Source organism: Pelophylax lessonae, assembly GCF_965119305.1.
Source record: "Pelophylax lessonae genome assembly, chromosome: 4".
Classification (NCBI taxonomy): Eukaryota; Metazoa; Chordata; class Amphibia; order Anura; family Ranidae; genus Pelophylax; species Pelophylax lessonae.
This window is the reverse complement of record NC_138771.1, coordinates 665,876,767-665,937,714: the sequence shown is the minus strand read 5'-3', so window position 1 is coordinate 665,937,714 and position 60,948 is coordinate 665,876,767. Positions and strand designations below refer to the sequence as shown.

Here is a 60,948-nt window from a genome sequence, read left to right as displayed (position 1 = left end):
TTTAAGCATTTATTCTTACATAGTTTAAAGACAATCCAAGTTAAGAAAGAAAATATTTTTATTTTATTTTTTCCCTAAAGCGGTTTTAAAGACAGAACATTTTTTTACCTTGATGCATTGCCTGGATCAAGGTAAAAAGTGCTTCAGTGCAAGATACCCCCCCCCCCCCTCTTATACTGAGTCCTATGCTCATCTACAGAGGTGCTGGTCTTTGTCTCTCCTAACAGGACAGAGAGACAGCAATGGGCACCATTGTCTCCTGCTGTTACCAATCAAGTCGGTACGGAGCAATGCTTTTTTTTGTCTATAGATGCACACAGCCCAACTTGGGAGCTATCCCACAGATGCACAAGTCGGTACGGAGCAATGCTTTTTTTTGTCTATAGATGCACACAGCCCAACTTGGGATCTATCCCACAGATGCACCCCCATTGGAAGCACCTTCCTGTGGTGGCACAATTAGAATAGGAGGAGCCTGAAGCACCGGCAAGGGAACCCAGAAGAGGAGGTTCAGGACCACTCTGTGCAATACCGTTGCACAGAGCAGATAAGTAGAGCATGTTTATTGTTTTTAAAAAAGTAGCTTTTACAAACACTTTAATTGTAAACCATCACAGGGCTTGTAATTATCTGCCATCAAAAGGATTTTAAAAACATCAACTGAGAGATGAGCTCAGCCTCGCCCTCTGCAAACCAGCTGTAACTGGTAAAGTGCGTTTCTAGTTATAGTGACTTTCAGTTTCACTTCTCTCTCCTGCTGTCAGCGATGGCGTCTGCTGATTCAAGAGCTGAACTGCAATGTTCCATCTGTATGAACATTTATACAGATCCTGTAACCCTGAGATGTGGACATAACTTCTGCCGGGTCTGTATTGATGGTGTGCTGGATACACAGGAGGGGTCTGGAGGATATTCCTGTCCTGAATGCAGAGAGAAGTTTCCGGATCGTCCTGCACTGCAGAGCAACATGAAACTACGTAACATAGCAGAGACTTTCCTGTCTACTCAGCCAGGTCAGGAGGAGTCCGGGATCTTCTGTACTCAATGTGTGGACTCTCCTGTACCTGCTGTTAGATCCTGTCTACACTGTGAGGTTTCTCTGTGTGATAAACACCTGAAAGTCCACAAAAACTCACCACCTCACATCTTAACTGATCTCACCTTGTCCATGGAGAGAAGGAAATGCTCCGTCCATAAGAGGATCCTGGAATATTACTGCACTGAGGATGATATCTGTGTCTGTAAGTTTTGTGCTATGATTGGAGAACATAAAGGACATGAGATGGAGTCGCTGGATGAGGCTTCTGAGAAGAAGAAGAAGACACTGAGGAATGTTCTGCAGAAACTTCTGACAAAGAGAGAGGAGACGGAGGAAAGAGTCCAGAGTCTGCAGGAACACAGGAGGAAAGTAGAAGAAGAAGCAACTGGAGACACCGAGAGAGTCACTGCCCTGTTTAGAGATCTCAGGAGACGTCTGGAAGACCTGGAGAAGAGAGTCCTGAGGGAGATCTCCGGGCGGGCAGAGCGGATCTCCATCTACATCTGGGATCTGGAAATAAAGAAGGAGGAGCTGTCCAGGAAGATGGTGGACATTGAGAAGCTGTGTAACATGACGGATCCACTGACTGTCTTACAGGAATCAGACACAGGTGACTTGTGTGATACTGAGGATGGAGATAATGAGGACAGAGAGAGACATGAGGAACTCCTCCATGATGGAGGGGGTCTGGATGTAGCGGGGGTCTTACACACAGGTTTATCTGATATAATAACAAAGGTAAATGTATATTTCTATATACAGGGAGCTGCAGACATATTACTGGATGGAAACACAGCCCATAATACTCTACATATATCAGATGACAGGAAAACTGTATCCAGGTCAGATATAGTCCAGAATCACTCAGAAACACCAGAGAGGTTTCAGCATTATCCTCAGGTGATGAGCAGTCAGAGTTTCTCCTCAGGGAGACATTACTGGGATGTGGATGTCGGGGGGTCAAACAGATGGAAAGTCGGGATGTGTTACCCCAGAATAGAGAGGAAAGGATTGCAGTCAGTGTTTGGATATAATAACAAGTCCTGGGGATTGGACAGGGAAGGTAATCAGTATTCGGTGATACATGAAAGAAATAAGATCCCCTTACCCCCCAATATCTCCAGTAACAGAGTCAGGATATATCTGGATTATGAGGCCGGGCGGATCTCCTTTTATGATCTGTGTGTCCCGATCCGACACCTCCACACCTTCACCACCACCTTCACTGAGCCCCTCAATGCTGGGTTATGTTTATGGGAAGGTTATTTAAAGATATGCGGGTGTTAATAGTAGAGATGTTCTGAAATGATCTGGGTTCGGTTCCAGCAGGGTTTAGTGAACTTCAAAGGAGTTTGGATGCCAAATCTGAACCCCACTTATATAAAAAAGAATTCAATGTGTAAAATTTAAAAAAATCAATTTTCTCAGCAAATAGGCAAAGGGTATCAAGAAATACATGGGGTATGCACTGCCCAGGGTAACAAGTATCAATAAAAAAAAAAAAAAAAATTCCATTTGGTCAGGAACAGTGATTTTTTTTTTAAATGCTTAAAAGAAAGGGGGATTGAACATGTACCCCCTATTCCTGAGCTATACTAATCTTCATGGGGGAGGGGTGGGATTCTTTTCCTTTGCAAAGTACCTCCTTGACAAACACCTTGTCCCCATATTAATGAGGACAAGGGCCTCTTCCCAACAACCCTGGCCAATGTTTGTGGGGGTCTGCTGGTGCAGGCTTAATGATATCTGGAAGCCCTTTTAGTTATAAAGCAGGCCCCAGATACAACTTACCCATTCCATTCCTACATTAATTACTTAGAAATATCTCTTCTCATTCAAGAAAAAAAAATGAGGTAACCCAGAAAAAAATACACCCAAACATTTCACAAGTCCTTTTTTAAAAAGGAAAATCCCCAAAAAGTCCCTCGTTGTAAATCCATCCTCAATCAGAATGCCTATTCCCTGCTGTCACACACAACTTATCCTGATGGTACAACTAGCTGAGCTTTCATCTGCTATAAAAGAGAAGGGAAGGGGGTAATGGTACATCATTGTCCAAATTTGTCATATTTGAGCAATGCCATTGCTCAAATATGGCCATGTGGCCATATTTAGGCAATTATGTAACTCATCTGATCCCTATGTAAGTAAGTGGGTTGGATGATGTCAGTGGTTGGTAGGGATGCGACGGGGTGTAAGCACCTGCTGCTTCCTTAGAAACCATCGACAACCAGAAGCTGTTTCATTTGGACACCCTAAACATTTGGGCAGAATTTAGGTTTGGACTGAACTTATATTTGGACTGAACCTATGTTTGGACCAAACACTGAGCTCATCCCTAATTAACCAGTGATGTAAAAACTTCAGGTCTGAGTTTGGTGACACTACAGGGACAAGCAATGGATTGGTGTACTGTCCAACCAATGCTTTGAGGAAATTGTGGTTGTGTCATGGGAGAAGTATGAGGGCTGCCATTGCAGACCTCCTTCTGGAAATAACAGGTACCTGGCTGTGTCACCAACCTGAAACAAGAATGCTGTAATTAAAAATCTGATTCAGGTTATAGACTGAGAAAGTATTGAGGTCAAAGCATTGGCTTGACAGCGAGGGCCCTAGCATTCTCAAATGGAGAGTTTAACAATGGTGGCCCTCATTATTTTCTCATGACATACCGGTATGCCCTTTCAAATATAATATGTGTTATTTATTAACTGACACAATTATATAATGAAGCAGATATCCTACAGAATGACCTGGACAAAATAACGGAGTGGGCAACGACATGACAAATGAGGTTTAATGTGGAAAAGTGTAAGGTTTTACACTTGGGGACTAAAAACATAAAAGCACAATACACTTTAGGAGGGGAACCCTTGGGGGAATCAAAAATGGAGAAAGATCTGGGAGTCTTGGTTGATGATAGATTAGGCAACAGCATGCAATGGCAAGCGGCAGCTGCCAAAGCCAGCAGAATATTAGCATGCATAAAGAAAGGGATGTATTCCAGAGATAAGACTATAATCCTTCCACTTTATAAAACTCTGGTCCGACCTCATCTGGAGTATTCTGTCCAGTTCTGGTCGCCAGTCCTCAGGAGGGATGTGTTGGAGCTGGAGAGAGTCCAGAGAAGGGCAACGAAACTAATTAGGGGATTGGAGGACCTTAATTATGAAGAGCGTCTGCAATCGCTTGATTTATTCTCCCTGGAGAAGAGACGCCTGAGGGGGGACATGATAGCAATTTATAAATATCTCAATGGTGATCTCAGCATAGAAAAAAAGCTATTCAGTCGAAGAGATTGCATGAGGACTCGAGGGCATACAATGCGATTAGAGGAGAAGCGTTTTAACCTCAGGCAACGTGTGGGGTTCTTTACTGTTAGGGCTACAAGATTGTGGAATTCTCTACCACAAGAGGTGGTTTCTGCGGGAAGTATGGTGGCTTTCAAAAGACTCTTAGACTTACATCTCAAGGATCAGAATGTTGAGGGGTATGTGAGATGATTACAGCCACACACACCCACACAGGTTGAACTGGATGGACTATTGTCTTTATTCAACCTCACCTACTATGTAACTATGTGTAACTATGTAACTATAACTGTCAGTTGTGTCTGGATTCCATGCTGAGAGATTTAGAGTTTTTTTTTTCCTCGGTTTGGAAATGTTTGCTGATTTTATTACTAATATGTACAGATTTATTTTATTAGTTGTGGCATTAGTAATATTAAATGGTGGTGGCTATGTTTTTTCTGATGTTCCTGTTTCTATCAATGCTGGAATTTTGTATCTTTTCAGAAGGAAACGTTTAAATAATAAAATGTTATTTTAGCATTTAGTGATACAGACTAATTATTATTGAGTATTGAAGCTAGCCAATTTCAAGTTGCAAGGAGTTTTCATTAGAAATGTGTTGCAAATCCCATCCTACAGTGGGGGGGGGGGGGGGGTATGAACCATGCCATCCAATTTGGGCCATTTTTTGGGGCTAATAAACAAGCTCTTGTCACAGAAAGGCATGGAATGCCAAGCCAGTACCATGGGAGACATATGCCAATGTGCCAATATATAAATTAAAAAAATGTACAGGGGAGAGAAGGTCTGTTTCTAAGTGGCCTGGAAGGTAAAATAGACAAAAACACAAATCCTTTAACACCTTGCCATCAGCATCCCTTTAAGCGCCGGGGTGTCCAAACTACGGCCCTCCAGCTGTTGCGGAACTACACATCCCATGAGGCATTGTAAATCTCTGACATTCACAGACATAACTAGGCATGATGGGAATTGTAGTTCCTGAACAGCTGGAGGGCCATAGTTTGGACACCCCTGCGAGGGTGCTTGGTGCATTGGAGTAAAGCCTCGTACACACGTACCTATCGTCGGCCGAACGATCGGCCTTTTTTTGTCCAGGGCTGTCGTGTCTGTTGAAAACTGCAAAAGACTGCACACGAATTTTGTCGGCCAACAACAGCCGACTGCAGAAGTGATGTCATGTGATGGTTAACTTTCCTTGTCTTTTTTCTTTTCTGAGCATGCCCAGTCTTGCTAATCTGCTGTCTGTCGGCCGAAATCTGTACTGACTGGCGAACAATCGGCCGTTCTGGTGACGGCCAACAAAAATTTTAAAGTCTGCACGACAGGTTCTTTTCGGCCGAAAATGCGCTGTCGGCTGTCGTAAGCATCATACTAACAAGCCTACAATCGGCCGATCGGTCGTCGGCCGAATATTTACGGCTGACAATCGGTACGTGTGTACGGGGCTTTAGGCTTGCTAGTCATGTGATCATTGTCAGTTCCGCCCTGTGAAACGCACATCCGGCTGGTGAGGCGCACGGCGTCCCGGAAGCACCGCAAACGAGGGGTTTGCGGTCCCTACACACCTACGGATCCTGTTACTTGTTTTTAATGTGAGTAATTCTAATATTTGTTAATAAAATGCATTACTTTTAAACGGTGCATCACTATATTAGCACTTTTTATCTGCATATCGTTGGACAACGTTTATACTATATGGAGAGCTGCCCTTGACATCCCTTACTGTGATCGCTTGTACGTATATATACTGGAAAGAGTGAGTAGGATTAACCCCAGGAGGAGCGGTGGAAACAACCGAAAGCTGCCGAGAGATTCCCCCAAAAAATTAACAACGCTGGTTACCCCTGTAGGGGTGCCGCTCTCTGGTGACTGAGAGGGGAGCACGGAATTTCCTCACCCGGCACCCACATCCTGAAACCAGGGCCGGATTAAGAGCATCATGGGCTTGGTGCTGAGGATTTTGAAGGGCCTTAAGGGCCGTGCCTTGGCATGCACCCAGAGGAGGAAGGGTACAGCCATGCATGCCTAATTCCACATGGGATGCTGTCTCTGAAGCCCATAAACACATCCATGCATCGGCAACTGTCCCTCCTTGTCCGGCCTTCGTGTTGTGTGGGGAGGTTCTGAGGGAGCTGCCTGGGGAAGCGAGCATAGAAGCCAGACTTCTGTGTTTACAAGTGACAGAAGAGCGGTAACAGTGAATATGGTCTATATAAAGGTAGGGGCCTGGAGCTGCAGCTCCAATAGCCCCTACGTTAATCTGGCCCTGCCTGAAACCTACCACTGGGACTTACTCTCCTCACCTAGAGAAATTTTCCTGCACACTTTTTTTGCACTATTGCACCTTTATATATTTATTCTAAATATTGGACGTTTAGGACTTTATACTATATCAGTTATCACCTGAAGAATGTTTGGTCATTTGATTATATCTTTATTTTTTTTATTTTTTAATCACCAGTTACCACATATTTATTGCAATCGTTTGCATATTAACATTTGGGATCTGTTTTGGCCATTTTTTATATACTATTTCACATAAGTGCTAACACACTACACTACACATTATTACTATATTTTTTATTACGATTTGTCACTTGGAGTATTTTTTTATATATATATAAGCACCATCACTGCCACCTAAAGTCTTTTAATACTGGGCACCACCACTGCCACCTAGTGTTCATTAATATTAATAGCACCAGTCACTTTAATTTATATAATATCACATTAACGGTTTAAACACAGCCCTCACTTGGCACTTTATTCACTTATTGATTTTAACACAAAATATACAATATACCTCAAGGTTATTTCTTAACATATGTCAGTGGAATTAATAATTTTTATGAATTTAATATTAACTGCTTTTAAATATTAGTTATTTGCATAGAATATCATTTGTGATAGAAGTGTGGTGCACCACTTGCATTTGCCTAGTGTATATAAGGCATACTGTTCTCCCGCATATTTAATATAAGAATTGGCAGCGCCAACATACCCTACCAATCTCTACTATGTGATCATTGTGATTTGCTATGACAGTGGCCATGTGATCAGGAGCCCATCCATAAGCATTGCATTGCAGGCTTCCTCATGTAATAAAATTGTAGGTGGTTGTACGGAACACTGGCATTCTGATTTCGTTTTACCACTTCAATACCAGGCACTTTCAGACCCTTCCTGTCAAGGCCAATTTAAAGCTTTCAGCACTGTTGAACTTTGAATGACAATTGAACGGTCATGCATAACTGTACTCAAACTAAACTTTTATCATTTTGTGAGACATATAGAGCTTTCTTTTGGTGGTATTTAAAGCGGAGTTCCGGCCTCAAATACCTTTTTTAACTAAAAATACCCCTATAATACTAATCCATCGCCCTTTACAGAACCGCTATTCTCATTCTTACAAGGTGTACAGTATTGGATTTTAGTCAAAATCTTACTTTTCAAAAAAAGCTGTCTGGGCGCAGCCATCTTGGATGTGGGCATCTGAAGCCGCAGTGTAATCTGCTGTGTCCTTCTTCCTGATTCCAGGGAGTGTTCTGGGAGTTCTTCCTGATTCTAGCCTCCTGGGAGTGATGACAAATAGCTCCCAGGATGCAATGCAAAGGGGGAAGTGATGTCGGTGGCCGTGGCCACAGAGGGGGGAGAAGGAAGAAGTACAATCAAAAATGTCCTAAAAATAAGGTAAGGGACCCCGAAAAAAATGTAAAAATGTCCAATTGTTGATCAGCATAGCGAGCACTCCAGGAATCACTAAAGTTGCAAAAAAGGTCGGAACTCCACTTTAATCACCACTAGGTATTTTAATGTTTTTCTTTCACTGATGTGCACTGATGAGGCTGCACTGATGTGCACTGATGAGGCTGCACTGGTGAGGCTGCACTGATGGGCACTGATAGGCTGCACTGATGAGGCAGCATTGATAGCAGTGATTGACCAATATTGCTTTTACATTGCCGATACCGATATTTTGGTCATCGCGTATCTGTATCGGCCGATATTTTCGTACATTTAAAAAAAATTATTATTTTTTTATTTTTTTTACTTGACAGGTACTCTTGTGGAGGGATCTGGGGGTCTAAAAGACCCCAAACCCTTCCTCTGCACTTAAAAGCATTCAAAACGCCAAGTTTGGCTGTTTTGAATGCGGTCATTTTTTTTAATCTGGCGACAGTACACGGAAGTGATATCATCACATCACTTCCGGGTTTTTGCATGGAGACCCAATCAGAGCTGAATGCGGCTTTGATTGGGTCTTCGGCGGCCGTGCAGGCTGGTTGCCCAGGTCTCCCGGTGGGACGGGAGACCCGGGCGAGCCGCTGAAGGTGGCGGGAGGGGGGGATGTCCCCTCCCGCTCCTTGTAATGACAGCCGAGCGGCTTCTCAGCCGCATTGGTTGTCATTAGAAGACAGCCGGCCGTCGACTATGGACGCCAGTACGGGGGTGATGCCTCTAGCTGCAGGGATCACTCCGGTACAGCACTTTCCCGAAATACCAGCAATATCGGTAACCTCCGGGCCGATTCCGATATATTGGGGAAAGTGCATATCGGCCCTCGATATATCGGCCTTGCCGATAATCGGTCGAGCCTTAATTGACAGGCACTGATGAGGAGGCACTGATGAGGCTGCAATGATGGGCACTGATTGGCATTGTTGGGGCTGCACTGATCACTTATCATTGTAAATGTCCCCTTACACACTTGTCGGTTACCGGCTCTCCTTGCGCTGTGACAGCGCTTGAAGAAAAAAATGCTGATAACCGGCAAGTGTGTATACATGTGATCAGCTGTGATTGGACACAGCTTATCACATGGTAAAGGGCCACTGTGATTGGCCCTGCACTTCAATCTGTGATCAGCTGTGTGGGAAGCGTGGTTCTGGGAGGACGTCCATAGACTGGACGACTGTGCTGTAGCCATCTGTCGGCTATTGCTTGGTCAAGAAGTAGATAAAAAAAAGGCTTATTTTCATTATTGAATTAATTAAGTCACTGTGATTGGCCCTTTACCTCAATCTGTGATCAGCTGTGTCCAAAAGGAGTGTGGTTCTAAGAGGACGTTCTTGGAGGCCTACCAGAACTGGACGACTGTGCTATAGCCATCTGTCAGTTATAACATGGTCAAGAAGTGGTTAGAAAAAAACGTATTTTTATGAATTAAGTCATCTTAGCATGGACTCACACACTTTTTTCATTAATGGTTCTATGCCTGCTTTGACCAATGGATGTAGAAACTGCAAGAGCCAAACATAGGTGCCTACTTAACCAATTTACGACCGCCCACCGCAGATTTACTGCAGCAGGCAGCCACTCCTGGGCAAACCAACGTAGCTCTATGTCGGTCGCGTGCAGGCAGCTAGGGGGCGAGCGTGCGCCGCCGCCGGCGTGCTCCCATCCCCGCTCGTCAGCGGGGAAGCCAGCGCGTGGGTCAGGCGCCTCTGATTGCCACCTGACACTGGTGATCATCCCCCGCTGACAGAGAAGGACGGTCGGCTGATGTAAACACAGCCGTCCGTCCTTCTCCCTGTGATAACCACAGAGATCATGCGATCCTGCTATATAGGATCACATGTCTCTGTGATCATTTCACAAGCCCAACCCCCCCACAGTTAGAATCACTCCCCTAGGCTTACATTTAACCCCTTGATCACCAACAGGGTTAACCCCTTCCCTGCCAGTGTCATTATCATAGTAACAGTGCATATTTTTAGCACTGATTACTGTACTAATGTCACTGGTCCCCCCAAAAGTGTCAGAAATGTCAGTTAGGGGTCCGATCTGTCCGCAGCAATGTCGCAGTCCCACAAAAAAAAAAAATCGCAGATCGCCGCCATTACAAGTAAAAAAAAAAAAGACATAAATCTTTCCCGTAGTTAGTGGACAGAATATCTTTTGCGCAAACCAATCAAAATACGCTTATTGCAATTTTTTTTTTTACCAAAAATATGTAGCAGAAAACAAATTGGCCTAAAATGTTAAAAAAAATTAGATTTTTACATTTTTTGGGGGGGATTTCATATAAAAAAATGTGAAAAATATTGTTTTTTTTGCAAAATTGTCGCTATTTTTTTGTTTATAGCGCATGATCAAAAAATCGCACAGGTGATCAAATACCACCAAAAGAAAGCTCTATTTGTGGGGAAAAAAGGACGTGAATTTCATTTGGGTACAGCGTCGCACAACCGCGCAATTGTCCATTAAAGGAACGCAGTGCCGAATCGCAAAATAGGGCCTGGTCAGGAAGGGGGTAAAATCTTCCATCTTAAAGTGGTTAAAATGTATAAATAAAGCCCCCAGTAAAGCTTGGTAAAATTTGAACAGCGGTACAACATTTTGATGGTAGAGTTTGTAAGCTCCTTTGTAATATCACACCGTGTCATCCTTCCCATCCTCCCCAATTAGAGCAAATATTCAAACTCTAGCCCTCGGGTATGATACGGTAATAGATGTTCAGCAGCAAGACAAATATGTATCAACAAGAAGGGATCGGAATGTAGAGAAACAAGCAGAGGCACAGGCGGATTTGCTGCCAATTAGTATTGGGATTGAGTCATTTCAGACACATGTGTAGCTCTTCCCCCGTAGTAATAAGAGGTTCTTCCCCGAAATGTTCACCACTAGAGATGGGCTCGGACGTGTTCGGGATCCCACCTGCCCGATCCCGCCAGGAAGCCGACACCGCACACCGCTAATCGCAGGCACTGAGACATTTCCCGATCTGTGCAGCTGTGGACCAGGAAATGTTTCACTGCCTGTGATTAGCGGTGTGCAATGTCGGCTTGCTGGCTGGATCTAGCAGATGGGATCCCAAACACGCCTGAGCCCATTTCTGCTCACCACCGCAAACAATGGTCCATATGCAAAAACAGAGGGAAGGGCCCACGGGACTTTTAAAGAGACACATACCAAATATTAAAAATATACAAGTTTATTGCGCATCATAACGTACATTTACTTTAATAATATTAGAGATGGCCTTGCGGTTCGCCCAGCGGTCGGTTTGCGGGGAACTTTGCTCGTTCGCTGTTTGCCGAACATGCAAACATATGGCGATGTTCCCGACCGCCATATTCTTTTACATTGTGAAGAACTTTGACCCATGACACATCCATCAGGTGGCACAGGACAGCCAATTGAGACATTTCAGCACATGGACATACCCCCTACCTTATAAATAGACCTGACCTGGCTGCCATTTTACATTCTGTCTTTTGTCAGTGTAGGGAGAGGTTGGCTGTGTGGAGCAGGGACAGATTGTTAGTGACACAAATTGCTAGATAATAGGTCCACAAAAGTCCTTTTATAGGTGTACTATTGTTTGGTGTGCAGTATATAGGGGTGTAATACACTTATAATATACTTTCTAATATAGAAAGCATATTATAGTGGATTTGTATTGTGCAGCATTGGGACTGGTGAGCGGTTCTGTTTTGCTGCGTTCCCTCTGCTACACACAGTGACAAACGTTACTGGAAAAAAAGTATTATAACTGGTGTGATATACCAGTGGCCCCCCAAAACGACAGATTGAAGCGGGGTGTTATATAACAATATACTTTTATAATAGTGTATTTGGGTACTGCAGAATTTTTTTTTCTGCGTTCCCTCTGTCGAAATGCTGGATGAATTCCCAGGGGGGGCATACTCCATCCGAGACAACAACAGGAGTCTGAAGAGGAGTCAGAGGAGGATGGTGCCGGGTGGTTTAGGAGGAGCAAAAAGAGCATGCTTTAAACCTTTCTGGGATCCCTGGTGTTGTCCGTGGATGCGGGTAGGAGAACGAGGATGACATTATCCTGGATGATGAGCAGGAGCCAGGCCACTACACCGCTTCCAGTTTAGTGAGAATGGGAGCCTTCATGCTCCAGTGCTTTAAGAGGGACCCCGTATAAAAAGCATAAAGGCCAAGGACCAGTATTGGGTGGTAACATACTTAGACCCCCGTTACAAACAAAAAATGGCAGAAATGTTACCACCATCACAGAGGGCGGTCAGAATGCAGCATTTACAGGCCTTGCTCACAGAGAAATAGTTGCGGGTACCAATCCAACAGCGCCTGCAAGAAGAGGGCGGTTTGAAGATGTGTTGCTCACTTCTGATATGCAATCATTCTTTCAGCTGACCCATCGACAGCTGTCCTCCAGATCCAGCATCAGGGAACGCCTAGACCGACAGGTGTCCGACTACATCGGGTTAACGGCCGATGTGGATGCTTTGAGAAGTGATGAAACCCTGGACTACTGGGTGGGCAGGCTTGACCTCTGGCCAGAGCTTGCAGAATTTGCAATGGATCTGTTGGCTTGCCCCTCGTCCTATGTCCTGTCCGAAAGGACGTTCAGTGCAGCAGGGGGGATCGTGCCCGATAAGCTCGCTCGCCTAGCTCATGACAGTGTTGACTACCTCACATTTATAAAAATGAATGAGGCATGGATCTCGGAGGAATTCAACACATGTGACCAGTAGACCATGTTTGATTCAAATTCCTCATGACAGGCCACAAATATCCGCCACTACCCACCTCTGGTTCGCGAACATTTGAGCGAGTTTGCGTGAACCGTTCGCAAACCGTCCCGTCAGATGTTCGTCCATCACTAAATAACAGCATGGTAAATTCATCAATAGAAACAACACAAAAAAGTAATGAAACACAAATTCATAACATACACAGCTTCATCTATGATTAACAGTTTGTACTGTATAGGTCTTGTTATACACAATATCATATAAAGGCAACAATCTGTGCTGCATGGATCTCAATGGGTTTCGCAAAATGTTTAATTCGCTTCATCAGAAAAAGCCCAGATATGTATAAATAATACAGAAATTCGGATCGTTGCAAATAACCAAACGAGGGTCTGTCGCATCCAAACGGTCATCCCATCAAAAAGTATTGTCAGCAAGGGTGACAGGGGTGTCCCCCGAAAAAATTGAGGTGCATAGATCTTCCCCCCAGGAGTTGGGAAGAGGAGGAAAGTCTGATCACAAGTAAGGAGTCCCGGGGAGATGTCACAGTCTGACAAAGTCAAGCGGGGATAATAGACCTTCTGGTCACCTTACATAGTTAGTGAGGTTGAAAAAAGACACCAGTTCATCCAGTTCAATATATGATGTTTGTGTGTGTGTGTGCGTTTGCTAAGCGTACATTGTATACCACTTTATGTTGTGGTCTTTAAGGTGCCCATCTAATAGTTTTTTGAAACTATCGATGTTCCCTGCTTATACTACTGCTTGTGGAAAAGAATTCTCTTTTTGTGTACAAATTTGGGACAGAGACACCTACATATTCCTTATACAGTATATCAGCACTTTCTCCCAATGGCCCATACACATTGATTCCAACAACTCTGTCTAGGGATGTATTTTTGATATTTATTGCTTGAAGAAACTTTAAAAAGGAGAGGGGTTAGGGTATGAGATACTCTGAAATGCTGTACAGTAACAGAGGATATGCGTCTCCTTAGGTTTTTGTGAATATTGGACAGTCTAAGGCCTCACAGTTGTAGACCATGAGGCATGTTTCTTTTGCATCTGGTTCACCTGCACCATTGCATAGCTATAGGTTACCAGTGCAATCTTCAGAAATCTATGCAGTAACAGAGGAACTCTCTGCTCTAGGCTCTCACTCCATGATTCCGCTGAGGACAGGGGTATGGCCAGTACTCTTAGACCCTTTGAGAGATGTCTCAGTCCAAGCTACCTCTGGTACTTATATCCCAAAAGCACACAGTCACCAGGAATCAATTCAAGGTCATTACTCACAATCCCCAGGTCAGCTGTCACCTTCCATCTTCCTCCGGACACAGCCCAGTGAGGGAGACAATCCTTCTCCAGACCAGATCCCTTTAGAGAAGTCCTGCAACCAGTTCTAGCTTGTCTCCAGGTCCCCAACTCTGCCACCACTGAAACTTTACAGAACAGGCTTCCCCAGAGAACTTCTATTGAAGTCAGAGTACATCATTTCACAACAAGCCTGACGGGGAGGCAACCCGACCAGCAACACTCACAGATTGAAGAGCAGTGTGTAGCAGAACAGGTCTCTGTTAAAGTGACAGTGCAGCCTGGCCAGTCCATGCCCAGGCAGGGAGGTTTCCAGAAAAATTGGTGGGTCCCTTTAACTTAACTACTCGTCTGGAACGTTTCCCTGCCACTAATAATGTTCCTGACAGATGGGAGACCTGTTCCTACACTACCCACACACTAAATGTGTGCCAAACCAAGAAGCCAGGGTCTTAAAGAGGCTCTGCCTGACCCATAATGACCACCATAGCCACATGGGCTTCCAGCATCCAAACAGATTGCTGCCTCAGCGACCCAGGAGACCATAGAGCAGGGGTGGGGAACCTATGCCCCGGGGGCCGTATGCGGCCCTCAAAGTCATTTGGTCCGGCCCCCCATGCAGCTGAGACTGTGTCTCTCAGCTCATCTGTCAGAAAGGAGCCGATGCTTCCTGTATAGTTCCAGCTCCATTCTGACAGTCTGAGTGAGTCACAGGTGGAGTGATATCAAATGCACTCCGCCTGAGACCAATACAGGAAAAATTGCCTCTTTCTCCAGCGCGGTGCTGCTGCTAACCAGCATTTCGCGCCAGTAGCACACACAGCATTACCAGCTAGAACCAGCAGTACTAACCAGAGCCAGCAGTACCAGCCAGTACCAGCCAGAGCCAGCAGTACCAGCCAGAGCCAGCAGTACCAGCCAGAACCAGCAGTACCAGCAAGAGCCAGCAGTACCCACAGCACAGTACCAGCCAGCAGTACCTACAGCACAGTACCAGCCTGAGTCAGCAGTACCCACAGCAGCACCAGCCTGAGCCAGCAGTACCAGCCAGCAGTACCTACAGCACAGCACCAGCCTGAGTCAGCAGTACCCACAACAGTACCAGCCTGAGCCAGTAGTACCCACAGCAGTACCAGCCAGCAGTACCCACAGCAGTACTAGCCAGCTGTACCCACAGCAGTACCAGCCAACTGTACCCACCAGCAGTACCAGCCAGCTATACCCTCCAGCAGTACCAGCCAGCTGTACCCACCAGCAGTACCAGCCAGCTATACCCACCAGCAGTACCCGCCAGCAGTTCTTTTCAAAACTTACCATCACAAAGAGTCGACTGCGCTCCAGACTGACCAAAGCAAACCTGGAAAACCAGTTGCGAGTAGCATCATCACCAATACCAGCTAACATCACACACCTCACCAAAGAGAAGAAGTTGCAGCCATCACATTAGGGGTGAGTTAATTAAATGTTTAAAACAAATATAACAGGCTAATTTTTAAGTTGATAATTTTGTACGGCCCCCGAATGATTTTATAAATACCCAAATGGCCCTCGGCAGAAAAAAGGTTCCCACCCCTGCCATAGAGGAACCATGTTACCCTTGACTTCCTTTCCCCCTGCACTTTCCTCTGCAGTTGAGCGCCACCTGCAGAGGAGAAACTAGACTTCACTTGCCTACACACTGAGGACTGAAACATTTATTAAAGACATTGCTCAGGCGGATTCCTTCTCCACCCCTCCTCCTTTCACCGACAGGAGGTTCAGTGATGCCTTGCAACTTTAAACAGTGGTGGTTGGATGCCCTGTAAACTGTGGTGCCTCGATGCATTGTAAATTTCAGTGCAGTGGTGGACTAAACAACACCTCAATAATCTAAAGTGCTCCACTGCAAACAAATGTCAATTATTGGGGGTGACTCTCTAAAAATCCATACCAGACCCTAAATCTGAGCATGCAACCTGACTGGTCTGGAAAGAGTGTGAATAAACGTGAAGCACCCCTCCTAAACCAAACACGGCTACATGTCCTCAACATAAGAGGAGACCTTGATGGGGGAATCCCCCTGGCAAAGCACCTTGTCCCCATGTTGATGAGGGAAATGGCCTTTTCCCCACAACCCTGGCCTGGTGGTTGTGGGGTCTGTGTGTAGAGGGCCTTTTGGAATCTGGAAGCCTTTTTGAAAAATAAGTGGGCCCTGAGATACTGCCATCTTTTTAGGTGAATGTGTAAGGGGTACCTTTTATTTAAAAAAAAAAAAAGAATCCTCAAAAAATCCCTCATCATAAATCAATCACGAATCATAATGCCTACTGGCTCACCAAAAAGAAAATTCCTGAGCCGTCACTAGCCAAATAAGGAAAGAGGCAGGGATAGTAGTAACATCATTAACCAAATATGACCATTGACCATATCTGGGCAGTGATTTCACTGACATTCCAGCCTGTTTTATTACATGGGGAATTCCCAGCCATGTAAGCCAATGCATCATTGACAGCAGTGGTTGCCAGGGCAGCAGCCGGTGCCAGCACTCCCTGCCTCGTTAGGAACCTTTGACAGTAGGAAGCTGTCACGTATAGAAATGGTAGAAAAACCGCTTCTGTATATGATGTTTGGCTCCTGCTGAACAGGGGGATGAACAGTCTTCTCATCCCTAATTTTGAAGGATTTTGATTGTATGTGTTTGCAACTTTATGTATATCTACATATGGTCTCCATCCTCCTGATATTTTAGTGACCAGAAATATCGGGGAGTATACCTCTCAATACTTTTGGCTTTCTGCAGGGGCGTAACTACAGGGGTTGCAATTGTAACCGGGCCCCATGCTCCAGGGGGCCTGTTGTGCGGCTCCCCTGTACACCTGGATAGGAGGAGTGGCGGGGGGGCAGCATGTAGAGAAATCACTGTCCTTTTTCCTCCTGTATCTGCAGGAGGAAAATGGAGGAGATTGGTTCCTCTGTATGCTGCACCCGCCACTCTTCCTATTCAGTTCACTTGTGTTCTGCTGTCTCTGGGCCCTGTGTGCTCCCCTGCCCCCCCCCCCCCCCCCCACACACACACACACACACACACTGTGCTCCCTTCCCTTTCCTGCTGGCTGCTGCAGGGGATGTCTCACAATAGAGAACCAGGTAGGGATCGGTAAATATGTAATTTACCAGCTCCTTCCTTTTCAGAATGGACATAGTCAGTGACATTGTAAAAAATAAAATAAAATGATAAAAAATAATACAATTAAAATACCAAAAAATAAAAACTACTTACACCAGTGGGTGAACTTCCAGGATGGCAAAGGTCAACACTTGAGACCGGGCCCTGGCATTCCACCACCATGGGGAGGCCCCAAGATGGCAGGAAGGGAGCCCACTGCAGAACTTGAAAGGGTCCGGCCGTGGGACTGTAATAAAAGGCCCCGCAATGAGAGTAAAGGGCCCCAGGATCAGTGGGAAGAGCCCCAGGCTTGAAGGGAAGGGCCCCGACCAGGGGTACGGGGGCCCTTCATGGTTTCTTACACCGGGGCCCTGAAGGTTCTAGTTACACCTCTGTCTTTCTGGGATGAGTGCAATCACATTCTGAGAGAGCTGTGAGGAAACATGTCACTCGTTGACAAGAACTGTCGCTGTTTAGGAAGGGGAATATTTTGGAAATATTACAGAGGGTACGGCAGCAATATTTGGACAGTGACTGGATGGAGGCCTGAAAGGAGAAGTCAGAGGCCAGGATTACATCTAGCACCCTGGCATGAGACTGAGAGTCGTGAAATTGATCTTGATGAAAAAGTCTGGAGAGAGGGCACAAAAAGGTGGAATATGAGGTCACTTTCAGAAAAATGAAGTTTTAGGAAGTGGCGTGACATCCATACCAATATGTCTGTTAGTAAATAAGTGATCCACAAGGAAGACTGAAGGGGTGAGCTGAGGAGTAGAGAGTTATATTTATATGATAAGCATAGAGATGGTATTGGAATCCATGGAAGGTTACAACCCAACTACGGGAGGAGGGGCAGATAGAGAATAGAAAGGTTTCAAGGAGGAGAGCCTTGAAGGACCTTGAAAGAAGGGGTTAGATTTGTAGGTGACACTGAAGGAACACTTGGATAAGTAGAAGGGGATCCAGGAAAAAGCAGAATCTTGAAGGCTAAAGGAGTGCAGTTTTTTGAGGAGAACAGAAAGGTTACCTGTGCAGCAAAAATACTAAAAGTTTCATACAGCGAGGGGAAAAAAATTATTTGATCCCCTGCTGATTTTGTATGTTTGCCCACTGACAAAGAAATGATCAGTCTATAATTTTAACTACTTTAGCTCCGGAAGGTTTTACCCTCTTAATGAGCAGGCAATTCTTTGCGATTCGGCACTGCGTTGCTTTAAAGGACAATTGCACAGTCGTGCGACGCTGTACCCAAATAAAATTGATGTCTTTTCCCACAAATAGAGTTTTCTTTTGGTGGTATTTGATTACCTCTGCGGTTTTTTATTTTTTGCGCTATAAACAAAAAAAGAACCACAATTTTGAAAAGAAATATATTCATTTTTTACTTTTATGCTATAAAACATTCTCAATAAAAAAAAATGTTGACACTTTTTGGGGACCAGTGACACCAATACAGCGATCAGAGATAAAAAAAAAAATGCACGTACATGTACGTGATTTTGTGCAGCTGGGCCGCCCTGCCACAGTATATATGCGGCAGATGGTCCTGAAGTGGTTAATGGTAGGTTTATTTTAACAGTGAGAGACAGAATAATAATAAAAAATACTGAAAAACGCATTTAAAAAAGTTCTAAATTGATTTGCATTTAAATGAGTGAAATAGGTATTGGATCCCCTATCAGTCCACAAGATTTCTGGCTTTCAGGTGTCTTCTATACAGGAAACCAGCTGAGATTAGGAGCACTCTCCTAAAGGGAGTGCTCCTAATCTCAGCTTGTTACCTGTGTAGCACCCTCCTAGATAGGTGCTAGGTAGACCGAGTAGTTTTGGCTCTGTCTGCTTAACAGCAGAGCAGCAGGCTAATGTATATGCTCCCTGCTTCTCAGGGAGCAGGATTTGTTAGTCAGGCCTGCTCCATGTGTCCAGTGTGTGATTAATTTGGGCTGAGTGAGTGTCAACACTGTGTCCAATGGGGAGGCACATTGGACAGTGAAGGAAACCCAGCCAGTGACACACAGGCTTTGTTACTGCCCCAGGGATTGGCACAGACTGCTGTCTTAGTGCATTATGGGGCAGGGTATATAAAGCCAGGGTTTTTGGGCGGGAAGCCAGGTCCCAGAAGGAGGGTGACGGCTGTCTCCTCTTCTGCAGCAGTGGATGGTGGTCATAGGCGGTCATCCTGGGGAACCAGAGCATGTGGCTGAATCCGGAAGGTCCAAGAGAAGCTGACTTGGGGGCAGTGGCGGCCCGTCCATTAGGGGCGCAGGGGCGCCGCCTCCCCATCTATGCATCCGGCCCCCTAATCTACATGTAGGGCCCCGGATTCATGGATTCCAATAGGTGATTTTTTTTTTTTTAAGCACGTGATTAGAGCCAGAGGCTCTGATAGGCTTCAAAAAAAGGGTGAGCTCGGGGCGCAGAGCTCTGCCTCCTGAGCCCACCCAGTTGTATGGCAATAGTGAATAAATAATCGCTATTGTCACACTGATTCTCCTCCCAGCCAATCAGGAAGAGGGTTGTGAGACCCCTTTCCCGATTGGCCAAAAGGAGAAGCGATCTTACTGGCCAGTGGTCAGGAAGAGGGAGGAGACACACGGCTGGAGGAGAAGCACAGCGGCTCAGCCATCCAGCACTCCCCGGTTCGGACAGGAGGAAGGAGGAGGTAAGGAGGCAGGCCGTTTGGGGGAGCGGGGGGAATAAGGTGTGTTGTTTTGCCTGCCTGCCGGCCGTTCTTCCGTCTGTCAGGGGAAGGGGGGGTACATTGGTTTGCTGCCGCCCCCCCCCCCCCCAAATTACCGAGCACCAGCCGCCACTGGTTGGGGACATCGGTGACCCTGAAGAGGAAGTCGCCCGGGTCTGCTCAGGAAGGGGACCACTCCAAAGTGTAGGAGTCAGTGGATGGGTGACAGCTGCACAGAGAGAGAAAGGGGGTGCCAAGTTAGAACCCTGAAGATAATTACAACCAGGAACACTTATATTACCTTCATTCCAGTGACAGAGTGAAGCAGCGGCCTTGCCGCATCCTCAAGTCAGATGTCCGCAATACTGTGAATAGTTACTAGTTGGAGTATCCCACTCATCCCTTCTCCTATCCCAGTTCTAAATAAAACTACAAAACAACATCCCCTGGACTGATCATTGACTGAGCCAAGACCTTAAAGTACTATTTTTCTACAACCAGTTGCTAAGGGTAACCCAGGGGAATCCTTAGGGTGTCATACTCAGCAGTCCTCTAGGGGGCAGTGCTACACCTGTATAAAAGACACCTGTCCACAGAAGCAATCAATCAATCAGATTCCAATCTCTCCACCATGGCCAAGACCAAAGAGCTGTCCAAGGATGTCAGGGACAAGATTGTAGACCTACACAAGGCTGGAATGGGTTACAAGACCTTCGCCAAGCAACTTGGTGAGAGGGTGACAAAAGTTGGTGCGATTTTTTGCAAATGGAAGAAACATAAAATAACTGTCAATCTCCCTTGGTCTGGGGCTCCATGCAACATCTCACCCCGTGCAGTTTCAATGATTATGACAATGGTGAGGAATCATCCCAGAACTACACAGGAGAATCTTGTCAATGATCTCAAGGCAGCTGGGACCATAGTCACCTAGAAAACAATTGATAACACACTACGCCATGTAGGACTGAAATCCTGAAGCGCCCGCAAGGTCCCCCTGCTCAAGAAAGCACATGTACAGGTCTGTCTGAAGTTTGCTAATGAACATCTGAATGATTCAGAGGAGAACTGAGTGAAAGTGTAGTGAGCAGGTCAGACCAATATTGAGCTCTTTGGCATCAACTCAACTTGCCGTGTTCAGAGGAGGAGGAATGCTGCCTATGACCCCAAGAACATGGAGGTGGAAACATTATGCTTTAGGGGTGTTTTTCTGCTAGGGGGACAAGACAACTTCAATGCATCAAAGGGATGATAGATGGGGCCATGTACCATCAAATCTTGGGTTAGAACCTCCTTCCCTCAGCCAGGGCATTGAAAATGAGTCGTAGATGGGTATTCCAGCATGACAATGACCCAAACACACAGCCAAGGCAACAAAGGAGTGGCTCAAGAAGAAGCACATTAAGGTCCTGGCGTGGCCATAATAACTTGGAGAGGATCTGCAAAGAGGAGTGGGACAAAATCCCTTCTAAGATGAGTAAAAACCTGGTGGCCAACTACAAGAACCGTCTGAAGTCTGTGATTGGCAACAAGGGTTTTGCCACCAGGTACTAAGTCATGTTTTGCGAAGGGGTTAAATACTTATTTCACTCATTAAAATGCAAAATAATGTATAACTTTTTTTAAATACGTCTTTCTGGATATTTTTGTTGTTATTCTGTCTCTCACTGGTAAAATAACCGACCATTAAAATTATAGACTGATTATTTCTTTGTCAGTGGGCAAACGTACAAAATCAGCAGGGGATCAAATACGCTTTTCCCTCACTGTAGCTAATCTGGTTGAAAAAAAGACACAAGTCAATTCCAGTTCAACCAACACCAAATAATTGACTAGCGACCACTGGATTTAGCAGTTAGTTGTTGGATGTTTTAGATCAAGGGTGCTCAACCTTTCGAAGAGACAGGGCTACTTGAGTGATTTGGTAAATGGTCGCAGGCCACAGTGACCTATGGGCTTTTAATGCCCCCCAAACTACAAATATACAGTAAATGAGCCCTGGTAAGAAGGGTGTGATTCCCAGACCTAAAGTATTTGTTTGGTCGTCATCCCTGGTAATTGTTTTTGGTGGGTTTTGGTGCCTCAGACCAAGAATTTGGGATCTTAGGGGCCAAGTAATTCAATAATTTATTATTATTGAATTATTGAATTACTTGGATTACTTGGCCCCTAAAGTCCCAAATTCTTGGTCTGAGGCACCAAAACCCACCAAAAACAGTAAATGAGCCCTTACTGTCCTGTAAATATAAATTAGTCCTTCGGGAGTTTTGGTGCACTTTCAGAAAGCGTATCAAACTCACAGAATATAATAGAAGTCTATGGCTCAGTGCAGCTAACCCACAGGAAAGTCGCAGGTGCACTGCACCCGTGGATCAGTGTGAAAGCAACCTAATAAACTTTTCTTATAGGTGCCAATATGCCCATTCCAAAAGTGCAGTGTATGTGATGTTTATTACATTGGCCTATTCCTCTTCCAGCTTCTACGGAAATTTCTCTCAAGGCTGCTAAAAAGGTCCCGTTGAAGTGCACTTGGTATCACTCCGCCTGGGCCAGGAGGCAATGCACCAGAGAAAGCATCTGCCTATATGGCTCCTGCTCCCTCCACAGCTGCCTGCTTCTTCCACTGCCAGCGCCAGCTCCAGTGGCGGCTTGTCAATAGGGGGCTCAGGGGCGCTGCCCCCCCAAGGCTAGTCATCAATAGTCATCACTAAATTCATTATTAAAAAATAAAAAATAGTGTTCCCTTAAGTGTGGGTGGGGCGCCGGACACATTGCTGTCTATGGAAAGGGAAGGGGTTTTGTCAGCACGTGATTGTGTCTGGGGAGACGTATTGGCCACCTTTAGAGTTGTCCTCGGGGCTCAGAGAGATGCACCCCGAACACTCCCACTGTACCATTGGCTTCCTGTGATTGGTCCAGGACATCCAGGGTGGTGCTTTGGGCGTCACTGTCTTCTTCCCGTGGTGGAAGCCAAAAGTAGAGCCTGCCTGAGCCTCACCGCATGTGGACATCGCTCTACTGGCTCTCTGCAGTGCACTGTGAATATTGTGAACTGGAAAGGGCTACAGACAGCGCTACGCCTACAAGAGGACAGCTTTGATAGAGGAAACCTGACCAATAGCACACCAGGGCTTATATCTGTCTCAGTGAAAGACAGTGAGTGAAATGGGGCGCCGGTGCGGGCCCTGAAGTGTTCAGCAGTGCAGCAGTGTATAAATGTAGCTACCTCAGCAGGAGTGCTTAAGGGAGCCTAAAGAGGACTTCTTTAGTCAAAGAAGCAGTCACAAGATAGTTCAGCGTTAACCGGCATCCCTCCAGCGTTAACCAGCGTTAAGTCAACGTTGACAGGCATTCAGCCAGCATCAAGTTGGCGCCAAAGAGCATTTTCAAGTGTCTCCACCAATTTGTGCATAGTTCAGATCAAGGAGTATGCCACTCATCCCTTCTCCTATCCAAGTTACAAAATAAATACAAAGCCCAAAGATACTGGACTGGTCATTGTCTCAGTGCTCACACTTGGAGAAACATGCTTAAATGTGCTGTTGTTGCTAGCGGTCACCCAGGGGGACCCATATCCAGCAAAACGGCTGGGAATTGTGCTACACATACCTACAAGCGAAGTAGAGAAGATAGAAGTCCTCAGATATTGTGAATAGTTAAATTGGAGTATCCCACTATTTTCTTCTCCTATCCCAATTACAAAATAAACAGCAAAACAACCAAATACCCCCTGGACTGATTATTGAAGTGTGAGCCAAGAGGAATGTAAACAATTGCATTTGCTTATAGCCGTGTGTTGATAACCAGGGGGACCCGAAGAATGGATATCCAGCAGTCCTTACGGGGGCAGTGCTACACTTGTTTTTGAAATTATTGGAAATATCCTAGTCAATGCATTAGCTGGTGGGAAGTGGCAGTGGGAGACAAAGATGAGAGGTAAAGATAGAAGAGAGTTGACAATGGCAAGGAAAAGAAAAAGAAATTTTATGAGAGTGAATAAATAGGTCTGTTTGGTCTCATGGAGGGAGGAATTATATTTTGAGAGGGAAGCTTTATAAAGGGCAAAATCTTGCTGAGACCTAATTTTACACCCCACTCACTCAAGAGCTGTTTGCCAGGGTTGTAGCGGTTGGGCCTAACTGTGTGTTTACTGAGGAGAGCGAGCGTGACTAGGGAAGGATAACTTCTACTATTTAATTGTTTGTTTTATTCATGTTTCTGGGCCATTCAAGTTAAAGCGGAGTTCCGGTCACAAAATCGTCACAATAGATTTTGTGGCATCCACTTCTTTATTGTCACCTGTAACAGTATTGGATATTCCTGTATTTTTTTTTACTTACCTTGTTTCTGTAAAAAAATATACTTACCTTTCCTCCTACTTCCTCCCTCCTCGGCCGCGGTCCGCGCCGTCACTTCCTGTCCCGCAATGCATCCTGGGAGCTCTTAGTCATCACTCCCAAGATGCAATGGGCAGTGACGAAGGCGGCCGGCCGCTCCTCTCATCGCGTTATTTGCAAACAGGAAATAACGTGATGATAGGCGTCCCTATACTATGCCGATCGCATAGTACTGAGCATGCGCGAGATTTCGCGCTGCATTCACCGGCCTTCTCCCTCTACAACAAGGAAGCAGGGCAGACATTTCCATACTGCGGCTTCGGGAAACCCAGACAAAGATGGCGGCGCTCTGTAAACATTATATAAAGTAAGAATTTATGATTGCAAATCTATTATTACACTGTATATCACCGGATTAGCTGATGTATGAAGGGAGGTGGATCACTGTTTGGGAAGTATTTAGAAAAAAAAAATAAACGATTCTGTGCCCGGAACTCCGCTTTAAGAAAGATTTTTCTCATTTTATTCATGAGCATATATTTTCAAAAAATCCTTCAGCCTATCTGAGCTAGCTTTAGAAGGTTTTCAAGGAAATGAATCAGGTTAACCTCATCCTGTGGTATAACTAGTTCAACTGCAGTTTAACATTGTTTGATATCTTCTGCTGTCACGATGGCGTCTGCTGATCTAAGAGCTGAGCTGCAATGTTCCTTCTGCTCAAGCATTTATGCAGATCCTGTAACCCTGAAATGCGAACACAACTTCTGCCGGGACTGTATGGATCGTGTGCTGGATACACAGGAGGGGTGTGGAGGATATTCCTGTCCTGAATGCAAAGAGTGGTTTCATAAGCGACCTGCACTCCAGGGGAACATGAAACTACGTATCAAAGTAAATGATTTTCTGTCTGAGTCCGGGGTCTCCTGTACTCACTGTGTGGACACTCCTGTACCTGCTGTTAGATCCTGTCTACACTGTGAGGTTTCTTTGTGTGAGAAACACCTGAGAGTCCACAAAAAGTCCCCAGAACACATCTTATGTGACCCCACCTTGTCCATGGAGAGCAGGAAATGCTTCGTCCATAAGAAGATCCTGGAATATTACTGCACTGAGGATGAGACCTGTATCTGTATATCTTGTTCTATGATTGGAGGACATAAAGGACATGAGATGGAGTCATTGGATGAGGCTTCTGAGGAGAAGAAGACACAGAGGAATGTTCTGCAGAAACTTCTGACAAAGAGAGAGGAGACGGAGGAAAGAGTCCAGAGTCTGCAGGAACACAGGAGGAAAGTAGAAAATAAAGAAGAGAGAGTCACTGCCCTGATTAGAGATCTCAGGAGACGTCTGGAAGACCTGGAGAAGAGAGCCCTGAGGGAGATCTCCGGGCGGGCAGAGCGGATCTCCATCTCCATCCGGGATCTGGAAATAAAGAAGGAGGAGCTGTCCAGGAAGATGGCGGACATTGAGGAGCTGTGTAACATGACGGATCCACTGACTGTCTTACAGGAATCAGACACAGGTGACTTGTGTGATACTGAGGATGGAGATAATGAGGACAGAGAGAGACATGAGGAACTCCTCCATGATGGAGGGGGTCTGGGTGTGGCGGGGGTCTTACACACAGGTTTATCTGATATAATAACAGAGGTAAATGTATACTCCTATATACAGGGAGCTGCAGACATATTACTGGATGGAAACACAGCTCATAATAATCTACAGATATCAGATGACAGGAAAACTGTATCCAGGTCAGATAGGAAGCAGAATCGCCCAGAAACACCAGAGAGATTCCAGTGGCATCCTCAGGTGATGAGCAGTCAGAGTTTCTCCTCAGGGAGACATTACTGGGAAGTGGATGTCGGGGGATCAGATTTATGGCGAGTCGGGATGTGTTACCCCAATATAGACAGGAGAGGATTGCAGTCACTGATTGGATATAATAGGAAGTCATGGGGTTTGTATAGGGATGGTAATCAGTTTTGGGTGATACATGACAGAAATAAGACCCCTTTACCCACCAATCTCTCCAGTAACAGAGTCAGGATATATCTGGATTATGAGGCCGGGCGGATCTCCTTTTATGATCTGTGTGACCCGATCCGACACCTCCACACCTTCACCACCACCTTCACTGAGCCCCTCCATGCTGGGATATATGTATGGGAAGGTTGTATAAAGATACTATGTGGGGGGAGGGGGGAGATGTGAGAACATTGCATACCTCCTTATCAAAATCATAGTTACCTGGCTGTATGTAACTTGAGAACCTTCAAGTCTCCAACCCAGAACAAGCATCAGAAACGAGACTCAGAAATGTTCCAGAATTTTTATCTCTATACTTGTTTTGGGTTGAAGACAGAATTGAGGCCAAAAAATTGGCATGACAGCCAGGGAACTAGCATTGTCAAAAGGAGAGTTTAGCAATGATTCTTTCATGACAGATGCCCTTTAAATATAATAAATGTAATTCATTAACTGACATGGTGATAACTGCCAGGTGTGTCTGGATTCCCGGGATATGCCCAGGATTTAGAGGTTTGTTTCTGTAAATGTTTCATATATTAATATTCATTCATACAGATTTCTCTATTATGATTTGTATTACAGAGTCAGTTCACCTTTATGGTAATAATAATCGGTGACGGGTATTTTATTCCTGATTTTCCTGTTTCTATCAATGTCAGCAGTTTTCAGTCCTGGAAATACACGTCTCCTTCATACAGGAGAGAATTCTGGGAAATCTCTGGAAGTAAATACGAGGAATAATAAGCTTGCTTCTCTTCCTCTTACAGTAAAGATATCCCTGACATGCCTTCAGCTGGGTCTCTTCTGTTTTTCTAATGATTTTTTTTTTTTTTTTTAATTCCTTCTTTATTTTTTATTAGTGATAGGAACTAATAACGCTTAGTGAATAGTGTTGTAGAAATTTCTGGTTGAGACTCTAAATAAAAGTTAACAGATTCACAGGACGCAACCTCTGTGTTTAAAATGTCCGTTCATGGCTAAATGTATTATTACATGTTATTTTATACATAGATAAGAAAGGGGGTGGTGTGAGATGTTATTATAAACTAACAAATAGAAATATGTTTGTAGCAAGATTTCTAGGCCTATGGCCTGATGTGGGTCTGCCATTAGTACCGGTACTTTCCCCAGCCCATGTGAGCTGCGACCCTGGGTGTGACAACTGAAGCAGCGACAACTCCGGCATCTTTGTGGGGATGGGAGAATGGAATGAGTGGGCTCCCTCCAGTCACCTGTCCTCCATCTATCTCATCAGAATGCATGTGCTCAAATTGTGGAGACTCTTTAAAGGTAGAGTTAGGGACTGCAGATCACAGGGTGCCTTGTCGCGGGCTGCAGCTTACGAATGTATTTGCAAATGTGTGCAACTAAACCCCTGTTTTTAATGCATACTGTTAGACAGGTTAATTTGGCTGGTTGCTAGCTGGTTGGTAAGTAGTGACTGGAAATCCCTTTGCTTTTTTGTACTCCTTGAGGCTTAACTAATTACAATTGGGACTTTGTATGCAAAAATGCCCGTTGGCGTTTCCTTGACACCAGCTGACGCCAGCCAAAGCTCACTGACTCTGAGAACACTCTGTTTAACAGAAGAAGTGTTGAATCCCTGACATATCGTCCAGTAGATCCAAGACTGAGAACTGTAGAACTCCTGATATTATAGCACTGTAAAAGTCACTGAATACTTTCCCCCGCCTAGCACAGCTTGACGTAGTATATTGCAGAACTCTGTATAGTTGTCACTGTAAATGGCATACTTGTACACTTCAGGGCCCAGACTATAGGTGCCCCCTTTGACCTTGAACTCTTCAGGGTCACTGACACTGTACTGTACCCCCTTTAACCTTCAGGGTCCTCAACCTAGGTACCCCCTTTACTGCTAGCTGGCACCGGATCCTAGAACCTCTACTGGAGTGGGCCCCTCTAGCTTCAGGCAGCCAGGGGTAATCCTCAGTACTCACGACCTGTGTAGGCTTTCCTGGGACTGGAACCCTCCGACTCCCCACAGGCTCTCAGCACACTGGATCCCCTCAGCTCCGCACTCTCTAGATCATCAGGCGATCCCCTGAGATCCTCTTCCTCAGACAGGAGGAGAGACAGCCGTTCTCCCACTCCTGGGACTCTGCTCCCACCAAAGACATCGTGTCAGGTGCCTCCCCCAAACTTATACCCAATCCCAGAATCCCTTGCAGCATAATCTGCCTTCTGGGCTAGTTACAAGCACACATTCGCTTTGAAACGCGTTGGGTATTCTTTTGCTGTTGCTTTGATAACCTTGCATCTGTGCTGTGTTTTTTATGTGTAAAATGTTTGCTTACTTATCTTATGTTATTTTTGTTTATGTAACTTTTGTACCAATAAAATGTATTACCTTTTTTTACCCTTTTGGAATTGTTTGCGTGCCTGGAAAGTCCCAACCCCTTAGGGCAGGGGTGTCCAAACTATGGCCCTCCAGCTGTTCAGGAACTACAATTCCGATCATGCCTAGTTATGTCTGTGAATGTCAGAGATTTACAATGCCTCATGGGACGTGTAGTTCCGCAACAGCTGGAGGGCCATAGTTTGTACACCCCTGCCTTAGGGGAACCTTTCTCTTGCTGGTTACAGGATATAGGGACAGGATATAGTGAAGTCATGGAGTGTAGTAAGCCATTGCTTAAATTATTACCAGAATATGGTGGAAAGTTAGAATGTGATGACTTGCAGTTCTAATAAAAAACTACTTACAGTATGTAGGCTTATATATATTCTTGTAGGCATAAATGATTATAAAACATATAAATGATTATGAAACATTCATAATTACTTTACTATTTCCCCCCCCTATTTATACTCATTTATGAGCAGCTCATCAGCATCCTGGCTTCCCAGATTTTGCCAAGATTCATCATATAGTTCATACATGAGAGTGAGGGGCAGAGTCCTTGAATTCGTCTTCATATGGCTCTGGACCAAATTCAGAGTATAGTTTGTTTGAGTCCCCTTGAAAGTACATAGTCTTTGTCAAAGAGGTGTCAATGAAAGGTTTGAGGAGTCCTCGAATACAGGGAATGCAACAGCAACCACACACGGTTAGCAATGTGGCAGCCATTATTATTGAAATCAGCATATTGGGGAGTGGCTTGGAGAGGACGAGATGTGAGGACATGTGAGTAGGAGCTCCCGCTAACCCCTCTCCCGGACCTACCCGACACGGCACAGTAGTAGCGGCATGCAAACAAATAACCCGGCCAGGAACCGCCCAGTGACCCGCTCGGCAAGCGAACGATCAGCGGTAGACAGACGCCAGCCACTGCGGAAATCGGACGGCGGTATTCAGCAATACTTCCAGCACCACCCGCCTGGGGTACCTGAAACAAAGATGGCGGCGGCACGTGCGGGTACACAGCCCAAACAGAGCGTGCAACAGCGCATAGAGAAAGGGGATAAGCTGCCGGAAGAGAGCTTAGCAAACTCGGTGGCGATGGGGAGAGAAGCAGAAGCGGACCCAGGTAGCCAGGAGGAGAGCAGCAGCCCAGAAATTAAAGACCTACTGAAAGCATTGCCGACAAAAACAGAGATTGAAGCCCTGATCATGAGGATTGAGGAAACTCACCGGCGAGACATACAGGAGCTCCGTAAGGACATGACTCAATTGACCGATAAAGTTACCTCAAACGAAGCTGAAACCACACGGGTAAAAGACCAAGTAGCCGATGTAAAGAAAACCACAGAGACACTACTAGAGCTTACTATTAATATGCAGCTACGCATTGAGGACTCAGAGGACCGGAGCCGCAGAGGGAATTTAAAGCTGAGAGGTGTACCAGAGGTGGAAGGGGAAAACCTGCAGGAGAAGGTGAGAGACATTTTTTTAAAAGTACTCGCCCCCACCTCACACCCTGCGGCCCCTTTGGAAATAGACAGGGTCCACAGAGTAACAGGGTACAGATATACAGACCCTAGTAGACCCCGTGACATAGTATGTAAGATGCATTACTATACACAGAAAGAGGAGATCCTCCGCAAAGCCTGGGATATAGGCATAGTCGAAATTGCAGGGGCTAAAATAAAAATACTCCCGGACATGTCTAAAAATACACTATATCGCAGATCATTATTACGGCCATTGTTGGACAGAGCAAAGCAGCAAGGTTTTAGGTACAGATGGGGATACCCGCTGGCAGTAACTTTTTTCAAAGAGAGAGACATGTTTGTTTTGCGTACCCCGACAGACCTACCCAGCTTATTTGAATTTCTTGGCATTGAACCTGTTCGGGTGGAGGACTGGCGTGCAATTGACCCTAGGAAAATGGGGTATTCAAGCTGGAACCCCCGTGAAGGGGGGTTGAATGGAAATGGAAACAGAAAAGCGTAGAACTAAGAAGTCTGAGAGATTGGAGGATCAGATTGAAGGAAAGGAGTGGAGGTGAAGAAATGATGAAGGACTACCAATACAGGGATTTTTTTTTTCCCCCCCTCAGTTCTTCTCTACCTGCCCCATCCTTTTTTTTTTTTTTTTTTCCCTAGCCACTTTCCCTTGGGGGTTTCTCTTTTTTTTTTTTTTTCAAGGAACAAACCCCTACGTGGGGAGCGAGAGACATTGCCCCCTCCACACCTTCGTATAAGAATTTTTTTTCTTTTTTCCAGTGAACTTGAACTATCCTACTTATAAGGAGCCAAATTGAAAAGGAGGGTTTTTTTTTTTTTTTTTGGGGTGGTGGGTTTTCCTTTTTTTTTTTTTTTTTTCACATATATTAATAGAGCACAAGAGTCACGAACCACGAGTGTAGAGTGATGTTTAGGGTCCTTTATGGGATATGAAGGGCCTGTGTTTTCGTCCGTTTTCTATTTTTTATTTTTTTTGGGGTGTTTTCCTTTCTTTGATGTTTTTTTTTTTTGGGAATACACATGTTAAAAGGACCATTTAAGGGGTCCCTAAAGAGGGTGAAAGAGCACGGAGAGAGAGGGAGGGTCTACTCTTTTTTTTTTTTTTCCTCTCCTCTTTGAGAGTAGAACACCATAAATATTCTCCAGAAGGTGTGAAGGGTAGTGAAAGGATCAATTAACTATCTGTTGGCCTGGAGAGCCTATATGAGGGCGTAGGGGGCGACGGCGGAAGTACTGTGAGAATGGAACTGGGGCAGGGGAATAAGGGAGAGGGAAGGGATAGAGGAAGGAGAGGGGGCTTACCCTTTCTCCTTCCCCCTTTTTTTTCTTTTTGGATCTGAGACTAGCATGTTAATTAATTAATAGAGGGCGTGGTAGATATCGGATACAGTAAATGGAGTAAAGGGGCCATTATATTAGGAAAGAGGGGAAGGGAGCAGATTGGGGGTAATATATAGAACCCTCTCAGTTATGCATCAAATTTAATGGCTCCCTTCTTTCTCTCTCTTTTCTTTCAGTTTTTTTTTTTTTTTTCTCTTTTTTTTTTTTTCCTCTTTTCTCTCGGAGTCAGAGACCGATTGGCTATTAATCCGGCCAGGACGAGGTCTTATATTGATTGTCTGACTGATTCTTAGGAGGGACAGAAAGGAGGGACAGAAATGGGACCCCTTTCTCTTTTTTCCTTCGGGGGTCTTTTTTTTTTTTTTTTTCTCTCTTTTCGCTGTAGCATAAGCGGAACGCAAGGCTCGTTGTTTCTAAATTTCTCTCCTCTGTTTTTTGACGCGATATAAAGGGAAGATGGGAGAAAGGGAGGTCGGGAGAGGTAGACAGAGAGAGGGAATGGATCTATATGTATAAATGCTGAAAGATTATGGAGATGATCAGTGTCGGTGTTTGGGGGAAGGAAGGGAGAGTTTTATTCTCTAACCTAATCCAACCATAACCCCACTTAGGAAATTGCTCAAAGAACCAACATAGTTTGGATGATCTATCCAGCGTAAAGCTATTTAGCGACCTCTCTAAAGTTGAGAGGCCAAGAGGGGATCCCCCCTTCTCCCCCCCTACCCCCCTTAGATTGCTTTTTTTTTTTTTTCTTTCTTTTTCTTTTTTTTTTTTTTTCTCTCTCTCCTCTCTTCTTCTTTTCCCCTCTTTAGCAATGGAAAACATAAGAATTTTATCTATTAATGCAAAGGCCCTTAACACCCCAGAGAAAAGGAGAATCCTGTTGGACGATCTGAATAGATCTAGGATAGATATTGCAATGGTACAGGAGACACATTTCAGAGAGGATAAATGCCCGAAGCTGGGCAACAACTCCTTCCCCATAGTATACCATTCTACCAACTGGGAGGCAAAGTCGAGGGGTGTATCCATCCTCCTATCAAGGAACATACCCTGGAAGTGTATCCAAATTTTGAATGATCCAAATGGTCGATATTTATATGTAAAAGGGACTATACGAGAGACCATAGTTACGCTAGCTAACATGTATGTCCCAAATGTAAAACAGGACTGTTTTTTGAGGAGGAGCATGGATGCACTTAATGACTTTAGAGAGGGTCATTTAATATTAGGGGGGATATGAATATCCCCTTGATCCCTTCAGAGGATACATCTAGGGGCCTATCATCAATCCCGCCTAGAGTGAGAAAGCATTTCGCCAAGATATTACAGGAGGGACAATTAATAGACGCGTGGCGCATAATGCACCCAAGAGATAGAGATTACTCATTCTATTCCTCTTTATACCAACAATACTCCCGCATAGATTACTTTTTAATTCCACATAATCAACTGCATGCCATAAAGGACATAATGATAGGCTCAGCGACTTGGTCAGACCACGCCCCAATTACAATAACCTACGAATTACCAGACAAAAGAGAAAGGAGAGAAACAACGTGGAGACTGAATGAAAACCTCTTACAAGACCAGGTGACTATGACAGAGGTGGAATCAGAAATGGAATTTTTCTTTTTAACTAATACTATTGCAGACTCAGACCCAGGGACAATATGGGAAACGCATAAAGCAGTTATAAGAGGTATTTTCATTAAGCATGGGGCAAGGATCAAAAAACAACGAACTAAACAATTAGAACAGCTACTCCACCTGCTAAATAAAACAGAGGCAAAACATAAACATGCACCATCAGATGAAGGAAAGACAGAACTTTTGAAAATAAGAAAAGACATTAACGAACTTCTAGCCTTTAGAGTTAAAGCAGCTATTCAGAAAACTAAAAGGATTACATATGAATCAGGGGATAAATGTGGGAAGTTGTTAGCAAAATCACTTAGAGACCAAAACTTGATAACTTATATTCCACATTTAGTAACTGACGTAGGACAGAAACTCACATACCCCAAACAGATAACTCAGGAATTCAAAAAATATTACGAAACATTATATAATTTAAATACCCCCACAATCCCACAATCTCAAATGGAGGAGTATGTACAAATTTCACAAATGCCCCAGCTGTCTGAAGAAGAGAGTAAGATACTTGAATCACCAATTACATCAGCAGAGATAATGGAAACTATAAAAAATATTAAAGTTGGTAAGGCACCGGGACCGGACGGGTTTACGATCCATTATTATAAGAAACTAATCCCATACTTGAAAGAATTTATGAGAGACATGTTTAATGCTTGGGGGGCAGGGAAAACAATCCCTAAAGAAACTATACACGCACACATTTCGGTAATCCCCAAGGAGGGGAAAGACCCCACTTCGTGTAAAAGCTACAGACCAATTTCCCTGCTGAACACGGACTTTAAAATTTTTACAAAGATCCTAGCAGTTAGATTACAGAAATATCTGACAAAGTTGATCCATCTGGACCAGGTGGGATTTGTCCCAACCCGTGAGGCAAGGGACAATACGACCAAGTTGCTGAGTCTATTACATATAATACATCAAAATAAGACACCAACCGTTCTGCTTAATACTGACGCAGAGAAAGCGTTCGATAGGGTGCGGTGGGAGTATATGTTTGTTGTCCTTCGTCATATAGGAATAGGAGAAAAAATGTTAAAATGGATAAAACAGAGTTATTCAACCCCCTCTGCAAAAGTAAAAGTAAACGGAATTCTATCCACAGAGTTTTTAATTACAAACGGAACGAGACAGGGATGCCCCTTGTCCCCGCTCCTGTTTGTATTATCATTGGAACCCTTCTTGTGTAGAATCCGAATGAACTCAGACATTTCAGGCATCAAAGTGGGGAGGGACCAATATAAATTATCAGCGTACGCCGACGACGTGCTATTCTCGATCACGAATCCAGTTATATCACTCCCCAATCTACTAGCCGAACTAGGGAGATATGGAACCCAATCTAACATGAAGATAAATTTCATTAAATCCGAAACAATGGGAATAGAACTTGCAGGGGCACTTCAACAACAATTAAGGGCAAATTTTAAGCTGAACTGGACAAAGACGGCCTTAAAATATCTAGGGACGTTAATCACTCCAAAAATATCACAGCTGTTTAATTTGAATTTCATTCCCTTATCAAAATCCATAAATGCATTACTACAAAAGTGGAAAGGAGGAATGCATTCATGGATGGGAAGGTGCAACATAATTAAGATGAGTGTTTTACCAAAATTCCTGTATATTTTCCAGGCACTTCCCATCCATTTTCCACCTCGATACTTGTCACAGATTGAAACCATGATAATGGATTTTATTTGGAAATCAAAACACCCCAGGGTAGGGAAGAAATATTTATTTAAATTCAAAACAGATGGGGGGCTGGCGATCCCGAATATGAAGAGATACTATCATGCCGTTCAATTAGGCAGAATGATTGATTGGTGTCGCCATAGAGAATATAAGTTATGGCCGAACATAGAGCAGGCACAATGTGAGGTATCACTGAAAAGAGCCCCTTGGTGTCATAAGAACCTGCCAACAGCTATTAAGAATCACCCTATTATAGGAAACACGATCAAAATATGCGCAAAAATATTTAAACAAGATAATCTTATACGGGAGAACTCCTTACTATACCCGGTCTTGGGGAACCCCCTCTTTGAGCCAGGATGTCAAGACAGGAAGTTTAAGGCTTTAGCAGAAAGGGGAATCTTTCAGATTCTTGATTTCCGCTCAGAGACAGGATGGGTGACCACAGATGAGTTAACAGATGGGTCAGGCCATTTTGGCCTAGACTCATGGAGGGCTTTTCAGTTACGCCATTTTTTGGGAACATTGAAAGCCCCCCCTCAGGGAGATAAAGATGTAACACCTTATGAAAAAATATGTACCCAAAATGGAATACTGGAACATACTATATCCAAAATGTACTCCCTGTTAATAACATCAGCAGATCAGCATAAATTTCCTTTCTTGAGGGAGTGGGAAAGGGAAATGGGTATTACTTTCTCACCAGAACAAGAAAATCAAATAATTAAGTCAGTATTTGCTACTTCAATGTGTGCTAGAATTCAAGAAATGAATTATAAATTTTTTTCCAGGTGGTATTACACTCCGGTTAAAATGAATAAAATTTCTATAGCAAATACAGATCGATGCTGGAGATGTGGGACAGAGAGAGGCACAATGTTCCATATATTCTGGGCATGTCCTAAATTAGAAATGTATTGGGAACAGATTTTGAAGATAATACAGAAAATTACGAAAAGCTACATTCCCAAAGAACCGGCTCTATTTCTGCTCCACGTCCCTAGCATACCGATACAAAATTATAATAAATCTATTATACCACATTTAATAAATGCAGCTAGGACATGTATTCCTCTCAGGTGGAAAGAGACTGAGCCACCTAACATAATTATGTGGTTCAGGAAGGTGGAGGAAATAAATAATTTGGAAAGCCTGGTCTTTTCCGCCCGCCAACAAACTGAAAAATATGAGAAGAAATGGAAACAATGGATAGATTACGTAAACTCAGGAGAAGGACAACTTTAAAATACAGAGCAAGAATTAGATATAACGGATAAATAAGTATAAGGAAAAATGCGGGAGATGGGGAGAGAGGGGAGAGGAAATTTAATTTTTTTTTTTTTTCTTTTTTTGGGGGAGGCGGGGAGGAGGGGAGAGAGGGAAAAGGATTGAAATGGGAGATTTGGGTTCGGTTATAGAATGCCTAAGGAGGACTATGGTCATTTTTGGGTTGACCTGAATATTTTGAAATTTGTAATCGTGAAAGTTGAAATGTTCGGTTATAGAATGTTTAAGGTAGGCTATGGTCCTTTTGAGTTGAACTGAATATTGTATAATTTGTAACTGTGAAAGTTGGAATGTATTGAATACAGTGTATATGTAACTGAACTTAAAGAAATAAAGAAATAATTTGAAAAAAAAAGAAATCAGCATATTTTTCACCAGTTCACCCCACCTACCGAACCAAGTCTCAAAGAGTCCAGTTAAGGGGTTTTCCACTCCAGAATTCTATGCTAGTTCCTCAGATAGCATCTGCAATCCTTGCAGAGCCTTCATTATGCTACCATCAGGAGCTGTATTGTTAGGAATGAAGGTGCAACAAAAGGCTCTGAACATCTTGCACACACCTCCTTTTTTCCGCCAACAGCATATCGGGAGCAATACAATTCTGCCAGGCTACCAATGAGGTTGCATTCAGTTGGCTGGCTAGTTATGGTTAAAGTAGATGTAATTTATCCAGCCAACGTTCTTGTTGGGCTGTACCCATAGGAAGATGGAGGTGAGTCCGGCTAATACTTGGTTCTGTGCTTTGAACTCATCAGGGACTCCTCATGGCACTCCGATAGAATCAACATAGACTCGATTGTCAAACGATCCTCGAGGTGTTTCTCTTTTCATGCGAAAGTGGTGCTTCTCCAACCGAGGTATTTTTACTTCATCACCTACAGGTATCTTATAAAAGGTAAGAAGCAAGTGTGTTAAAGCACAGCTCCCTTTCCACCTGGGAGGGAATTTAGGCCTAAGCTTCATATCCCCGCATAACCACCATACATCAGCTAATTGCCTCTCCTGATCCTCAAACCAGGTCTGTTGGTAAGGTGAATTTGTGATAGGTATGTTCTGGAAGCAGTAGGGCAAGGGTAGCTCCCCCACTTGTTGTCCCGTCTCATCAGTACTGATGAAACAAGTAAAATTTCTGGGAACTGCTCTAGTTGATGGGGGCACACTCCACATTTTAGTTGCCGGGTATAACTCCCGCTCATTTTTGCAATGGACGTCTGTTACATTCTCTTTAACCACTTCCATACAGGGCACTTTCACCCCCTTCCTGCCCTTCCTGCCCAGGCCAATTTTCAGCTTTTAGCGCTGTTGCATTTTTTGGTGGTATTTGATTACCGCAATGTTTTTTCTTTTTTGCTAAACAAATAAAAAAAAGACCGAAAAGTTTGAAAAAAAAAAAAAGTTTTTTTTGTTTATGTTATACAATTTTGTAAATAGATATGTTTTTTCCTGCACTGATGAGGCTGCACTGACAGGCACTGATGAGATGGCACTGATGGGGTGGCACTGATAGGCGGCACTGATAGGCAGCACTGATAGGCGGCACTGATGGGCACTGATATGTGGCACTGATAGGTAGCACTGATATGCAGCACTGGTGGGCACTGATAGGCGGCACTGCTGGGCACTGGGCACTGATAGGCAGCATTGATGGGCACTGATAGGTGGCACTGATGGGCACTGATAGGCGGCACTGATGGGCACTAATGGGCACTGATAGGGGGCACTGGTGGGCACTGATGGACACTGATAGGCGGCACTGATCGGCACTGATGGGCGGCACTGATGGGCACTAATGGGCACTGATAGGTGGTACCGGTGGGCAATAATGGGCACTAGTGGGCAGCCCTGATAGATGGCAATGATGGGCACTGGTGGGCAGTACTGATGGGGAGGGCACTGGTGGGCAGCAGTGAGGGGGAGGGCACTGGCGGGCTCCCTGAGCTCTGATTGCCATCCCTAGTGGCCATAGTGGGCATCCCTGGGGTCATGGGTGGGCATCCCTTGGGTCATGGGCGGGCATCCCTGGTGGTTCTAGTGCACCCCCCCACCCGAGGGTCTGCACTGGTAAACAATGATCTGATTACCAGTGCAGACCCCCCCCCCCCCCTGTCAGGAGAGCCGGAGATCGGCTCTCCTTTACTCGTGCCTGTCAGGCACGTACTGAGGAAAGCCGATCAACGGCTCTTCCTGTGTACTATGTGACCGGCTGTGATTGGACACAGCTGGTCACATGGTAAAGAGCCTACGTCAGTAGGCTCTTTACCAAGACCGGAGATGCGGTGTATCAGTGTGACCCCGGGGGCGCGCAGAGCACATTATCCTCCCACCGTCATATGACGTCCGGTCAGGATAATGCAACCACTTTCACGCCGTCAATCGCCTATAGGGCGGGCGGGAAGTGGTTAAATATCATTATTATGCACGTCAAATCTGCTTCGTCAGTCAGGAACCCATTCTATCCATTCATTCTTATCTCCATATCCTGTTTCAATACTTAGTTGTTCTTTTTAGGTAAAATCTGTTTTAAATAGGTATTCAGATTTAGTATCAGGAAGATTTAAGTCGGGGTTTACTGGAAGTGGTGTTGGAGGGGTATTAGGTGTAACCTGGATTCTTATTCTCATCAAAAGGTCCGATCCGTAGTTCCATGGGACAGCTATTCCTCAACCATAATCTCCAGAGTCAGTGCTTTTAGGATTTTTTAAGGTTACAGTCAAAAAGTTATAGTTAGAGCCCGCATAAGTAAATTGGCTTATTGACAGTCTGGATACCAAATCCTTTTTACTCTCAGGGACTACAGCACCTCTATTGTAATATCCTAACTTATCTGTTGTCCACCATACATTACTCCAGGATGAACAGGGGGGGTCTCCGCACAGATATCTATCATATTTTTTACTATTATACTTTGAATTCCAATTACTGGGGCAGTAGTTAATGCTACAGATGTCAAATTGCATCATTGTGGTAACCCCCTCATTGACCGTCATAGTATATACTCCATCTTTGTCCCCTCTTCTTATATCCCTTTTTGTCGTTCCTGACTTTACCCTGTTGACCCACTGAGGAGATTTGATGTCCAAGAGTATCAATATCAGTGCTATGATCCCTCCGACTACCATTCCACCTAATAAGATTCATATTTTAGAAAAATACCAAGGTTCTAGTAGCTGTCTTTCCCTAAGCTGTTTTAGCCTATCTTGTTCCATTTTCTTCACCGGGGTTGAGACGAGTGGTCCCTATTGGAGTCACCCCCCTTTGTAGCCGGACTTACAATCAAGGCTCTGTGGGCGCTCCCTCTTCTGGCCCTAGATACTTTGCTTTCTTGCAATGTGATAGATGTATCCAAGGTACTCTTTCTGCTATTTTTACAGCTGTGGGTGTAGACAATAGTACCTGATAAGGCCCTTCCCACCTTGGAACTGACCACTGTTTTCTCTTGATTATTTTGATCCACACCCAATCCCCTGGTTGAACAAGGGTGCCCTGCTCTGCCGGAGTTTCTTGACCTGTAAGAGAGTTTGGAGACAATATTTCCTTAGATGTTAACAGTTTTCTCATATAGTTTGCTAATTCACAATCCATTTCCTCATCTTCTCTAACAAATGGCCTAAGTTGTGGAATATAGTATAGTCTCCTATACAGTGGCGTACCAATGGGGGGGGCGGGGGAGCGGGCCGCCCCGGGTGCCACGCTCTGGGGGGTGTCAGCCGGTGTCCTGCCCGGTGTGTTCAGACAGATCCCGCAGTGTGAAGGCAGCTGCAGTGGCAGCTCCTTCAGTCCGTGCTGCTAGCGGGGGGCGGGGGGGCTGCGGAGCCGCGGCGGGAATACGGGGGCGGAGCCTCGGCGGGAATACGGGGGCGGAGCCGCGGCGGGAATAAGGAGGCGGGGCCTTGGTGGGAAGAATGGGGCGGAGCCTCGGCGGGAAGAAGGTGAGTGCCCATTGCCCAGGTGTGTGTGCTGGATAGGAGGGGGATGGGGCTGCTGCATATAGAGGAGTTCATCTTTCTCTATTCTTCCTGCAGCTGCCTGCTGAATAACTGATTCTCCTCCTCTCCCTCCTGCAGGGAGAATAGGGAAAGATCAATTCATCTATATGCAGCTGCCCCATCCCCCTCCTATACAACTTCTTTTGCTGGCCCCCCTCCAGTGCTCCTAATCTCCCCCCCTCGGTGCTCTTAGCCCCCCCCAGTGCACTAGACCCCCCCCTGTTCTTTAGCCCCCCCCCCATGCTCTTCAGCTCCCCACAGTGCTTTCTCCCGCCCCCCCAAGTGCTCCCTGTCCCCCCCAGTGCTCTCCACCCCCCTGGTTTTCCCTGTCCACCCCCCAAGTGCTCCCTGTCCCCCCCAGTGCTCTCCACCCCCCTGATTTTACCCTGCTTGCCCCCCAAGTACTCCCTGTACCCCCAGTGCTCTCCACCCTCCTGATTTTCCCTGCCCACCCCCCCAAGTGCTCCCTGCCCCCCCCCCAGTGCTCTCCACCCCCCTGGTTTTCCCTGCTCGCCCCCCCTACTGCCCCCCCTAGTGCTCTTCTATCTTCTATCATGTCCTCAGTCTCTGAGCATCTACTGTATCATGTCTGCAGTCTCTGACCATCTACTGTATCATGTCCTCAGTCTCTGACCATCTACTGTATCATGTCCTCAGTCTCTGACTATCTACTGTATCATGTCCTCAGTCTCTGACCATCTACTGTATCATGTCCTCAGTCTCTGACCATCTACTGTATCATGTCCTCAGTCTCTGACCATCTACTGTATCATGTCTGCAGTGTCTGACCATCTCCTGTATCATGTCCTCAGTCTCTGACCATCTACTGTATCCTGTCTGCAGTCTCTGACCATCTACTGTATCCTGTCCGCAGTCTCTGACCATCTCTTGTATCATGTGCTCAGTCTCTGACCATCTACTGTATCATGTCCTCAGTCTCTGACTATCTCCTGTATCATGTCTGCAGTCTCTGACCATCTCCTGTATCATGTCTGCAGTCTCTGACCATCTCCTGTATCATGTCTGTAGTCTCTGACTATCTACTGTATCATGTCTTCAGTCTCTGATCATCTACTGTATCATGTCCTCAGTCTCTGACCATCTCCTGTATCATGTCTGCAGTCTCTGGCCATCTTCTGTATTATGTCTGCAGTCTCTGACCATCTCCTGTATTACGGCTGCAGTCTCTGACCATCTACTGTATCATGTCCTCAGTCTCTGACCATCTACTGTATCATGTCTGCAGTCTCTGACCATCTATTGTATCATGTCCTCAGTCTCTGACCATCTACTGTATCATGTCCTTAGTCTCTGACCATCTACTGTATCATGTCTGCAGTCTCTGAGCATCTCCTGTATCATGTCTGCAGTCTCTGACCATCTGTTGTATTATGTCTGCAGTCTCTGAGCATCTCCTGTATCATGTCTGCAGTCTCTGAGCATCTCCTGTATCATGTCTGCAGTCTCTCACCATCTACTGTATCATGTCTGCAGTCTCTGACCATCTCTTGTATCATGTCCGCAGTCTCTGACCATCTACTGTATCATGTCCTGAGTCTCTGACCATCTACTGTATCATGTCTGCAGTCTCTGACCATCTCTTGTATCACGTCTGCAGTCTCTGACCATCTACTGTATCATGTCCTCAGTCTCTGACCATCTACTGTATCATGTCCTCAGTCTCTGACCATCTCCTGTATCATGTCCTCAGTCTCTGACCATCTCTTGTATCATGTCTTCAGTCTCTGACCATCTCCTGTATCATGTCCTCAGTCTCTGACCATCTCTTGTATCATGTCTGCAGGCTCTGACCATCTCCTGTATCATGTCCTTAGTCTCTGACCATCTCCTGTATCATGTCTGCAGTCTCTGAATATCTCCTTTAGCAAGTCTCCAATCTCTTACTCAAACTTAAAGCGGAGTTCCACCCTGGATTTGTATTTTTTTTTTTTAATACCCCCGGGACAGTCAGGGCTAGTGCATTCCACAATGGCTAGCCTCTGATCTGTCCCGGGTTGCACTTACCTGCAAGACGAAATACTTACCTTGCAAACGTCTTGTCCAGCGCTGCCATCTCAGATGTGGGCAGCTTGAAGCCAGCGCGTCCTCTTCGGCGTCTTCTTCCGCCTTCTGTGGTCCCACGATGCTCTGCGCCGGCCCCGACGTCACTTCCGGGTCGCGCGCGTCACCCCTCCACAGCTTCTGGGCATGCCCAGAAGCTGTTTAGAAGGGGATGACGCGCGCGACCCGGAACTGACGTCGGGGCCGGTGCAGGCGCAATGATTCCTGGGAGCTATGACGTCCAGCTCCCAGGAATAATTGCAGAGCCAGGAAGTGACGACGGGCCGCGGCCGAGGAAGGAGGAAGAAGGAAGTAAGGTAAGTATATTTTCTTCGCTACGAGGTAAGTAAAAAAAAAAAAAATATGCGATTATCCATTTCTTTTTCAGGTGACCCGGAGCGAGAAGATGGAGGTAAGTATAAAAATAGGGTGGAACTCCACTTTAAACACATTGCTAATAATATTAGCTATCTATTTATGCTGAAGGTAGGACTGTGCAGGGGAGGCAGAGAGTGCAAAAGGGGGAACTGTGATTAGAGAGATGGAGGGCAGACTGCAAGGGGCACTGTGATGGGGGGGCTGTGAAATTTGTGCAAAAAATATTCTTGAACACATTACAATTTTTTGTGGGTGTTTTTACATTTTAAAGTTGGGGGAGGGGGTGCCAGATATAGGATCCGCCCCGGGTGCCAAATGCTCTAGGTACGCCACTGCTCCCATACAGTATCTCAAAAGGTATCAACCCCCTTGCTGTGGGAGTTATGCCTCGTACACACGTACTGATTGTCGGCCGTAAATATTCGGCCAACGTCCGATCAACCGATTGTCGGCTTGTTAGTATGATGCTTCCGACAACCGACTGCAACTTTTCGGCCAAACAAAATCTGGTCTGCATGCTATAAAATTTTTGTTGGCCAACACCAGAACGGCCGATTGTTCGTCAGTCAGTAGAGATTTCGGCCGACAAAAGCCTGGGCATGCTCAGAGAAGAAAAAACACACGGAAATTTAACCATCACATGACATCACTTCTGAAGTTGGTTATTGTTGGCCGACAAAATTCGTGTGCAGTCTTGAGCACTTTTCAACCAACACGACAGCACTGGACAAAAGACGGACGATCGTTCGGCCGACAATCGGTACGTGTGTACGAGGCATTACTCTCATGCTTAGCAAGGCTATTGGCAGACACTGTATCCAGTTTTTACCAGTCTCTTCCATTAGTTTTCTCAACTTACCCTTTAAAATACCATAATGTCTTTCCACTGTACCTGCAGACTATGGGTGATAGACACAATGGTTCTTTAAGTCAATACTGTACCATTTGCCGATTCACAAAATGAGAACCAATATCACTGTAAATGATGGAAGGGATCCCAAACCTGGGAACTATTTCCTTTTTCTTTATGATTACCTTGGCCATTGACTGCCCATCAGGGTGTGTCAGGGGAAAGCATTCCACTCATTTTGTGTGCAAATCAACAATTACTAGGCAAAATTTCTTATTTTCGCATTTGTTCAGTTCAATAAAATCCATACATATCGTGTGAAAGGGATAAGGAGGTGTTACGGCACCCCAGACACAAAAGGTTTAAAACCATTTAGGAGATCTTCCCCTTCCAGAGCTACAGGCACAGCTACTTGCAGGACACCAAACTCCCGAACTGGAAACCAAGGAATGATGCAAACAGTGTAGCTGGAACCTTATGAATGCTGCATACAGCTGAATAGGAAAAACCATATGAAGGGTTTACACTCCTAGCAGTCAAACTGGAACAGCATACAATAAATCCCCCCAATAACGAGACAAAGCTCCGAGTTGAGGGTAAAACAGAAACAACATTTATTGGAAGAACACAGCACACTTTTATACAGAATTTGGAACATCCTTCCCCCAACAACCGCTTTCCTATTGGTCAATTGCACATTACTCTGAGTGTCACTACATCTCTTAGCAGACAGCAGGCAAGTTCATTAGCACACCCGACAATAGGTGAATGGAGAGCCACCTCAGACAGTCCGTCTCCTCATTGGACTTCCTGGAATGACCATATTAGGAGTGCACTTCCTGTGCCTTACAGTTTACAGGAATAAGGTTTAGCTTCCAGGATAGAGGCAAGACTCCATTAGCCACATGGTTAAAGAAACACAAAAAGACACAAAAATGCATAACTCCCAGTCTACTGAACATAACCCCCACATTCAACCCATCCCCAGATAGCCTGGATCTGAGCACTCAACATATCCAAACAGCGCTCAGATGCCACAAACACAGTCAAATCGCCATGAGGTTTACGTTTAGCATGGGCTGATGAGAGGGTCCATAGTCACATTGCAGGAGGCGAGCAACCAGGCTTCTCCAATGCCCAGTGGCGAGATTGGTCTCATCACAGGAGGGTTAGGAAACTGGCCTCGTAGAGGTCTAAGTGCCCCTTGCACATGATATCTATTGCAGGTTGGACATGTCAAACAAAAATTTTGTGAGTAATTAGTGAAACCATACGTTGTGAACACTTTGTTAACCATCTGTACCATCCCCCCGTTTGAGACATGGCTTAACCCATGGCTCAATAAGGCTGCATATCTAAACAAGGAGGAAGGCAAAATAGGTTTGCCTTCAGTACTTGTGTAGATACCTTTTGACTGTGTCGCTCCTTTTGATAACCATTTTTCTTTTTCGCTTTCAGGTGCTGTTCTCTGCATTTCTGTCAGCCAGGTCTCAGCTATTGTTTTCTGTATTTCTACTGGTTTAGCAAGATAGGAGTGTGTTTCCTGTTTACCTCCAGCTGCCTCTTTCGCTGTCCTGTCTGCTACTGCATTTCCTAATGTAATTGGGTCTGTACCTTTCTTATGTGCTGTGCACTTGCATATAGCTACTTGAAATGGCTTTTTGTAACAGGGCTAGAATAAGATCACTGTGTAAAATGGATTTGCCTGTTGATGTGACCATACCTCAATTCTTCCATTGTTGTGCAAACACATGTATGGTGGAAAAAGCATTTTAGCTGTCTGTGCATATATATTAACCTTTTTCCCTTTACCCAATTCACATGCCCTGGTTAACACTATAATCTCTGCTTGTTTTGGGCTGAATATGAATTGGGTAATTTACCTGTTTCAACAATCTGGTTATGTGTTACCACAGCATAGCCCATTTGGTTTGTACCTGTATCATTCTTTTTGCTGGATCCATCAACAAAACAAATAATAACAACATTTTTAAATAACACATCCATGAGATCTTATATAGAAAATATGCTTTCATCAATTTAAGCTATTCGGTCATGTGGATCCCCTTCAATGGGTGTAGGCATAAGTGCGAAAAGGGTTCAGGGTAGTACATCTTTCAATAGCGATGTGAGGTTGCCCTAAGAGAGTGGTCATACATGACAGATATGTTGCTGGGGGTAGATAAAAATATTATCCTGGAGTAAGATTACTGAAATGGGACATGAAACCCTCAGAACAAGAGGGTAAAAAAAAACAACTATCATTTGATAAAAAAACTTTTTCGTAATTAGAAAATTCCAGGACCTCTGCACATTATACACAAAGATTATACATCACTAGGGTTGAGCGAACACAGACTGTATTGTTCGGGATCGTACCGGACTTTTGGACAGCGATCTACATTGATTGTATTGTGTGGGGGTGCAGTGCACGATCTTTTTGCCCTGACCTGAGCCCAGTGAGGAGGAGGGAGGAAAAAAAAACTTTTATCAGTCTGTTAGGTGGGCGGCATGCGGCGTGTAGCTGCCATGTAATGCAAATTCAGTGCATATGTGTCTGCTTAATCTGGATTTTAAAAAAAAAAACTTTTTTGCCTTCATATTTTACTGTGACTTACAGCCTTTAGACACCACTGTTCTAATCTGCTATTCAAAAAGCACCAATTTAAGGGGAAAATTATTTTTCAGTTTTTCATTCATACTTTATTTACTGTGACACTGACATACAGCATTTAGACACTACTGTTCTAATCTGCTCTTCAAAAATCAATTAAAGGGAAAAATAAAACATTTTCATTCAAACGTTACTGTGAGATACACCCATAGGATACTGTTGTTCCATTCTGCTTTTCAATAAAAACCCATTTAGGGGAAAAAAATTAAATTGCGCCTAGTCTGCATATGTTATTGTGAGATACACCCGTTGAATACTGTTGTTCTATTCCGCTTTTCAATAAAAACCCATTTAGGGAAAAAAAATTAAATTGCGGCCTCAGCTGCATATGTTACTGTGAGATACACCCGTTGGATACTGTTGTTCTATTCCGCTATTCAATAAACGCCCATTTAGGGGAAGATCCTAAATTAGAGAAATATGAGGAGAAGGTCAAATAAGGGCCTGGGTCGTGGTGCTGCTGGTGGAGCTCCTGTTACAAGGAGAGGACGTGGTCGATCTGTGCCAGCTACACGCACAGGTGAAACACCTTCCTCAGTTGCGAGTAGGCGACAGAACCTGCAGCAGTATTTGGCAGGGCCTATTGCGCCTCTACAAATGTTGAGGCCAGAACAAGTAAAGGCAATAGTAGATTGGGTTGCTGACAGTGCCTCCAGTTCCTTCACATTGTCTCCCACCCAGTCTACTGCTGAAAGGTCAGAGTTGGCACCTGCAGCCGATGTCCATCAATCTTTCACCTCACCCCCTTGCAAATCAGCGAAGCAGTCTGAGCCCCAAGTCATGCAGCAGTCTCTTCTTCTTTTTAATGACTCTGTTAGCATGGTTTCCCAGGGCCATCCACCTAGCCCTGCCCCAGAAGTGGAAGAGATTGAGTGCACCGGGGGCGTGTCCGGAAGGGAACCAAGACGGACGTGTGGAACAGGAGCTCCGCCGGTTCCACACTCTAATCAACAGCAATCCTCCGTCTTGGCTGCATCTGGGGGGCTGTCATCCCCCACAGAGCTTCCCCAACCCTGTTGGACACTATCTGGCCGAAAATTTATGCATTTAAACCAGCGGGGGCGGATCGGCGGTTGCGGCCTAGTCGCGACCTGAAGCCGGGGCCTCGATTAGTGCGGCATCCGGCCGCGGACGTCCGAGAAGCGGCTGGCCCGGTAGCTTTCCTCAAGAAATCGCCAGCCACCAAGCACCCCTAGGCCCTAAGGGTCCTGCCTGGCCTAAAATCCTCCCAAACGGACTCCCAGGAGCGGATCGGCGGTTGCGGCCTGGTCGGGCCCAGAAGCCGGGGTCTCGATTAGAGCGGCATCCGGCCGCGGACCTCCACAGAACAGCAGCCAGCCGAGGTAGGGGAATTGGTGAGGCCTCCTATTTCATATACCCTAGGCTACCCCAAGACACCACCAAAGGCCAGCCAGCCGATGCAACCTCCGCCCCACCCATGACACTGAACATTACCCAGGGGATGGAGCTCTCCAAGATGGCCGACTAGGCCCGGAGCTGCGTGGCACCCCGACATTGTCTCCCGCCCCAAGCCGGTGACCGACCACTCCCAGCGCCGAGAAACGCAGGATCGGCAGCCCCTAGACTTAAGGTCCCAGTACGTGTCCCATAACCGGGCCAAGAGGGACCTCAGACCACAGTACCAGGCAGCGATAACGGAGACCGCTCCTCTCAAGATGGCGGATCCGGCGCCTCAGATGACAGACATGGAGGAGGGAGATCCGACTCCGGCCGTCCCGATCACAGAAGGCTTTCAGCACCTCACTCCACGGGGCACAGTGAGTACACACTTGCTCCTCACCCCATCCCCAGCATCTACAGAATCCCTGTTGGGACGGATGGCGGAAGAATACTCACTGTCCCCGGCCTGTGCCTCACCCACTGCGCGCCAGGACCGCCCCGGCCTGTGTGACGCTGCCGGGCCTGCATCCCCACAGCCAGATGATATCCTCTCCAGGATGGCGGCCCTTCTGGATTCAGGATTAGCTCAGGTAGCTTTCAAAATCACTTCTGACCTTAGGGTAGACCTCCAGAACCTGGGGTCGCGCATGGAGCTGATTGAAAACAAATTAGACATGACTGTAGCTAAGACCAACCAGCATACCGGTCTGATCCAAACACTCCAAGAACAATTGGACTCTGCCTTATTCAAAGTTGAGGACTTGGAAAACAGATCGCGTAGGGAAAATTTTAGACTGAGGGGTCTTCCCGACACGGTCACTGACATTCCCGCAGCTATTCACAGCCTGATCAAGGACCTTATTCCGGGGATCCCGGACCACAAGCTAGAACTGGACAGAGCCCACAGGGCCCTAGGCCCCCCCAGAAAGGACGGCAGCCCTAAAGATGTGGTTGTTAAACCACACTTCTACTCAGTGAAGGAGGAGATCATCAAGAGGGCCAGGAATGCCCCTCAGCTCACCTGCATGGGTCATCCAGTCCAAATCTTTACGGATCTAGCCCCATCCACTATTCAAAGACGAAGAGCACTGAAACCATTGCTAACCGTCCTCTCGCAAAAAGAAATAAAGTACTGGTGGGCCTTCCCATTTGCTCTTAAGTTCTCCCACAAGAACAAAACCCACTCCTTTTCCAGTCTTCATGAGGGTGAAAGGCTACTCCTTCACCTTAATCTTCTACCACAGCCGCCGGAACGACAGAGTCCATCCACCAGCTCAAGCTCATCTAAGCGCCCGATCCCGACGAGCCCTCTGACACCTGTGTGGACCCAGGCCAAGTTCAAACGCTCCAAAGACTGTAATCCTCCATGATCTCCCCAGCTACTCCTCAACATCTTCCATCCACGAGGACGTGGTTCTCTACAGTTACTTCTCTCTGAAGTTTGTTATCATTCAGGTCCCACCTGACTTCCCAATTAGTCAATTGACTTGCTATACCGGTTATCTTGCCCGCCCTTTTTTTTTTTTTTTTTTTTTTTTTTTTTTCCCTTCCTTTTGGAAACAGACTCCTGTTTTTGGACTTCTTTTTCCCTTGATCACAAATTTTTATGAGGGGCCGGGAACGTCTAATGTTCCCGTCGAGTTTCTTACTACCTTTTAACATTTTCGCAGTAACCATATTTTTGGCTAAGCCGTTATTGTTTTCATTCCAGGCTTGTTATAAGTTTGTACTGCCTTCAAGTTCACTTTAATGTAATGTTGGTCACCTTGCATGCATACTCTGGTATTATTTTTCTTTTTCAGCATGTTTCAGATGGGCGGGAGCCCTGTCGGGGTGGTCTCGTGCCGCCTCCACCTGTCGCCGGGAGATTCCCTTTATTGGTTGTCTCCTGCGTGACAGCTCCCCGTCACCCAGGACTGGGTGTCGGGCACTTTTCTATGCCTCGGAGCGGATTGATGCAGACCACAATCCGCTCACTCAGGTCCTTTTTGGACGATGGTCTGCCACCTCTACTTTCACTTTTCCACTTTTTTCTTATCTCCCTCTTCCCTTCTTCCATTGCAGCCGAGCTCCGGAGGGATGGGCCAACATCTTTCAACATCCCTAAAGCTACTCCGTTTCGGATTCCCAATGTCTCTCATGTTGTGGACACACTGGGGGTAAGTGGTTTACTGTTCCATGGGCTTCCTTCCTCCAAACAGGATGTCTTCTTCTAAGGTTCCCGCTCCACGTCTCCGCATAGCCACTCATAACGCTCAGGGTCTTAATTCCCCTGTGAAACGCAGGAAAGCGTTCCAGGAAATGCATCATAGGAAAATTGATGTTCTTATGCTTCAGGAAACGCACTTCCCGAAGACGTATAGACCCAAATTCCTCCATGCCAAGTTTCCCACATTCTTCTTAGCAAATGCAAACAACAAAACACGCGGCGTGGCTGTTTTATTCGCTAAATCTTGTAGATTCAACCTGATCTCGGAATTTGCAGATGCGGACGGTAGATTTCTGCTTGTTAAAGGCACGATCGACGGGCAACTATTCTCTTTTGTATCTTATTACGCCCCTAATCTCAATCAGGTTAAATTTTTTCAATCCATGTTCCAACGGCTCCTCCCACATCTAGAGGGCCACTTAATCTTTGGTGGTGACTCCAACACGGCCTTTGACTTTAGCTTGGACAAGTCCAGACCGCCAGGTTCCCAGTCACTAAGACCCCCAACACATAGTGTGAAACTGGCAAAATTGCTTAACCAAACGGGATTGATAGATTGCTGGAGGGAAATGAATCCCACGACCAAAGACTATACTCACTTCTCCCATCCACACCAGACGTATGCGCGTATTGATCACATCCTTGTATCCTCTTCTATTCTCCCGTATGTTCAGTCCGCTTCCATTAAAGACACGGTCTGGTCGGACCACTCGATGGTGGCGGCCACGATAACTCGACCCCACACCACTAATACAGCCTTCCACTGGAAACTCAACGAATCTCTACTTAGCGAACCTTGCAGAGTCTCAGAGATTGAAAAGTCGCTCTCTGAATATTTTCTTCTTAACGACACAGGAGATGTTTCCCCAGAGGTTATTTGGGCGGCTCACAAATCCACTATTAGGGGTAAACTAATTCAAATGTCTTCCAAACTTAAACGAGATAGACGGGCTCATATCGCTAAATTGGAACAAGAGTACTCTACCCTTCTCTCCAATCACAAAGCTGATCCTACCTTGGTCTCCTTGCGCGTCTTAGACGAAGCTAGAGCTACTCTTAACCTGGCTCTCACCGGCTCGGCCGAAAAGTACCTGAGATGGCAGGGAGCCAAATTTTACCATCATAAGGATAAAATAGGTTCCATGCTAGCTTCTAAACTGCGTCCCCGATTTTGCTCGATCCACATTCCTAAATTTTCTATTGCGGGGGGCCAGAAATCGCAGAATCCCAAACGCATACTGCCGGCCTTTGCGGATTTCTTCAAAAAACTATATACTTCTGACAGAACAGAGGCTGACCCTGATTTAGAAAGTTTCCTCTGTGATCTCCGTATCCCTGCCATTGCCACCGAACATAAAGATTTACTAGATGCGCCCTTCACGGAGGCGGAGATTGCATTGGTGATTAAATCACTTAAGCTGGGCTCGGCTCCTGGTCCGGATGGGTTTTCTAATATCTACTATAAAACCTTCCGAGAATCTTTAACTCCTCACCTGGCCAGGTACTTCAACATGATTCATTCAGGCAACCCGCTGGATAAAGATAGTAACTCAGCCTTCATCTCAGTGCTCCCCAAGCCCGACACAGATCCTGGAGAGGTGAGCAATTACAGACCGATATCATTGATTAACAATGACTTGAAAATACTAACCAAAATTTTAGCTAATAGGATGGCTTCTTTTATCACAACGTACATTCACAAGGACCAGGTTGGCTTTATGCCAGGCAGGCAAGGCCCGGATCAAATTAGAAGGGCGATAGACATTGTCTCCCTACTTGGATCAGGCTGGGACGGCTTGGGGAGTCAGGAAGGACTCCTTCTTTCAGTGGACCTACAGAAGGCATTCGACTCAGTCGAGTGGCCTTACCTCTTTGCGATACTGTCCAAATGGGGCTTTGGTCCCAAATTCATGGGTATCATGCACTCCCTGTATTCTACACCCACAGCCAAGATTAGGTACCAGGGGTTCTACTCTGACCCCTTCCCTATTTCCAAAGGCACGAGACAGGGATGTCCCCTCTCACCATTACTTTTTGCAATAGCAATAGAAACTTTGGCGTTGGCTATCCGAGCGGATCCCAACATCAAAGGGGTTTCCTGCGGACCCTCAGAACATAAGTGTGCTCTTTTCGCAGATGACCTCTTGCTATTCGTTACGTCTCCCACTACTTCTCTTCCGAACATTTGTTCCTTATTAGACAAATTTGCAAAAATCTCAGGCCTACGGGTGAACTTCGCGAAATCTTCCATCCTTAATGTATCCATCAATCCCCAAGAAGCTCTTCGACTCCAGCCCTCATTTAAGTTTAAGTGGAGCAACTCTCACATTAAATATTTAGGCATAAATTTACCTTCCAGAATTGAACTCCTTCACAAATTGAACTACACAGCAATCTATCAATCCCTGGGGAGGGACTTGACGGACTGGTCTTCCTATAACCTATCCTGGCTTGGCAGAATTAACTCAATTAAGATGAATGTACTCCCCAGACTCCTGTACCTATTTAGAGCTTTACCTGTTCCCATAATCAGGGACCAGCTCAAAAAATTTCAAAACACAGTAATTAAATTTATCTGGGGCAAAACGGGGCATAGGCTGCACCGCAAAGTTTTGTTCCGGCCTAGGAAACAAGGGGGTTTGGGCGTACCAAATTTTTGGGCTTATTACCGGGCGGCGAGGCTAGCGCAACTTTCAATAGTATATTCCCGATACGAAAAACCGGACTGGGTTCAAATGGAGAGGCAGACGGTCCCGACATACACTCTGGACTTCCTCCTCTGGGCCTCCCCTAGACAAAGACCACCCATACTGTCCCCCACACTCTCAGCGTCTTTTGCACTCTGGGATTCTCTGCGAACCCTGCCGGCTCTGACATCCTCTCTCCAACCGCTCTCACATATATTCAACAATCCACAATTCCCTCCGGGCCTGAACATCAAAGCATTTCAATGGTGGCTCGACAAAGGCCTCTACCGCATAGGGCAGTTTTTCACCACTACTGGCCCATACACTCTGAAACATTGTCACGATAAACTGCAGATGCCCACCTCGGAAGCATATAGGTTTCTGCAAATTTCTAATTTTCTGCGCTCGATCTCTACAGGGATGACCCCCCCATTTACTTTCACGGCCTATGAGATGTGGTGCGGAAACTCAGCGGCACAAAGGGGTGGCATATCTCTGATATACTTAGCATTAATGTCGGAAGACTCCAAACTACCCTACATGGAAGCATGGGAAAGGGATCTGGCGGAGGCGTGGGGAGTGGAGGAGTGGGGAAACATGTTTTTCCGCTCTTTCAGGGGCATCAGAAACATATCCTTGATAGAAGCAAATATAAAAGTTTTAACTCGCTGGTACTTAGTACCCGCGCGAGTCCATAAAATGTTTCCCTCCTCCTCTCCACTATGTTTCCGAGGATGCCAGGTTCCTGGCGACATGCTCCACGTGTGGTGGGATTGCCCGAGGTTACGGAGCACATGGAATAGAGTACACCACATGATATTCAAAGTCACCGAACTTAGAATCCCCAGACGAGCAGCTTATGCCCTGCTGGGATCTAGAGTGCCCAAGATTTCTAAACACCTGCAACAACTAATATTTTTTATTTTTCTGGGCACAAAAATGACTATTGCCGCAGCCTGGAAGCAACGACAGGTGCCCATGAGACAAATCAGAAACAAAATCACGTGGATTATGTCCCAAGAAAAGATGGTGGCATCCCTGACAGACACGGTAACTACGTTTGAAAAGATTTGGGAACCATGGGCTGCTTATGTGGGAATATCCCTTGTTCCGGGATTGACTTAGGCCATGAGGTTGGGGCGTGCCTCTCTGGAGTTCGGCTGCTTCCCCCTCCCCCCTTTTCTCTCTTCCTTTTTCTACTTCCTTCACCTTTCCTTTCTAGCTTCACTCTCTCTGTTCTTTTCTTCTTCCTTATGTTCAGCAGTCTGGGTCAGTTTTACCTTAGATAGGTCCAAATTTGTACTATATTTCTATGCAGTCCTTGACCCACCCGACGATGCTGTAGATTCCTCCCACCTACTCAGCTATGAGGGAGCTTGGACTCTTTAGCCATAACTTGGACTGTAATTACTCTATGCAGTCAGTCCTTCTCCTTATTGTTAACTTAATTGGTGCGTACTTGGTATCACAGCTCCCAGATACATCTATGTTGTATTTCTCACTCTAGCCTCATCTACGCATTGTCATCAATGTTGGATCTGCTTTATTGTACAACAATCTTATGTAACCCAGATTGCAAATGTTTCGATTGTTATCTTCTTTATGTTCTTGCTTTTGCATTATTAAAATAAAATATTTGAAAGAGAGATTGAGTGCACCGATGCCCAACCACTTATGTCTCCAGATGAGTACATGAGAGGACCATTGCAGCACGTCTCGGATGATGTCGAAACACAGGTGCCAACTGCTGTGGAATTCCGAATTGTGGAGACTGACAAGGAGGGCAGGGGTAAGACTGGGTGGAAGATGATGTGGAGGATGATGAGGTCCTCGACCCCACTTGGAATGAACGTCATGCAGGTGACCTGCATAGTTTGGAGGAAGAGACGGTGGTCGTACAGAGCCACCAGCACAGCAGAAGAGGGAGCAGGGTGCAAAAGCGGAGCGGCCCTGCCCTAGACACTACGCCTGCTACTGCCCAACGCAGCAAGGGACCAAGCACACCAAAGCCAGCTAAAAGGAGTTCCCTAGCGTGGCAGTTCTTCAGACAATGTGATGATGACAGGACACGAGTGGTTTGCACGCTGTGCAATCAGAGCCTGAAGCGAGGCATAAACCTTCTCAACCTGAGCACAACCTGCATGACCAGGCATCTAAGTGCAAAGCACGAGCTGCAGTGGAGTTGACACCTCAAAAACCAAGAAAGGTCTCTGGCTCCTCCTGCTTCCTCTTCTGCTGCTGCAGTCTCGGCCTCTTCATCCACCTCTGTAGTGACAGTGGCACCTGCCACCCCGCAAACAGAGGATCTGCCAGCAACACCACCACCTGGGTCACCAACAACCATCTCCACAATGTCCCGTGGAAGCGTTCAGCTTTCTATCTCCCAAACACTGGAGCGGAAGAGGAAGTACCCCCCTACCCACCCGCGATCCCTGGCCCTGAATGCCAGCATTTCAAAATTCCTGGCCTTTGAAATGCTGTCATTCCAACAGAGCTTTAAAAGCCTTATGGCGGTGGCTGTCCCACAGTACGTTGTGCCCAGCCGCCACTACTTTTCCAGGCAAGCCATCCCTTCCCTGCACAACCAAGTGGGTGACAAAATCAGGTGTGCACTGCAACGCCATCTGTGGCAAGGTCCACCTAACTACGGATACGTGGACCAGTAAGCATTGTAAGGGACGTTATATCTCTCTAACAGCACACTGGGTAAATGCAGTGGCGGATGGGCCTGAGGCGGATAGCAGTTTGGCGCATGTCCTTCCACCACCGAGGATTGCAGGATGCTTCAGTTTGCCTACTGTTCCTAACTCCTCCTAATCCTCTTCCTCATCCTCTACCACCTCCTCATCTGGTCAGCGTAACATCTTCACCACCAACTTCAGCACAGCCAGGGGTAAACGACAGCAGGCAGTTTTAAAACTTGCCTGTTTGGGGGAAAAACCCCACACCACGCAGGAGTTGTGGAGGGGCATTCAACAGCAGACCGATGAGTGGTTGCTGCCAGTGAGCTTCAAGCCCGGCCTGGTGGTGTGCGATAACGGACAAAATCTCGTAGCAGCTCTGGGCCTAGACGGTTTGACACACATCCCTTGCCTGGCGCATGTGCTGAATTTTGGTGGTGCAGAGGTTCCTTAGAAATTACCCCGATATGTCAGAGCTGCTGCAGAAAGTGCGGGCCGTCTGTGCGCACTTTCGGCGTTCTCACCCTGCTGCTGCTCGCCTGTCAGTGCTGCAGCGTAACTTCGGCCTTCCCGCTTACCGCCTCATATGTGACGTGCCCACAAGGTGGAACTCCACCTTGCACATGCTGGCCAGACTGTGCGAGCAGCAGCAGGCCATAGTGGAGTTTCAGCTGCAGCACGCACGCGTGAGTCGCTCTGCGGAACAGCACCACTTCACCACCAATAACTGGGCCTCCATGCGAGACCTGTGTGCCTTGTTGCGCTGTTTAGAGTACTCCACCACCATGGCCAGTGCCGATGACACCGTTCTCAGCTTAACTATCTCACTTTTATGCCTCCTTGAAAAAACGCTTCGGGCGATGATGGAAGAGGATGTGGCACAGGATGAGGAGGAGGAGGAGGAGGAGGAAGAGGTATCATTTCCAAGGCTTTCAGGGCAGTCATTCACAAGTGGCTCAGTGGGTGGATTCCTGCACCCACAAACGCCGGATACACAATTGTCCAGCAGGGGCATAGTTCTGGAGGATGATGAGGATGAGGAGATGGAGGACAAGATAGAACCATGTTCACAGCAGGGTGGCACTCAGGCCAGATCATGGCCATCACTGGTATGTGGCTGGGGAATACAGAGGACACAGACAATACACCTCCCACAGAGGACAGCTTTTCGTTGCCTCTGGGCAGCCTGGCACACATGAGCGATTACATGCTGCAGTGTCTCCGCAACGACGGCCGAGTTTCCCACATTGTTACTTGTGCTGATTACTGGGTGGCCACGCTACTGGATCCCGTTACAAGGACAACATACCGTCCTTAATTCCCTCACTGGAGCGTGATCGGAAGATGCGCAAGTACAAGCGCACGCGGGTAGACGCGCTGCTGGTGGCATTCCCACCTGACAGCGGGGGCACAGTGGAAGCACAAGGCCAAGGCAGAGGAGGAGGAAGAGGTCGCCAACACAGCCAGGCCACCGCCTGCACCTCAGAAGGCAGGGTTAGCATGGCTGAAACATGGAAAAGCTTTGTCAGCACGCCACAACAAGCAGCAGCACCACCAGCTGATATGGAAAGTCTTAGCAGGAGGCAGCATTTCACTAACATGGTGGAGCAGTATGTGTGCACAGGCCTAGACATACTGAATGATGGGTCTGCCCCCTTCAACTTCTGGGTCTCCAAATTGGGCACATGGCCTGAGCTTACCCTTTACGCCTTGGAGGTGCTGGCCTGCCCTGCAGCCAGTGTATTATCTGAATGGGTATTTAGCACGGCTGGGGGCGTTATCACAGACAAGCGCAGCCGCCTGTCCAGAGACAATGTGAACAAGCTCACGTTCATTAAAATGAACCAGGCAATAGACATGTATACCGAACAGGCAATAGACATGTATACCGGCCTTTCCCAGCCATTGTTGTATTTGATCTTTCTTACTCTTTTGGGGTTTACCCTAATTTAAAAAAAATAAAAATTAAAAACCAAAACCAGTGTTGGCTACCTCGTCCTCCTCCTCCTCCACCGCCGCCGCTTCCACCTACACCGCCACATCCACCGCCACCTCAACCTCCTACTCCATATGGACCTCGTCCTCCTACATCATTCAAGATTATTATTTTTTATTTTTCTGTTTTTTATGTTTTTTTAAGTTATTTCCCTATCCACATTTGTGTGCAGAGCACTTGCCATGCTCTTAAGAAGATTTTGCTGCCATTTGCAGCCCTCTAGCCCTTTCCATGTTTGTTTTAGAGCCATTTTAGTGCTCAAAAGTTTGGGTCACCATTGACTTCAATGGAGTTCGGGATCGGGTAAAGTTCGGGTTAAGTCCGGGTCACGAACCCGGACTTTTTTTTCAAGTTTGGTCAAACCCGCCGAACCCGGACATCCAGGTGTTCGCTCAACTCTAAACACAACACTCTTGTTTTTGCCCCCATTTTTCATGAGCTGAACTCAAAGATCTAAGACTTATTCTATGTACACAAAAGGCCTATTTCTCTCAAATATTGTTCACAAATCTGTGTAAATCTGTGTTAATGAGCACTTCTCCTTTGCCGAGATAATCCATCCACCTCACAGGTGTGGCATATCAAGATGCTGATTAGACAGCATAATTATTGCACAGGTGTGCCTTAGGCTGGCCACAATAAAAGGCCACTCTAAAATGTGCAGTTTTATCACACAGTACAATGCCACAGATGTCACATGTTTTAACCACACTAGCCCAGGACCTCCACATTCAGCATCTTCATCTGAGACCAGCCACCCGGACAGCTGCTGCAACAATCGGTTTGCATAACCAAAGAATTTCTGCATAAATTGTCAGAAACCGTCTCAGGGAAGCTCATCTGCATGCTCGTCGTCCTCATTGGGGTCTCAACCTGACTGCAGTTCGTAACCAACTTGAGTGGGCAAATGCTCACATTCGATGGCGTCTAGCACTTTGGAGAGGTGTTCTCTTCACGGATGAATCCCGGTTTTCTTAGATCTTTGAGTTCAGTTCATGAAAAATGGGGGCAAAAAACAAGTGTTGCGTTTATAATTTTGTTGAGTAAAGATTACAAATTCAGAGATGCAAGGCAGGAGTGTTCCTGTAAGAAAAATAAGTGTAGCATTTGAGACACAATTGCCAAAAAAAAAATTCAGCGGTAGGACTGTATATAATCCAGTCTTCTTTTTCTGCAAGGAGAATTAGAGTTTAACAACTGAGATACAGATGTGAAAAAAACAATTCAGTGACAGTACATAGGCATCTTCGCAGCCAAACTCTGCAGAGGGAGTCATGTGACTATTGACTTCAATGAACAAGCAATGATGAGCCTGATGAACCAGACAAAGCTTAGAGAGCAAGTAAATAAAAGCAATATTGACTCCATTTCCAACACTGTACATCCCAGTAATCCCTTTTCACCATTAGATGTCCTCAGGCTTCCAGGTAAATGACACAGGGGGAGATTTACTAAAACTGGAGCATGCAAGAGCTGATGCATCTGTGCATAGAAAACAATTCGCTTCCAGGTTTTATTGTAAAAGTTTAATTAACCACTTCCCGCAAACCGGCGTAGCTCCACGTCGGCTCAGAGAAGTGGTTGTTTTCCGGGGTGATGCCTGCAGCTAGAGGCATCACCCCAGTATCTTTTTTTAGAGCCAGTGGTTGGCTTTCAGGTAGTAATGGCCGATGCAGCTCAGGAGCCACTCGGCCGTTACCCCAGCGAGCAGGAGGGGACGCCCCCCCTCCCGCCGCCTACCGCGGCTCTGCCCGACTCTCCCGTCCCACCGGGAGACCCGAGCAACCAGCCGGCCACGTCCGCCGGCTGGTTGGAGTCCCGATCAAAGCCATATTCAGCTTTAATCGGGTCTCCGATGTAGTAACCCAATGACGTGATAATGTCATGTCCAGGTTACTCGGCGACTAAAGGCGAAAATTTAAAAACGTGTCAGTATTCAAAAATGCCGATTTCGGCATTTTGAATACATTGAAGTGCAGTGGAGGGGTCTGGAGTCTTTTAGACCCCCGATCCCTCCATAAAGAGTACCTGTCACTGCCTATTACTGTCACAAGGGATGTTTACATTGCGCGTCCGAAAGTGAAAGCGCTGTTCAAACCACACATGTGAGGTATCGCCAGAGCGAGAGCAACGAGAGCAATAATTCTAAAAAAAGAGCTACTCTGTAACTCTAAACTGATAACCGTTAAAAAAATGTAAAGCGTCGCCTATGGAGATTTTTATTGACCTTAGTTTTTCGCCATTCCATGGGCGTGCGCAATTTTAAACCGTAACATGTTAGGCATCTACTTACTCTGCATGACATTATCTTTTACAATATATTAAAAAAATTGGGCTAACTTTACTGCTTCGTTTTTTTTAAATGCAGTGAAATTTATTTTTTCCCAAAAAAAATGGCGTTTGAAAGACAGCTGCGTAAATACCGCATGACAAAAAATATTGCAACGACTGCCATTTTATTCTCCAGAGTCTTTGCTAAAAAAAAAATATATATATATATAATATATATAATGTTTGGGGGTTCTAAGTCATTTTCTAGCTAAAAATACTGATTTTAACTTGTAAACAACAAATGTCAAAAATGGGCTCGGTCCAGAAGTGGTTAAACAAGCTGAAGTTCGAATCTGATTGGCTACTATGCACAACTACTCCAGATTCTGACTGATCAATTTTTAGTAAATCTCCCCCGTTGCAGCACCCTTCAACCTGGAAGACTCAAGGAGGCATCACCACAATGTCCTGCATGCACAGTTTATTGATGCAGAAGGGGTCTCTGATGTCATCACTGAGGGCTTCCAAGTGCTGAAGAAGATCTGAATGGGGAGTCAGCAAATCATGTGACTGGTCTGAACACATATGAAACAGATAAATATAAAAAAAGAATGGGGGAGAGGGCAGAATTGGGATTGAATGTTTCCTAGATGAGCTGGGAGTTTACAGATACTCAGGTCCTTCCTGCATAAAAACACCCTCATAGAATATTATTTTAGTTGGTCAATAAAAATTTTGACATCTTATGTCATCCTCTGTCCAAATGCACATTTAAAAGCCAATATTATACACAGCAGTACCAGGATGCTCCATGCCAAAAATACAAAAATGCAAAAACGCAAAAACTTTATTGTCCAAGGCTGAAATCTGGGACATTTTCAAAGAATAAGCTCCAAAAGACTCCTGGCAATCTGAGGCACCTGGCAGCTCTATGAGCTTTATGCAGGAATGTGAGTTTTCTCCCGTGTTGGTGCTGATTATTATAACAAATGGGGAAATGAATATCAGGAAATATCCAAAACAAATATAAGGCACTGTGACATTAAAGATAGAGATGAGATAATAGTGTTGTGCAGCAATAACAGCCAAGGACTTGACACACATTAATATTCATTGGACTTTTAATGACCATATGCAGGACAGAAAGAAATAAAGAGATACAGCCAGTATTAAACTGGGGGTTATAAAAAGAAGGTATCCAAAGAGAGAAACAGGAACAGGAATACCGGCAACAATTCTTACATTTGACCATTAGGTGGCGATGCAGTGTAACTACCGATATGGCACAGTGGAAAGAGTCGCTGGCAAACAAAACTTTGTGGAACACATACTGGTAGCAAGGACAAATACAGTGCCTTGCGAAAGTATTCGGCCCCCTTGAACTTTTCGACTTTTTGCCACATTTCAGGCTTCAAACATAAAGATATAAAACTGTAATTTTTTGTGAAGAATCAACAATAAGTGGGACACAGTCATGAAGTGGAACGAAATTTATTGGATATTTCAAACTTTTTTAACAAATAAAAAACTGAAAAATTGGGCGTGCAAAATTATTCAGCCCCCTTAACCACTTAAGACCC

At 45.6% G+C, this 60,948-nt stretch overlaps 1 protein-coding gene across 1 annotated transcript; it reads left to right on the top strand.

Annotated features, from left to right (window-relative positions):
* Positions 1–748: 748 nt before the first annotated feature.
* LOC309553078 (uncharacterized protein) lies at positions 749–26,508 on the top strand (the record flags this gene model as incomplete). Its single annotated transcript, XM_082253977.1, has 3 exons — positions 749–2,300; positions 12,852–12,964; positions 25,162–26,508. Exons 1-3 carry the CDS (start codon positions 767–769, stop codon positions 26,506–26,508), a joined length of 2,994 nt encoding a protein of 997 aa, XP_082110103.1. The 5' UTR covers positions 749–766.
* Positions 26,509–60,948: the final 34,440 nt, after the last annotated feature.